Source organism: Heterocephalus glaber, unplaced genomic scaffold (genome assembly GCF_053883595.1).
Source record: "Heterocephalus glaber isolate CG9 unplaced genomic scaffold, H.glaber_assembly_v1.0 deba00001472, whole genome shotgun sequence".
Taxonomy (NCBI): Eukaryota; Metazoa; Chordata; class Mammalia; order Rodentia; family Bathyergidae; genus Heterocephalus; species Heterocephalus glaber.
This window is the reverse complement of record NW_028258315.1, coordinates 19,118,702-19,190,790: the sequence shown is the minus strand read 5'-3', so window position 1 is coordinate 19,190,790 and position 72,089 is coordinate 19,118,702. Positions and strand designations below refer to the sequence as shown.

The window sequence follows — 72,089 nt, the reverse complement described above, 5'->3', positions numbered from 1 at the left end:
AAGTTATCAAAATGCTGCATCACCTTGGTGTGTTGGTGCATACCTGTAATCCCAGTTTCTCAGAAGGCTGAGGCAGGCATATTTCGAGTTCAAGGCCAGCCTGGGCAACTTAGCCAAACCCTGTCTCAAAGTAAGAAATAAAAAGGACTGGGGATGTAGCTCAGCCCTGGGTTCAATCCTGGTACCTCAAAACCAACACAAAACAGCATCATTATTCACAAGTGGGAATGGGGTTATTGAAGGACAATGAACACTGGAACACAGGGCCTGAAGTCCAGAGGGACAGCTTCTAGAGTCATTGTTTAGCGGACCAAGTATCTTACTGGAAGCAACACCTGGGCTTATCCCTGGATTCATGGTTAACTGGTGGACTGTTATACTCTCCAGTGGATGAGTAATCAGAAATCCAGTCCCCACCTTCAGGAATTCATTACAATAAATGGCCTTCTCTATCTTCTGTTAATTTAATCTCTGATCTGCAGTACATCATGTTAGTGCTGCTTGGGCAGAAGATGGATGTCACTTGTGCTTATGTAACTGGGAGTTGAGTGCACTGTGCTCCAGTCATGCTTATTTGTGAGTCATAATTATGTCTGTGCTAAAGCCCTGCTGCAAGCTCTGTGTGCTTGTGTGGGTGTTTTATGTATGGGTGTATTCCACAACCTGAGAAGCTAAACCTGTTGGTGAAGGGATTTTCATTTACCTGAAAGAAAGATCTTAACACTTAAAAGAGATCAGATTAATTTCAATGGTTATTTACATATAAAATAAGGCTTGTTAGCAACAGAAAGTGTAACCACCTTCGCCTTGGTCCTTTCCAGCTACTCTCTGGGGATGGTGGTGGAAAGGAACAAACTCCTAGCTTCTCCAAGGCTGTATTCTGGTTAGCACTTCTGCCCACTGGGTAAAGGGGGATTGAACTCAGGACCTTGAGCTTGGGAGGCAGGCGGCAGAACCACTGAGCTAAATCCCTGGCCCTAAGCTTCTTTTTATTTTTTTCTTTGGTACCAGGGATCGAACTCGGGTCCTTGCACTTGCTCAGAAAGCAGCGAAACCACTGAGCTAAATCCCGGCCCCCTCTAAACCTCTTTTTGAGTAAAGGAGAGCCAGGGATTGGGATGGACTCTGGATTAAGAGCTGTATACACATGGACAAGTGGGCTTATCTGTAAAATGGCATGATAATAGTTTATATCTCCGGCATTGCTGTAGGATTGAATGAGTTAACACCTGAAAGGATCCAAGCACACTGTGATGCTCAAATAGCTGTCTCCTGGAGGGTTCATGGAGGGTCCTAACCCGGGAGCTAATTCACTCCCCAAATCACACAAAGGAATTAGAGGAAGCCCCCTGTGGATATTCTCTCATTCTCCATCCTCTGTCCAATATCTTCTCCCTAAGGTGGTCCTCTCTTGAAAGCCCTGGTCACCAGGTCCCTCTTCCTTGTCCTAAGAGTCTGGGAAGGGCAATTCCTGCTCTTCTCCGTGTGGAATACTCAAGCTGGCTGCAGTGTGTGCTTGTCTTTTGTTCAGCTCTGTTCCTTCCAACCCCATGCCACCCCCAGCCCCACAGGCGCTGCTGCCTCCTTGCTAGGGCTGATTCCTTTCATCTTGCTCAGGTTTGGGCAGCTCTATCAAAGCCCCTGTTTGCTCTGATGGAGTGTGGGTGACTTCGTGACTGCCTTCCCACCTCACCCAGGCCAGTTGGTTTTCCCCAGAGTGCTGTAATTCGCGTGCTCCTTGGTGTTTCCTGTTTGTCTGCACCCTGTGTGCATGGTAGGGGGCTCAGCTGGGACCTTGTACTCTTTGTTAAAGGACCTAACTCAGTGCTTATTTCCAACTCAGAGCCCCCCTGCCCCCATACACCCTGTGTCCACAGGCCTTGTGTCCCCTCTCCACCAAGAGTGTAGCCCTGGAGCCTTCTCCGCAGCATTCCAGATGACTTTCACCCAGGCTCTCCCCAGCAGGTATTTCCATTCACTGCAGCCAGAAAACAGAATCTAAACTAAGGATAACCACTCTGACTGGCTCCTTGCATGTTTAGAATAATGAAGAGCATCCTGAAATTTTTATGGCACATGAGAAAAGGAGTTGGGCTTGAAGGTCCTAGCAAGAGGCTGCTTTGCTTAGCTCCAGAATCGTGTTTTCTTCCTGTACCATGTTTCTGAGGTTTACAGTATTGGACTGGACCTCTTTTCTCTTTTAGGGGTGGTGGTGGTACTGGGGAATGAACCCAGGGCCTTTGCACTGGGCCATATTGCCAGGCTTCCCTGCTCCCTGCTCCCTACTTCTAAAAAAAATTTGAGGCAGAGTCTCACTAAATCACTAAGTTGCCAGGGTTGGTTTGAACTTGTGATCCTCCTGCCTCAGCCTCCCAGAGCTGAGATTTACAGGTGTGCACCATCGTGCCCAGCTCCCTTTCTTTGTTTGATTGTTGTTGGTGAATGTTTGGAGGATTTTACTTTTTTCTGTTAATTCCTTAGTAATTAGGTATGAGGCAACTTCACTGCTCTATATTAATCCACAAGTTGTACTTTAGAAATTGTAAACACCTAACAGTTTACCCCAAGCGTCCCTCAGGCAGCACATTTATTTATGTACTGACTATCCCGAGGATTGCTCAGGCAGGTGTCATTTCAACCAGGTGATCCTTGTATTGAATAAATCTAATAAAATTGTCATTTTTATATTTTCTGTTATATTATAAAAATTAATGAAAAATATGCAATTTATGGTCATCCTATATTTAAATAATTGGACTGCAAAGTGGTTAATTTGAGTGAGACTACTTATGAAACAGAAACTCTGACTGTATCAGGCTATCATTCTTTCCTGGGTTGGCTCTTTCTTTACAAGGCTGACAACAGTTTTCCTTGAGCCACCTGAACCACTGGTACCATATTTTATCTCCAGCTTTCAAGAATCTCCCCAGTAACTCAGATAATATTAGATTGGGGAACAGCCTCAACATACCACACAAACTGATTTGCTATAATCAGCCATAGGAACAGGTTTCCTCAAGAGTCGTGATGGAGTAGCGTGATTATCTGAATAAGTTTTAGAGCCAGACTTCTTGAGTTCAATTTCTGTCTCCATCATTTACTAGCTAGCAGTGCAAGCTTGAACAAATTACTTGGTTTTTTTATGCCTCTGTTAAAATGAGGTGACGAGAGTGAATTAGATCTACCTTTTAGGGTTCTTATGGTTTTTTTTTTTGGTACCAGGGATTGAACTCGGGTACTTGCACTTGTGAGGCAGGCGGCGGAACCACTGTGCTAAATCCCTGGCCCTAGGGTTCCTATGAAGCTGAATGGTGTACTTTGTGTGATGTGCTTAGACAGTGCCTTGTTCATTGCGCCTATTTAATATGTGTCTTCTTTTCTTCCCCTGTTGCTTATTTGTTTGGTGCCTAATCTAACCACTCTACTGATGGAAAGAAGGGATGAGACCAGAAAAGGAACAGATGAAATAAGCAGGAATTATTGAAGCCTGGTGATGGGTACATAGACATTCATTATACTGGCCTTTTGTGGATATTCATTTTGTAAAATACAAAATGAAAAATCAAACAAGGGAGGAACTACGAAATGTGCAATGATACAGGAGCACATGTGTAGTAGCCAAACTGCTACAAGGTGCTTAGACAACAATTTAACAGGCTACATCAAGAGGAAAATCACTCAGCAGCTTGGTTTAAAACATCCATTTTTGGGCTGGGGATTTAGCTCAGTGGTTCCGGCGCCTGCCTTGCAAGCGCAAGGTCCCAAGTTCGGTCCCCGGTACCAAAAAAAAAAAAAAAAAAAGATTTTGGAAAAATAGGAACAAAATCTTTGTAAATAGGGAGGAATGGAGGGGTTGAAGGGAGGGCTGGACAAGGGTGAAAAATAAGAACCAAGAGAGACTATGTAAAGGTGCAAATTTCCAATGATGAATGTCATCATATTGTATACCTAAAATGTACCATTGATTAGAATGAATAATGGACAATGTAAAATAGGAAGAAAAGGTCCAAAGGGGTAGGGGTAGTGGGAGGGGCAGGGGAAAGGAAAGAAAGGAAAGGAAAAATGATGAGAAATGGAAAAAATGGAAATAAAGTCTTTGTAAATAGGGAAGGGTGGAGGGGTGAAGGGAGGGCTAGGAATGAGGAAAAAATAAGAACCAAGATGCATCATGTAAAGGTACAAGTTCCCAATGAGAAATGTAATTGTGTTGTATACCTAAAATGTACCAATAAAAGAATTTAATATTAAAAAAAATAAAACAACCATTTTCTTAGACTCCTAGATTCTGTGGATTAGGAGTCTGGACGGGGCACAGTGGGAACGGCTTGTCTCTGCTGCATGATTTGCAGCACCTTAGCTGGTAGGACTTGGAGGCTGTCGGTCACTCAGCAGCTGGGGCTGGAGCCTTCTGAAGGGCAGTTTGTTCACTCCCAGTCTGGTGTCTGGACTGGCGTGATCTGAAGACTGGAGTTCAAACAGGAATGGTGGTGCACGAGCCTATAGTCTCAGCACTCTGGGCAGCTGAGGCAGAATGACAAGTTTGAGCCTAGCCTGGGCAATTTAGGTAGACCCCATTTCAAAATAAAAAATGAGGGTAGATGTAGTTCACTGGAAAGGCCCTGAGTTTAGTCCCTACTATTGAAGGAGAGGAGAGAGAGAGAAGAGAGAAGAGAGACAGAGAGAGGAAGGAGGAGGAGGAGGAGAAGAAGGAGAAAGAGAAGGAGAAGGAGAAGGAAAAGAAGGAGAGGAGAGGAAAGGAAGGGGAGGAAGAAAGAAGAAAGGGGCAGGAATAACACCCCCTCCTCAGTGCCTCTGTGGCCTCGCTGTGGTTTTGCTTCCGGCACCATGGCAGCCTTCCCCAGCCATGTTGTTTATATAGCAGCTCAGGGCCCAGGAGTGAGCGCTCCGTCCACCTAGGTTCAGAGGACACTCAGCATTTGTCTGCCTCCTCCATTAGCCGAAGTTGTCATGAGCCGGCCCAGGTTCAAGTGGAGGGAAAGTTCAACCCAGCTCTCAGGGGAAGATTGTCAAAGAACCTTAGGGTCTGTTTTATAACTGTCACAGTCTTTGTGTCGCTTGATCCAGAGACTTCACCTCTAGAAACTTATCTTCGCTTACTAAATACCCCACAATTTGGACAAAAACTGGGTTGTGGCTCAGTGATAGAGGACATTTCCAGCCCATGTGGGACCCTGGGTTCCAGGCCCAGCACCAAAAACCTGTCCACAAAATCTTATCCCCCAAATATATATTTCATTATAATTTATAGTAATAAAATACTAGGAATAAACTTAATGATTAACAACAGAAAAATAAATAAATAAATATCAGAAAACCATCAAGATGTTGTAGAGCCATTAAAACGGTTTAGAAAGAATGCTTTACTTTTCTTTTGTGTTTGTGTGTGTGTCTGTGGTTCTGGGGATGAATTTTTTAGTACTTAGGAAAGTTCAGATTTTAATTTAAAATGATAAATGTAGGATTCATGTTACATATAACATGACCTGAATGTTTCTAAAAATCTGAATTATTTAAAATTATATAGATGGCAATGAGAAGGAAATATATTAATCAAATTTTAACAGTAGCTATCTCTAGAAGTGAGATTATGGATAATACATTTTTTTCTTTATAGTTTTATATTTTCTCCCAAATTTCTACAGTTTTCATGTATTATTTTTGTAATTTTGAAAAGAGACTCACAACAATTTCAATATATTTGTTGCATTCAAAAAACAGTGATCCAGCCAGGGTGGAATACGCTTATAATCCCAGCTACTCAGGCTGCTGAGGCAGGAAGAGGCCAGCCTGGTTAACTTAGTGAGATCCTGCCTTAAAATAAAAAGGCCTGGAGATGTAGCTCAGCACTGGAGTACTTGTCTACCATGTGCAAGACCCTAGGTTTAAGCCCCAGTGGAGAAAAAAATCAAAGCAAAGGAGACTGGAAAACCCAGGAACAAGGTGCTGACTGACGCCATGTCTGGTGATACCCGCTTTCTGGCTCATAGATAGCACCATCCAGCTGTGTCCGCAGGCATGTAGGTTCTTTCTCTTGGGCATTTTTTTTTCCTATGGAGCAAGAGCCTTATTTACAGGGCTCCATCCTCATGGCCTAATCTCCCAAAGGTCCTACTTCCTAAAACCACCACCTTGGTGGTTAAGATCTCAGTATATGAATTTGAGGGAATACAAAGATACAGACCATGGCAGTATCACCAACGTGTTCTTTCTGGACTACAGGAGAGGGTATATACTAAAGTGAATGTGGCAGTATTGGCAGTGTTTTTCTGAATCTGGTTGTGCCTTATCTGTGCCTCTCCTTGCAGACCACCCTCTCTTTTTTTAGGCCTCAGGTAGTCAGAGTCTGTCAAGAGAGACTGTGTGTTTCACATCACCCAAATTTGCCCTCCCTACCTGTTCTCTAAATGAAAGACAGGTCTCAGAAGTTAAATCTAAGTCTCCCACCTATGAGTTTACCTCTGCAACGAACCTTTACCCTTCAGTAAGTCTTCATGGCTATTTTCCAAGAAGTGACTTCTGCTACACCTTGAGTAGAAGTCTTTCTCTGCCCAGATCCCAGTGTGCCTTCCTCTGGGCCTCAGGGAGTCCTCTGCTGCCTCTGCTCCCCTTTCCAAGGGATGCAAACTGTCATCCCTTCCACACCACTGCTCCTATTCCATTTGCACATTTACCAATGAGTTGATGAGATTAGTTCTAAGCAAGACTTTGTATCCATCCTCACCCCAGGTTATGCCTGGAGCCTGTCTGCCCCAAATCCATAGCTTTCAACAGGACCTGAGTGGCTACATTATTCTCTCTCTCAGCTCCCACCTAGCACAGATAGTTACTGCCCACCCCCTATTATCTGTGGGTTCCAGATCCCTGGGGTCAACTAACCTCAGGTCAAAATACTCTGCCGTAAAGAAGGATAAATTTGAGTCTTTTGTAGGAAAATGGATGCACCTTCAGGCCATAATGTTAAGTGAAATGAATCAGACATTCAAGCTTAACTATCACATGGTATCTCTTATATGAGAAACCCAAAATATAAATAAAGAGAATAAAAGACAGATAATAGGAAATAGGGAGATAGATCTTTTGGAAAAGGGAAGGGAACCAAGAAGTGGAGAGAGGGGAAAGGAAAGGGATGAAAAAAGAATTAAGATGTGTTATCTAAATGTACCAATTTCCTATGAGAAATGTAATCATTGTGTACTGTCAAGATGTACTAATAAAAAATAAAAAACTTGGAATAAAAAATGGAAAAAAGAAAAAAAATGAAATTAAAAAATGGGAAAAACTTGCATCTGTAGAGAATGCGTATAGTCCTTTTTCTTGTCATTATTCCCTAAACAATATATTTCAACAGTTAGTTACATAGCATTTACATTATATTATGCATTATAATTTGGAAATGACTTGAAGTATATGGGAAGGTGGTGTATATAAGGGACGTGAGCATCTTTGTATCTATGTATTCACAGGGGTCTTGGAACCAGTACCCCATGGGTACCTAGGGACTACTTATAAACTTTGGCTCCAATGGATACCCAGCTTTCCCTTGTTTCAGGGGTCTTGGATGGCCAATTCCATCATTATTTTCCCAAGGCAAGGTACCTTAGGACCCCTCAATAAATTTAACAGATCAAAATACCTTAAACATACCTTACAATAGTTATGGGTGTTTTATACCATAATTTATGTAATACTTTTTAAAAAAAAGATCTCAAACATTTTATCAGTCAATATACTCATTAGGTAAGGTCTGAAATAAACTAGTGTGAAAGCTCCATTTTATTACTATTTTTGTAACAGTTTCCTGGTCTAAATTACTCCAGATAGTGTTCTAATGCTAACACTGAATTCTCCAGGACAATTTTTAGGACTATTTAAAGAATCAAAGCTATTTATATTTTGCCTTAGGTCACCTACAGTAAATGACACTGAACTTCTGGCACATCACAGCTTTGTCCTCTGTGTCAGGTACTGGCACCAGCTGTCTGTTTCCTACTTTCTGGTTTGTCTTACATTGTATGAGCTGTGGATTGGGGGGAGGAGGAAAAATAGAGTTTGAGATAGAAATGGAAATGATTTATGAAGGAAAGTCAGACTAATATGGTTAAAATGGTTGATCCTCTTAGAGGCTTTTCAAATCTGGAAAGATTTATTTTCCAGTCCAACCCAATTTCTGTGACTAAATTGTTTATAAACTCAAAGCAACAAAGCATCTTCCAGGTCATTAGCAAATAGTCTAGTTCTTTTAAGGGCATGATTCAGTTGTCTGACAGGATTGCTGCTTTGGAGTTAGCTTACCCCTGAACTTTGCTTTAGCCAACACATTGTGGGTGGAAGTAAAAACATGTATCACTTCTGGGTGAAGCTTTAGGAATTAGAGTATAATTTGCTCTATTCTGTTCCTCTGCTGGGTTGAAATGGAGCCTACTTAAGGCTGGATCCTATTGTCTACATAAGTTGAGTTTTCCCTTCCTGCAGGGTGGAGAAGCACATTTATTAATCTTCTGACATTTCAGGGTTGTTTGATATGACAGCATTACCTAGCACATCATCACTGGTAAAGTAGGCAGCTAGCTAGATGATGGCTAAACATGTACAAGGAGTGATCTAAAACTATGGTGACTGTTTAAATTTTAAAAAATTATTACAGTAAAAGATACATTGCCATTAATCCCCTCCAAAATATACTCTCTCAATTCAAATATGCTAATCCCATGGTTCTTGCCACTTTCTGAAGCACTTCTGGAAGTTCTCTTTCATGAGTGTCTTTAGTTGTGCAGTCATGGCTGCTTTGATGTCCTGAATCAATTCAAATGTTTACCTTTCATAGTCATTTTGACTTTGGGAGAGAGTCAGAAGTCATATGGTTTCAGATCTGGTGAATGAGGTGTATGATGACATGCTGAAATGTTTTTTGAGGCTAGCCACCTTTCCATTGGATGGCACTTAATAGCATCACTCACTGTACTTTTTAAACACACCTCATAATGGCACTTACAAATAGGACTTCCAGAACTGTTCTAGGAAGTGGCAAAAATGATGGGATAAGTGTGTTCAAAGTGAAAGGGAGAATTTTGAGATGGATTAATGCTAATGTGCCTTTTGCTGTAGTAAAAATTTTAATTTAAACATTCACCATATATTTCAATCACATCTCACATGTAGCTAGATATATGGACAGGAATGTTGTTTCAGATCTACTAATAGTTGTTGTTTAATGGAGAGATATTAGTCTAGAAATCATGTCTCCAAAATTCTGAATAATGTTAATGAATTAGTCTACTAGTTTCTATCTTTGATTGCAATTTTTTGGGGGTCTCTCTATTCTGAATTACACAGTGCTACCTCAGTTGTCAAACTCAATTTGTGTTTGAACACTGAAAAGTTCAAGAACTGAGCATATTTTTTCCCTTAAGAAATAGTGGAAAACCAGAGCATCTGGCAGGGCTCCACCTGAGGCCAGTCATGGGCTCCAAGGCAGCAAGCTTGCACACTACCCACTGCTTTGCCCTGGTCCACTCATGTTGAGTCTCATGAGGAGATGGCAGATGATCTTGGAGATGAGTGGTGGGAGAATCAGCCAGCAGGAGCAGCCAGAAGACCAGCTAAAAAGAAAACAAGATAAAAGTAAAACTTGCCTTATTGCAGGACAGATATCAAGCGGGTAGTGGTTCTACCTACAAAACTACACTGACATCTGCTTGTCCTTCACCTATTTTTGGCACCCTGATTTTGGACATTCAAGGCTGTTCCCCACTGCCACTGAGGCCAGACATAAGTGCAAGCATTCAAATAACAGGTCAGGCTCCCATAGTAGTTCCTGAGGAGCCCTCCATGAATATATCTTAAATAAAGAAATAAATACAGCTGCCCCCAGTGCAAAAGAGCAGAGCCATGCCTGGCACCAAGGAAATGAGCTTTCCCGGCTCCCATACCACTGTCCCAAGTGTAGAAGAGGTGAGCCTCGTGGGTGCCAGTAGCATACACCTCTCGCTCACCCTAGAAATGAGAAGACACATAAACAAGTCTCAAAAACAGACTTCCAGATAACCTAAAGCAACCCCAAAGGGAAACTAGATGGAACAATCTCATACTCAACCACCTGGACTACTGAACTGGCAACAAAAGAGGATATGGAAAAAATGAAATGAGAAATAATTTCTCAGATAATGGCAGAGACTGTGCCTATAGCGCAAGACATGATTGATAAATCTAAAGAGGACACAGATAAAAAAATAGAAGAGGTGAGGAACAGGATGGAATCCCAAAATAGGAAACAAATGGAATCCATAAAACACATGCAAACAGGTTTCCAGGAGATTAAAAACTCCATTGAAAGTCTACACAGCAGAATGAGCCAATGTGAGGACAGAATTTCAGATATAGAAGATAAGACTGCAATTAGTGACCAGGAAAAGAAAAATTTCTTTAAAATTGTAAGGGACCATGAGAAATCAATCCAGCAGCTGCTAGATGATGCAAAGAAGAATAACATAAGACTGATTGGAGTCAATGGAGAAAGAGGAGAGAGTGCAGATGACATAAAAAAGCTGTTCACAGAAGTGATGGCAGAAAACTTCCCAAGCAGGGGAAAAGAACTTGACATACAGATAAGTGAGGCATATAGGACTCCAAATAGCCTTGATAAAAAAAATCTACACATAGACATATAATTGTTAAGATTCCAGAAACCCAACAGAAGAACAAAATTCTACAAGCAGTGAGAGAAAAGAAATAAATCACATACAAAGGAAAGCCCATCAGAATCACAGCAGACTTCTCAATGCAAACCCTCAAGGCAAGAAGAGGTTGGAGTGACATATTCGAAGCCCTAAAGCAAAACAGCCTCTAACCAAGATTGATGTACCCTGCAAAACTACCTTTCAAAATTGATGGAGAAATAAGATACATTCATTACAAAGAGCACCTTAGAAACTTCATGAATACCAAACTGGCACTCCAAAAAATTTTAGACAATATCCTAGGCAAAGACAATTAGGATCACAACCCCAGGAAGCAAAGCAGAATGAATCCATCAGACATGACAAGAAACTTTACGCAAAGGGGGAGAATCCAACAAAAAGAAAAAGTCACGACAATGATAAGTCAATACGAATCAGTTATAACCATCAATGTTAATGATCTCAATTCACCAATCAAAAGAAACAGACTGTAAGAATGGGTCAAGAAACAAAATCCAACAATATGCTGCATACAAGAAACACACTTAATTTAAAATGAAACTCATAGACTGAAAGTTAAAGGGTGGAAAATAATACTCCATGTGACAGGAACCCCCCAAAAAGCAGGAGTAGTTATCCTCTTTGCAGATCAAGTGGATTTCAAACCAACACTGATTAAAATAGACAAAGAAGGACACTACATCTGTGTAAAGAGAACAATCCAAGAGGAAGAGATGACAATCAAAAACATGTATGCACAAAACACTAGGGCGCCCAGCTATATAAAACAAATACTAATGAACATGAAAAATCAAATAAGCACTATTTGATAGTAGTGGGGGACCTCAATACCCCACTGTCACAAATGGATAGATCAGCTAGACAAAAAATAAGCAACAAAATACTAGAACTCCATGACACAGTTGAACAAATGAACTTAACATATGTTTACAGAGTCTTCCACCCCACAAAATCAGAATCACAATCTTTTCAGGTGCACACGGGTTGTTCTCCAAAATAGACCACATACTTGCTCATAGAACATATTTAAGTAAGTGCAAAGGACTTGAAGTTATCCCCTGTATATTATCAGATCATAGTGTGATGTTATTGGAGATCAATAGCAAAAGAAACTGCAAGAATTTCATAAACACATGGAAATTGAACAACACACTTCTGAATAACCAATGAGTCACAAAGGAAATTAAAGAAGAAATCAGACATTTCCTACAATTCAATGACAATGACAGTACAACATATTGGAATCTATGGGACATAATGAAAGCAGTCTTACAAGGGAAATTCATAGCAGTGAATACTCATATTAGGAAAACAGAGCGAGCCCAATTAAACACCCTGATGCTGAACTTCAAGCTTCTGGAAAAAGAAGAACAGGACAATCCCAAAGCTCATACAAGTGAGGAAATTATAAAGATCAGAGCAGAAATCAATGCAATGGAGACTAAGAGAACAATACAAAAGTCAATGAGGCCAAGAGTTGGTTCTTTGAAAGAATAAACAAAATTGACAAACCTTTAGCCAATCTTATCAGAAAACAGAAATAAAAGGCCCAAATCCATGCAATTAGGAATGGAAAGGATGAAATTACAATGGACCCAGCAGAAATCCAGAGGATCATCAATAACTACTTGGAGAAACTATACGTCATTAAGATGAAAAACACAGAAGAAATGGACAGATTCCTAGATATGTATGAATTACCAAAGTTGAATGAAGAAGACCTAAAAATTCTGAACAACCCAATATCAACCAATGAAATTGAAAACGTAATTAAAAACTTATCAACTAAGAAAAGCCTGGGCCCTGATGGTTCACTGCTGAATTCTACAAGACATTTAGAGAGGAACTACTGCAACTACTGTTTAAACTCTTCAATGAAATTGAAAGGGAAGCAATACTCCTGAATTCATTCCTGGAAGCAAGCATCACCTTGATCCCCAAAGCAGAGAAAGACTGAAAAAGAGAACTATAGGTCAATTTCACTAATGAACATAGACGCAAAAATCCTTAATACTATACTGGCAAACAGAATGCAGAAGATCATCAAGAAGATTATACACCCTGACCAAGTGGGATTCATCCCAGGGATGCAGAGGTGGTTCAACATATGCAAATCAATAAATGTAATACATTATATCAATAGAGCCAAGGACAAAAACCATATGATCATCTCAATAGATGCAGAAAAAGCATTTGACAATATCCAACACACATTTATGATAAAAACCCTACAAAAGATTGTAATAGATGGTCTCTACCTCAATCTGATAAAAGCCATCCATGAAAAACCACCAGCCAATATCATACTAAATGGTCAAAAACTGAAATCCTTCACACCAAAATCAGGAACAAGACAAGGATGTCCACTATCACCACTCTTGTTCAATATAGTTATGGAAACATTAGCCATGGCAATTAGACAAGAGAAAGAAATAAAAGGAATAAAGATAGGCAATGAAGAAGTCAAATTGTCATTATTTGCAGATGACATGATACTGTATATAGAAGATGCCAAGAACTCCATCAAAAGTCTTCTAGACTTAACCAAATTCAGTAAAGTAGCTGGTTACAAGGTCAACACACAAAAACCAATAGCTTTCCTCTACATGAACAACAGATTCACTGAGAGAGAAACAGGGCAAACAATTCCTTTCACAATAGCATCCAAAAAACTGAAATATTGAGCAATCAGCCTAACAAAAGAAGTCAAAGACCTCTTCTCTGAAAACTATAACACTCTGAAAAGAGAGGTTAAAGATGATATGAGAAAATGGAAAGACATCCCTTGCTCCTGGGTAAGAAGAATCAACTTAGTGAAAATGGCCATACTTCCAAAATGGCTATATAGATTCAATGCAATCCCAATTGAAATCCCAGTGGCACACTTCATGGACCTTGAGAAAACAATCCAGAAATTCATCTGGAAGAAGAAGAAACCTAGAATGCAAAAGCAATTCTAGGTAACAGAGGTATGGCAGGGGATATCACAACCCCCAACTTGAAACTATACTACAAAGCTACTGTGATAAAAACAGCATGGTGCTGGCAAAGAAACAGACCAGAGGACCAGTGGAACAGATTAGAAGATGCAGAAACAACTCCAGACACACTCAGCCACCTCATCTTCGACAAAGGTCCCAAACACCCTCACTGGAGGAAAGATAGTCTCTTTAATAAGTGGTGGTGGAAAAATTGGGTTTCAACTTGCCAAAGATTAAAACTAGACCTATATCTCTCACCATGCATAAAACTAAAGTCAAAATGGATTAAAGATCTCAGTATTAAAACATAAATGCTGAACTGGCTAGAACAGAGGTTAGGTAGAACTCTTGAAGACATTGGTGTAGGAAAAGATTTTATGAACAAAACCTCAGTTGCCCATGAAGTAGCACAAACAATCAACAAGTGGGATCTCTTCTTATTAAAAAGCTTCTGCGTAGCAAGAGAAACCACCAACAGTGTGAAGAGACAACCCACAATATGAGAAAAAATTTTTACCTGCTGTTCCTCAGACAAAGGTCTCCTATCTTGAATCTACAAAGAACTGAAAAAGATCAGATCTCCCAAATTTAAAGACCCAATCCGAAAATGGGCATCTGAAATGAACAGACAGTTCTCAAAGAAGTAGAAATAGCAAATAAATACATGAAAAAATGTTCAACATCACTGGTCATTCGAGAGATGCAAATGAAAACAAGCTGAGATTCCACTTCACTCCAGAAAGAATGGCTGCTATCATGAAATCAACCAATAACAAATGCTGGCGGGGCTGTGGGGAAAGAGGAACCCTGCTCCACTGCTGGTGAGAGTGTAGACTGGTGCAACCACTGTGGAAATCAGTATGGAGATACCTCAAAGAACTAGGACTGGAAGTCCCATTTGACCCAGGTATTCCCCTGCTGGGTACCTTCCCCAAAGAATTAAAAGAATCAGACCACAGTGATACATGTGCATCCATGTTCATATCAGCACAATTTGTAACAGCTAAAACTTGGAAGCAGCCCAATTGCCCATCAACTGGAGACTGGTTGGTTTTTTTTTCTATAAAATGGAGTACTACTCCGCCATAAAAAATGAGAAATTAGAGACATTTATAGCTAAATGGATTTCCATTGAGGCGATACTCTTAAGTGAAATAAATAGGACACACATGTGTAAATATGAATAGTTTCTCTAATGTGAGAAACTGAAAAGTTAAATAAGGACTAAAAGGTATAGTGGATAATGTGAAATAGGAAGAAAAGGGGCAAAGGGTAAGGGTAAGTGGGAGGCGTAGGGGAAAGGAAAGAAGGGAATGGAATCAATATGAGAAAATGAAAAAATGGAAACAAAATCTTTGTAAATAGGGAGGGATGGAGGGGTTGAAGGGAGGGCAGAGGAATGGGTAAAATATGAGAACCAGGAGAGATGATGTAAAGGTGCACATTTCCAATGATGAATGTCATTCTATTGTACACCTAAAATGTACCAATAAAATTAATTTTTAAAAAAAGATATAATGCAAAACCAAAATATTGCTTCTGGGGCCCAAAAATGACACTTATAACTTCATTTCTCCAGAACTTGAACAAATTTCACAAGGGTTTCTTTCTTTAACTCTATCATAGTTCTCACAGTTTTCCTCTTAGCTTTAATGTGGGTGTCACTTTCTTTGAAGCCATGGTTATGATATTTTATGCAAATAAATGTCACACACACAAAACCCAGATGAAGGTTTTAACCCACTAACACAGCCACTACATGTTGTCTGGGTGACAGAGATGCTTACCTTGAAGTATCACCTCTTTGTGTCCATGCAAGGCAAGGTGCATGACTCACTCTCAACCTGTACAGGTTTTTTCAAGTCAGATTTTTGGTTGAGCAAAGGTTTGACCACTGAGAAGACCTTTTTATTTGAACCTTACTGTTTGAGTAGTGAAAAGTTCGAGTTGGAGCTGTTTGACAACCGAGGTATTGCATTTTGATACTGTCACTCTTTTTAGGGTTTTCATCAAATATTTTAAGTATAAAAAAGGCAAATTTTGATGCAGAATATACAATATAGCTCAGTTCATGCAAGGGAGAAATTATATGAATAAAGAACTATTTGTAATTACATATACAAAATATGAACTGTGGTTGGAATATAGGTAATTTTTATTTTCTTCCTGTATACTTACTTTCTACTTTTTAAGAATAGCATATGTCATAAACATCTATTACTTTTGTTCTGATCAGTGTTCATTCCTTTGGACAACTGCCCTGTCTTCAGTCCGTGTGGTTTTAGATGTCCTGTGAACTAAGAGAACTTCTCCTTTCTCCGCGCCCACTTCCCCTCCTCATTTAATAGAAAAGTGGCTATACAGGTATATCCATGTGACCTAATGCAGCAGATACTGTCCTGTAATCAGAGCCTTGCTACAGATACATAGGAAGGAGCAGTGTCTGGAGTCAAATTTTCTGTTGGCGCTGTTGAAAGAGATCCTTGGAATTTCTCTGGTTTCTTGAAGCATTCAGAATTTCTTTGCCAGAGGTATATTCAGTTTCTTCTATTTGTTATATCATCGGTTTAAGTTACCTTAGGTAGATTTTGAGGTTTGTAATGAAAGCATCTTTACAGACATACTTTCACTTATTTGGTTTAAAAGATTACCAAGATTAAACATCGGAAATGAATCCATATTCTCCTCTTGCCTATGAAGTGTTAAATCATGGATGCTTTTTAGGCCTCTTATTCTTGCTTTTTGAAAAGGTTGTGGTGATTATTACCAAGCTCCTTTTAAGAATGAATAAAAGATTTGTACTCGGCTAGTGCCAGGTGCATATGTGTGTGTGCTCGTGCGTACACATAGCGTTATGTGGCATTCGGAACATAAACTGACATACATGTGAACTCGGCTACACTGAGAGAGTGTGTGTGAGTGAAGGTTGTGTGGATGCAAGTGTACTGACAGTGAGGGTAGCGTCAGTATCCTGCCATCCTGCCTGGCCTCCCCCACTCCACCCACACCTCCTAGCTACTTGTGGCTTCTTCAGTGTAATCCCTTGGACTGTCCCAAGCACGGGGCCGTCTGCCCTAACACTTGGGTCCTGTGTGTTTCAGTCTCTACTTTTTATGAAATAGCTGTTCCAGGGATAGTATTTCTTGTCTCATTCTCCATTCAATAAATAATTGCCAACCAATTACCATATGGCAAGTGGTGTGCCAGGAGTTAGAAATTCAAAGTGAGCAAACTAGGTTTGGAAGGCTGCAGGTTCCAAGGACCATTGAGAGCAGATGCAGACCCTGAAGACAACCAATTAAGATGCTTTTAGAGACTCCTTCCTCTTAAATCTGAAATCCACTTTTTCACCCCCACTTCCATAAATGCGGTGTGGGAGTTAACTGCTACTCCCAGTATTTCTGACTCTTCTTTCAAGGCACATAGAGAACTATATTTTCTCCCTTTGAAATTGGGGGGCAGGCTACAACTTGGTTTGGCCAATAAATAAGAAGTTAGTGGAAGTATCATGCCACATTTGCAGAAAAGCTTTCATTACTGACTATGTGACTTGCCATGTTGGTGACTGGCCATGTTCCAGATGGTGCAGGTCTACAATCCAGGTCCTTAAACAAGAGGGGTATGGAGTAGACCCCCTCTCCCACAATGGCTCAAGATAGACAATAACATAAGCAAAAATCTTTGTTGGTTTAAGCCACTAAATTTGAGTGCTTGTAACCTCATAATAACTTTGTTTTCCTAACAGATATAAGGGACGTGTCTGAGTACCAGTAGATATAGATCAGGCTATGTAGTCTAATTTTGGATGGGTGGTCCTGGGTGACCTGCAGCACTAAATGAATAACACTGAAGTTGGTCTAGATGGAATGGGAAGTAATAGTCCTTTCAAGTTCTGAGTAATTTTTCCCTAGTTTCAAGGGAAGTGACTCACTGTGCCATGAACTTTGAAATAATAAATTCCAACAACAAACCTACTTGGCCACAGTAGGTTCATATACAGTGAAAGGGAAGGAACCACCCCCCAAGAACCATGACTAGAATCATCTATAACAACCAAGCCTTGGGAGATGGAGGCACAATGGGATGCCCTACGAGAGCTTCTAATCTTGAAATCTGGTCATCCCACATAAGCCAGGATTCAGAATCAACAGTCGAGATGCATTTCAATGGGAAAAAGAATGGTGTGAACATTATGGGAAATTGAGAAAATGTAAGATAAAATAGCATGATGATCATCTTCATTGTTATTAATTTGATGAGTTATTTTAAAATGTCCTGTGTTGACAAGGGTGATAGAATTGTAAGTTATTACAGTCTTTTTGCAGACCAATAAAGAACTATGGGTCAGAAATCTTAAACATATGTATGGTTATTAATCTTTTCTTCTGTTGTAATAGTTGGTTTTTTTTCGGTACCAGGAATTGAACTCAGGACCTTGCGCTCACCAGGCAGGTGGGGTATCACTGAGCTACATCCCCAGCCCCTGTTCTGATAGATTTTAACCAGACTCTTCAGACTACAGATTCCATTCCCAGCTTTCCTTGCAGCTAGGAATGGCATATGAATAAATTCTAGCCAGTGGGATGAGAGCAGAAGTGATGTGTATGTATCATGGTGAGTCTTAAAAGGGAAAATGTGTGGTCTCCTGTTCCCTCTTTTCCCTGTCCTGCCATGTGAACACAAATGTGGTGATCAGACAAGAGCAATATCTAGGGTTGGCAGAATGGGGCCATAGGAAGAATCTGGGATCTTGACAACATGAGAAGAATCAACATTCTCGCTCTGATTTTATCTCACATATAAATGCATTCTCCCATTACCATCCATGGCCAATGTATGTCACACATATAGCCAAAAATATCCAATCTAATGTACTGAATCCCTACTTTTGGAGATTTATCAAATCAATAATTGAAGATATGTGCAAATATTCAAGTAAGAGTGGAATTTATCATGGTATTTGTATGTGTGGAAGTTGCAAGTAAACTAAATAATGGTTTGGGTAAAGACTTATACGTTGGAACACCATGAAGCCTTTCAAAATTATTACATAAATTATTTATGTTTGCTTCTCATGGTCATTTTGACTTCAGAGGAGAGCCAGAAGTCTCACAGTGTCAGATGGTGAATAAGGTGAACAAGGACATACCATGTTTTTAGTTGACAGAAGTTACTGTAAATGTTTTGAATCTATTCAGGACATTGAGGCAGCTACCATAGTGCAACTAAAGACACTCACAAAAGAGTATTTCCAGAAATGCTTTCGAAAGTGGCAAGAATGATGGGATAAGAGTGTTTGAAATAAGGGGAAGTATTCTGAGGGGGACTAATGGCAATATGTCTTTTACTGTAATACATTTTAAAAAATTTTAACATTCACTATATTATTTGATCACCTTTCATAAAGAGACATTCTTTCTTTAAAAAATGCACAGGAACCCGTCTCCATTGTTGGTGGGAGTGCAGACTGGTACAACCATTGTGGAAATCAGTATGGAGATACCTCAAAGAACTAGGGCTGGAAGTCCCATTTGACCCAGCTATCCCCCTGCTGGGTATTTTCCCAAGAGAATTAAAAGAATCATACCACAGAGATACATGTGCACCAATGTTTATAGCGGCACAGTTTGTAATAGCTAAAGCTTGGAAACAGCCCAAATGCCCATCAACTGGAAACTGGATAAAGAAGATGTGGGGTTTTAAAAAATATAAAATGGAGTACTACTCAGCCATAAAGAAGGAAAAACCAGAGTCATTTATAGCTAAATGGATGCATATTGAGGACATACTCTTAAGTGAAATAAAAAGGACATACGTGTAAATACCAAATAGTTTCTTTAGTGTGAGAAACAAAGTGTAAATAAGGATTAAAAGGATTAATAACTAATAATTGATACTTTGAAATAGGAAAAGGTTCAAAGGGGTAGGGGTGATGGGAGGAGATGAGGAAGGGAAAGAATGGAAAGGAAAAATTATGAGAAAAGAAAAAAATGGAAAAGAAGTCTATGTAAATAGGGAAGGGTGGAGGGGTGAAGGGCGCACAGGCAATGGGGAAAAAAATAAGAACCAAGATACATCATGTGCAGGTACAAGCACCCAATGATAAATGTAAATGTATTGTATACCTAAAATGTACCAATAAAAGAATTTAAGCAAAAAAAATGCACAGGAAAGACAGAAAATGATTGCTAGTGTATATGATCTCAGCTTTCCAGGTCCACCTAAAAAAGAGAATTCCAATTCTGCCCATGAGGTTTCCTTTCTACCCTCATTCTCTGGGGAAGAACCTATCCTGATGGATAAAATTCTTTGGGTTTTTGTGATGAGGACTGTGAGGACAGAAGAAATGGGAGAAAAACAAGAGGCTCCTTAATCAGGATTGGAGAAGGACATTTTCCGAGGGGTTTTGAGGTGTGAGACCTGAGCTGTTTTGTGGGAGACACTGGGTAGGAGAGGAAAAGGAGAATTTCTAAAAGTATACCTGTGGATCTTATGCCTCGTCAAGGTATTTCACTGAAATGACTTTAGGCTGCATTCTCTGCAGAACTGGATCACGGGATCTCTTCATCATGGACACAGAAAGGATACATACCCTGAAAATAGGTATCAAATACTTAGCACTTTTTACTGGCTTTTCTTTTGGGTGGGTAGAATTCTGCTTTTTGCCTTTCTGGTAGTGTTTTATCATTTGTAATTTAAAAAAATACTAAAATTCATTTTAAAAATGATCTCTAAATTTGACTTATAACTGCCAAAACTTGGAGGTACCGAAGGTGGCCTTCCATAAGTGAATGGATAAACTGTAGTAATCAGATGGTGGAATATTATTCAGTACTAAAAAGAAACGACTATCAAGCCATGGACAAATATAAAGAAAAGTTAAATTAGAAAGTGAAAGAAGCTAACATGAAAGGTGACATACTGTATGATTCCAACCCTATGACATTCTGGAATAAGGCAAAACTAGGGTGACCATAAATAAAAGGATCAACTGGTTCCCAGAGGTTAGGGGAGAGAAGGATGCATAGGTAGAGCACAGATAACTTTTAGGCCTGTGAGACTACTCTGGTTTCCACTGTAATGGTGGGTACATGTCATGCATATGTCTACATTCATAAAATATACAACACCAGGGATGAATCCTAATGTGAACAATTATCCGTGTATGTCTATTGATTGTAACTACTGGACTACTCTGGTGGGGGATGTTAAAAATGGGGAAGATTGGCCTAGGATTTAGCTCAGTGGTTCTGGCGCCTGCCTTGCAAGTGCAAAGTCCTGAGTTCAATCCCCAGTAACAAAAAAAAAAAAAAAAAAAAAATGGGAAAGATTACACATGTATGGGGATAAGGGAAACTGCACTTTCCACTCAGTTTTGTTATGAACATAAAATCATTCTGAAAAAACCAAAAGACTTTAAAAAAGTCTCACTTTAGTGACTAGAGGAATGAATGAATGAATAAGTAAATAAATGTTGCTGAGCTCTGCTATGATGGTTAAGCATGATTGGGTCAACATATTTTGTCACACAAATGTGTCCTCAGAGGTCCACTAAGGCAATAGCCTTTTCCATTCAAGAAATCGTCCAGCCCTGCGGAGTCCTGGCATTAGACTCCTCCAGCTCCTCACTTACGCCCTGCCCATCAGGCCCATGTGTCCTCCGTTGGCACCTGCATCACAATGGTCAACTGCACTGGCAGACTTGAGAACTTTCCCCCAAGAATTAAACTATGCCACTCAGCGCCTGGATGACTGAGCTCAGAAGCCACATGTGGCCGAGGCTGCCATATTGGACAAAATTTGTTACTGAAAATCGGAAGAATCTGGGCTTCTAACAATAATTCAAATAATGGTTTGAATAATTATATAGAATAAATTAAAAGGGCCCAGAGGCCATGTGAATTAAAAAAATAGGAAAAGCATAGTGTTCTTCAGACAAAGATCCATTGATAATCACAGTCTCAGTTGTTTCTAAGCATAGAACATGAGGGCAGAAAAATGTTAGGTTGGATGGACTGTCTTATTTGTGGAGCTCTGAAATATGAAAACATGTTGTTCAAAAATTGTTCATTTAGCTGGGGATTTAGCTCAGTGGTTTCGCCGCCTGCTGCGCAAGCATAAGGACCCGAGTTCGATCCCCTGTACCAAAAAAAAAAAATTGTTCATTTGAAGATATCAACAGCAGAGCTGTTCCAAATGTGGGGTTCCTCTCAGCATGGGGCCCTGTGCAACCATACAAGTTGCAGGCCTGTGAAAAGAAAAATTACATAAATAATTAAATAAATAAATATTTAACAATGAAAAAAAGCTTTGGTTTTAAAATTTCTGAAAGAGTTGTTAAGCCTTATTGAAGTCAGAAAGGGCCAGTGCAGGGCTAAATTGTAACAGTGATGGGTCAGGTTATTCTCTCTCCAGTTTTTACTAGCTATTTCTTCATACTCTATAAAATTTGTCCTTAGGATCTCTCTCACTACCAATTCACTCCCTTCATTTTCTTCACAGCCACACTTCTTAGAAGACTAGGTTACAGTTGCTCTCTCTACTTTTATTCTGATTAGACAGTCATCAACATTTTAAAATGGAATTTCATCCTCCTATAAATCTGTCAAATCTTTCCAATAGGGTCACTTGTATAGGTTAGAGGGTGCTTCTAACCACAAGTAGCAAATACATTATCTGGAATAACAGTGGCTTAAACGAACAAGAATTCACTTATTTTTGTCATAGTCTGAGAGGTCTGAAGATGCACAGTTGTCAGTATTGGTCCAGCAAATCAAAGTCAATAGCATGCTTTAAGCACCTGGCTATAAGATGTTCCCCACTTTCCCAGCTCCTAGGATCAAGGGTTTAAAAAGGACAAAGCAGTGCCAATGCCAGTCAGATCTATATTCTAGTAATTATAGGGAAAAGCTATTCCTGAGCTGAGGGCATAGAACAACCATTTTATTATGCTCAGCTATTATTCTGTAGCACAGGGATTCATTCAGAGTGTGGTGGTGGGAGGTTACCTCTGCTCCCTTGTGTCTGGATTCTCAGCTGGGAAGACTTGAAGATTGGGGGTGAGTGCCATTGGGGAGTGCAGCCACTGAGAGAGAGTCTCACCCACGTGTCTGGTAGTTGATGCTGACTGTTGGCTGGGACCTTGGGGCTGTCACTCAGAGCCTCTCTATACATCGCCTTCTCTGGGATCTTCTGGCAAAGGCTGGTTCATAAAGTATCCCAGGCCAGGGATTTAGCTCAGTGGTTTTGCTGCCTGCTGTGCAAGTGCAAGGACCCGAGTTCGATCCCTGATACCAAAAAAAAAAAGTATCCCAAAAGAACAAGGGAGAAGTGCATAGAATTTGTGTGATGCTGCCTCAGATGTCACATACTATCCCTTCCAACTTCTCTACTGCCTGAGATAATAATGCAGCTCACTCCAGGATCAAGGGGAAAAGAAAGAGGACATGGCTTCCATCTCTTAGTGGGAAACGTTTTAATACCACATTGGGAGATACTGCTTTGCTTATCTTTGATAAGCCATAACCTGCCATAATCCTTTTATTAAAGGAGCAACACTTTCCCAGAGACTACCCGATAAACTTATACTTCTATGTCTCCAAATGCATCTGTGTCACATGCATGTTCAGTAGAAGGAAAAGGTGAGAAAAAGTACTTGACTCTCAATTCCATTAGTGGGAGGTGCAGCCCTCAGCAACTTTTGTTGCCCCCACCCCCTGCTAGATTCAGCCACTTTCTCCTCTGGGCTGTTTGGTCTCCATATGTGCCTCTATATGTACTTACACAGTTTTACTGATTTTACTTTTTATTTTTTTCTGCTAGGTTCTGAGCCTTTGATAGGTGGCAATTGAATTATTTGTCTTATGTTCTCTAAGGCCTATTACTATGCCTGGTATACAGTAATGTTTAATAAAACACTTACTGGATAAATAAGTGGCAGGGAAGGTTCTCGAATTTTCTGAGTGAAATTGCTTCATGTCTTAGTATTTTAGGATCCAAGGTTATAGGTCATTTTAATGGAAAGACAAAAAGAAGTCCACCCTCAACACCTTTAGTAGCCAACTTGCCTGGTGGTCTAGACATCAAAGGACTTGAAAGTGTGGAACACATTTTTGAACAATAACAATCACATCTCCCCTTTTTTAGGTAAGGAGGTTGGCCACCATCACCCTATTTGTTCCTTGTAACCACCCTGAAAGATCAGATGGGCAGACATTATCAGTCTTATTTTATTAAAGTAGCAGACTTCTGTTGAATGAATTGCTCCAAGTTTATATGCCAAGGAAAAACATAATGATCAATTTCTAAATTAGCCACACGTACTTTAAGTCTGGAAGTCTGTGTAATGCAATCAAAGCACTTACTGCCTGGTTGTAGACTGCTATAATTGCCGGTGCAGTTTCTCAAAATAACCGTGAAGTTTGAAATTACAAGTTTACACACACACACATCATATATATAGGGATTAGAATATACCCAGCCACCTACACACACACACACACACACACACACATCTGCCCTTCCTATTTGTGGGTTCTGCCTCTGTGGATTCAACCAACTATGAATAAAAAATATTCATAAAATTTTCATCTGTACTGAATAGGTACAGGCTTTTTTCTTGTTGTTATATAATACAGTATAATAACTGTTTACATGGTATTTAGATTGTATTAGGTATTATAAATAATCTAGAGATGGTTTAAAGTGTATGGTAGGATGTGTATTGGTTCTATGCAAATACTAAGGCATTTTGTAGAGAGGACTTGACCATCTACAGATCTTGGTGTACTTGTGGGATTCTGGAAAAAATCCCCTGTGGATAAAAGGGCCAGCTGTACACACACACACACACACACACACACACACACACACCCCTAGTCTCATTTAGCTTGAAGCTATGAGATAGGATTATGTAAAATAATATTATAGAGACACAGCTATTGTTTTCCTCAACCATTTTTTTCTTAAAAGTTAGGGTAAGGAGATGTCTGTTTGAACGTTTAGTCTCATCCAATTCTTATGTTTGGCTCAGGGCATTGGCAGTGGTAGAGACATGTAAAAAGTAGTCTCTCATAAAGAAGGAGCAAGGAAAGAATGTGGGGGATATTACATCAGCACCACATAGTTTTTGCTAAGGTGCCATGCAGAGTCCTGTGGGCAGGAGAGACACACACCGCGATGTTGCTCCTCATTGGTCAAAAGCTTCAGGCCAATGTGGGGCTGACCAGTTGGAACTGGAAATCTAGCACTATAGTGCAAAACAGATTCTGTAGCTAAAGAAATAACAGTTACCCAAGATTATGTAAAAAGCACCCCCATATTTCCCCAGGAGATCATCCCTAGTCTTGTGTACGGTGAAACAAGGGTTCTAGAAGTAGAGGTACAAGAACAGTGGTTAACGGAAGTACATCTCTGTGTTAATTATGAAGGAAATGACTGCCAAGCATACTTTGAGTGAGCATTCCTTACACCTTGTTAAAAAGCAAATGTTTAGAGATCTGTAGATTGAGTCATTACTATTTTAAACAAGTAATTTAAGTATTATCTATTTCAACCCAATAATTAGTGATAAACTTTTCACCAAAGTTGCTAGCTTTTTACATTACTTCTACAGTATTTTTGTATGTATATACACACACGTGTGTATATGTGTGCATATATATGTGTGTGCATATACATACACACGTGTGTATATGTGTGCATATATATGTGTGTGTGTGTGTATATACATATACCTCTTAGGGTATATGTGTATAAACCGAACTGTTCCAAGATTATGGATTACTGGAGAACAAGACAGTACGTCTTATTTATCTTTGTGTTTAGCGGGGATGCAGCACAAGGCTTTGTACTGATTAGTAGTTCAGTAGATGTTGAATTGAATAGCTTTGTTGTATAGACAGTTAAGACAGATAATAGAGAGCACATTCTTGACTTAATTAGGTTCAAACTATACATCATAAAATTTCCAAGAAAATTCAATTATAGGTCAAGCCTATGAAATTAAGAGCAGCGAGGATTATTATCTATCTCTTTAGGTATTCTGAAGAATTTGACGCTGTATTTGATGCCTACACACAGGGCCTGACAGGGAATATTGGAAGGAATTCTATAGTAATGCTTGAAATTCATTTTTAAGAATCCTCAATACCATTTGCAGCTTTTTAGGAATAATAATATCAAAGAAAAAAGTACATTTCTTCCGGAGTTTCCTGCCTGATCAGAGTTTTGATATGCCACAAAATATAATTACAAGTACCTGGAAGTCAGACATATCACATGTGGAATGTCTTTATGTGTCTGACTGATGCTTATTATAATATTGCATGACAACATTAATAAGGGTGAGTGAACCTTGAACTGGCTGGCAAGTGAAAAATTACTTTTAGTTTCATGACAGCCCTAGATAGATGATCATCTCAGACCCTGTCATCTTCCTTATTCAATTACTAGGACTTCTGACACTTGAATATTAGGTCAAAGTTTTGAAATCGACTTAGTAGAACTACCCCCATGGTTGTGGAACTCAGTTTACAATAGATCAAACTGTCATCCCTTCCAGTGGAGCTATTTATCATGGATTCAACTCTCACCTGGGAAAGTGAACTTCAAACTCTTCATCTCCAGACTAAAATTCTTGACTGAGCTTCATCCTATTCATTAATTCATTTCAAGCTTATTTACTAAGCGTCTTCTTTGGACTTGGTAGCATGTGTTGATGCTGGAGCTGTAATAAGACCTGAGATCATCCCTGAGGAGCTCACAGACTGTGTAAGAGAACACAGGAAAGTAGACCTGTACCCACGATACAGGATTATTACTCTGTCACGTCCACGGCAAAGGCATAACCAGAGGATCCTGAAAATATCAGGCTTGAGGTGGGTTAGCAGGATCTTCTTGTAGGAGATTATCTCCAAGTGGTCATTTCCAACTAAAACTCAACATGTCAAATAAAGAATTCAAATGAAGAACATGTCAAATAAAGAATTTTCTTTAGAAAATCCTCAGTGCTCCCTAATTTTCTGTTTCTGTAAATGGTACTATTTTCCCAGTGGTTCAGGCTTAAATCTGGTGTTCCCATTTTTTCACACTTAATGCCAGTCAGCCATTAAGTCCTGTCAGTTCCTTCCTTACATTTCAGGCCTGGAGGCTTTGTTTTCTGCCTTCATTCATCACACTGGTAGGCTCTTAGGATTGTCAAAGTTCGAAAAACGAGGCAACCAAACTCACTAAAACTCTACTCATCCACACTCCATCACCTTGTCTGTGGACCCCTCAATGAGTTTCCTAGCTGGTCTCTCTGGCTCCTCACTCTTCCAGTCATGATCTGTCCTTGATGTTATTGAGTTTCTTTGGCACGAGTCTGTCTAGCTCAGTCATGTGACTTTAAGATGAAGAGAGCAGGAGGAATAAAGCAGCTACCTAGACCCCGAAGTTAGAATGCAGTACACATAGGTGGGTATGAATGAATAAGGGACGGAGAACAGGAAATGCCAACATATGACCAGGAAAGCCAGCAGAGGAGCCATCAGGATGACAGGAGAGACAAGATGCCAAGGTATCGAGCAAGGTGATTGTATCAGTGTCCTGTGGCTGTTGGCATCAAATTACCACAAACTTGGTGGCTTACCGCAATAGAAATCTGTTCTCTCACAGTTCTGTAAGCCAGAAGCCCAAAATCATTCCCACTGGGCTGAAATCAAGGTGTTGACAGGCCACACTCACTCTCACTCTCTCTAGGAGGACAGGAACACAATCTGTTCCTAGCCTTTTCTGACTCCAGACGGTAGCTGGTGCTCCTTGGCTGGCAGCTGCATCGCTCGTCCTTGCCTCCGCGGTCACATGACCATCTCCTTTTCTGTTCCTGTGCTCCCCTCTGCCTCCCTTCTAAGCATTGTGTGATTGCATTTTGGATGCACTCACATAATCCTGGATAATCTCTCCATGTCGAGATAGTCAGAGCTTAATTTAGTCACAGTTGGAAAGCCCCTTTCTGCCATAAAAAGTCACATTTACAGGGTCTGAAGATTCAGAGGTGGAACTGTTTGGTGGGAGTGGGGGGAAATTCTTTATTACCTCAGTAATAAAGTAAATTTTAGGTCATCATCCAGACCTACAAAGCTGATGTCATGGTTGTCTTAGAACCTATCACTGGGTTTTGGAGACATGGATGAAGAACAGGACATTTCTTTGCAAAGAACCAACATGAACAAAGGCCCAGGCGCAGCTGTAAGGACGCAGAGAGGAGAATAGGGAGGAGGCCAATGGACTGGAAATGCCTATGGGCTATTTTGTTGTAGTGGGAGGGAGGCTGGCTGCATTACTGAAGAAGGCCTACATTAACAGGAAAGCTTGAGCAGTTGAGGACTGATTCTGATGGAGGGAGAAAGCTGTAGTCTCTTGTACAGAAAATGGCAACTTGGAAGCCGTGTTGGAGGAGCACCAGTCCACACTCGCCTTGTGACAGTCATTCTATTTCTATCTAAGAAACTGTGCCAAAGCTTAAACTCCAAATTCCGTCTCTGGACACCATCTCAGATTTCCTCTCAACATGTCTAGCCTTAGACAAAGCCCACCACATTCTTTATGATTTGTCTTCTAGTATATGTGCTGCCAAAGCAAGCACTGTGACTTGTCTTCTAAATACATCTTCAACATCACAACTTGTCTCCTTTCTGATTTCCCATTATCCTCCTTTCATTTCCTTAGAGAAGTCAAATGCCCTCCTTCCTCAGGATTTTTGAGCATGTTCTTCTCTGCCCCTCGAGGGGCCTCCCCTCTAAATTCCAAGGCTGGCCCCATCTCATGCCTCTAACCTCAAACTCAATGTCATTTCTTTCAGAAGGCCTCCTTTGACTACCTGGAAAGTCTGTTTAAAGTAGGTTCTCCAGGACTGCACCTGTTGGCTTTCTCATGCCATTTGCCACAATTTGTAATGTGTACATGCTTTTTCCTTGTTTACTATCTGTCTCTTATCATCTGCACCAAGGAAAAAAGTTCTTTTTGGCCTTTGTACATTTAAGAAGTATTTATTGAGCACTTACAGTGTGCCAGGCACCATACCCAGTGCTGTGAAACAGCAATGAACTGAAAGATGCCCTCCCTGTTGTTACATGCAAGTGAATACACAACACACCCAGGGGAGATGAGCCCTAGCCAAGCAGGAGAAGGTGACAGAAAGGTATAGGGTAGGGGGCTACTTTTAAGAGGGATTAGCGAAAGTCTCCTCAAGCAGGTAACATCTGAGCAGAGATGTGAAGGAATTCAACAAGTAAGCCATGCAGCTGTCACCAAGAGCGCTCTAGGTAGAGGCAACAGCAAGTTGAAAGGTTCTGAGTTGGGAGGAGCTTGGCTGGCATAAATGAGGAGACCAAAGAGACCAGAGGGGTTAGATTGCAGTCGCGAAGGGCACTCATTTGCATTTCTAGGATCCTTTTGGCTGTGGATTTAAGAATAGATGACCTACAAAGGCAAACAATTGCAGTGGGGAAACAACTAAGGAGCTGTTGTAGTGACCCCCCATTTGAGATGAATAGAGACGAACATGGAGAAAAGTGGTCAGAATCGGTATATTTTGAAGTGGAGCTGATGGGGTTTGCTGGCAGATGAGAAGTGGGATGTGAGAGAAAGAGGAATCAGGGATGATTCCAAGATTTTTTTAAAAACCTAAATGACTAGAAGCATGGAGCGTCATAATATCAAGTTGGAGCAGATTGTGAAAGAGAAGCCAGAGTTTAGTTTTGGGTATATTGTGTGATGCCCACCAGACATCCAAGTGGAAATGCTGAAGGGGGAGCTGGATATGAGTTTGGGGCCCAAGAAAGAGGTTGGGACTAGGCCTTGGGTCATGTGGAAGATGAGGCGGTGTCTGTGCACAGAGAGAGCATTTATAGACATTGGAATAAAATAACTTCTAGAGTTCATGGCAATGAAAAAATAGTGAGGTCTGAAGCCTGGGTGCACCATGATATTAAAAGGTGGACGCAACTGGGAAGCAGACGGGAAGCAGTGGATGGTGGGAGGAGGATGGAGGTGGAGGGAGGCCTGAGGGCCAGTGGAGCAGGTGTTTCCAGAAGGAAGGAGTGAGCCCTTCCAGCTGCCAGTGGGCAGAGCCTGGTCCCCGAGCTGTCAGTTCTTCCTTTCCATGTTCGGCATGCAGTGGATGCTACCTGAATGTTACACAAATAAAGAAATAAGGTGAAGTTTATGCATTTAATAATCTAGGAAATGGGTAACTTTGTTGTGTTTTAGGTGGAGCTAGAGCAGGTTTATTTTATTCTTTTCCTAGTTAAAAAAAAAATTTTTTTTTTTTTGGTACTGGGGATCGAACTCGGGTCCTTGGGCTTGTGCAGCAGGCGGCAAAACCATTGAGCTAAATCCTCGGCCCCCAAATTTTTTTATTAGTATATGTTGCAGCACATAATGATTACATTCATTGTGGAGAGTTGGTACATGTGCACATCACATCTTAATTGTGTTTACTTCCCCTCCCGCCATCTCTGGATTAGAGCAGGTTTATTGATCTAGGTGAGAAGCCTTGAACTCACTTAAACAGAAAAAAAGAAAAAGAAAAAGAAAAACAAACACCACAAGGTGCTTTCATGGTAACCCTGTCCCTCTCAAGTACCAGCTGGTGAAAACAAGGAGAGTTACAGAATTGTGTTGCTCAACACCCAGGAAGGGCCGTAATGAGGTGACTATGGGAGGGAAGGCCCAGGAGACAGTCCCAACTGACTACATGTCCTGTAGTCTGATGACCGACAGACAGCACTTCTCCCAGGAGGTCCCAGCAGTGAGGAGAAAGGCATTGTCCAATTTTCTTTGTCTACTTGAGCCAGCACCCTCCCCATGAGATGAGCTGACTCTTTTGTGATTGGCCAAAAGTCAGTCACCTACCAGGAAAGACACAATGGCAGTGGCCAGACCTTCAACAGCTAGGGCTTCTTGGGCAAAACTAACTCCTCAATTTGCCTAAAACACTGTGCTCTAATAGAAATAAATAGTGAGCCACATGCAGAATTTAAAAATTTTTAGTACTCACATTTTTAAAAAGTAAAAAAAAAAAACAACAGCCCAATGGAATTCATTTTATCATTGTATTTTATTTAGTCATCCGTATCTTTTTCTTTTTTTTTTTGGTACCGGGGATCGAACTCGGGTCCTTGAACTTCCGCAGCAGGCAGCGAAACCACTGAGCTAAATCCCCGGCCCTAAAAATTCTTTCCTTTCTTTCTTTTTTTTTTTTTTTTTGGGTACCAGGGATCATACTCAGGACCTTGCGCTTTCAAGGCAGGTGACGGAACCACTGGGCTAAATCCCCGGCCCTAGTCACCTATATCTTAACTCTGGTCACATCAACGTGTAATTAACACACACAATTATTAAAGAGAGGTCTTATATTCTTTTCCTTTTTGTAATAAGTCTTTGAAAATGAGTATGCGTTTTACACTTCAGTGCATCTCACCCTGGAGCAGCTCAGTTTCAAGGGCTCCTGTTGCATGCACAGGACACTGTGCCACAAACAGAACCCAATGTATAAACTGAATCTATGAACCCCAATGTCTCAGGAAGGGGAGAACCAAAGGAATGTGAGCTTCCACCTCTTCCCAATTCCTTCCCAAGTCTTCATGATCCTCCAGCTACTTCCTCTGCTCTTCTTGTGCTGGTTGCTTCGTGCATGTCTGAGGAAGGCAACTGCTCTCTGGAGATTGCAAACATCTCTGTAGCTCAAAGCCTGGAGGAACTACGAGTGACCTATGTGTCCCACATCCTACAGCACTTAATTTTGAACAATTATGCTTGAAAGCAAAAATACAGAGGTCCCTCAGTGTCCATGGCAGGTTGGTTCCAGGACCTCTTACAGAAATCAAAATCTGAGAATGCTCCAGTTTGCATATAACCTAGGCATATCTTCCCCTATACTTTAAATCATGTCTAGATTGCTTACAATAACTAATACAATGTAAATGCTATATAAATAGTATACTGTATTATTTACAGAATAATGACAAAGAAAAAGTTTGTAGACGTTCTATATAGATGCAATTTTTTAAAAATATATTTTTGATTGGCTGTTGCTTGAATCCATGCATTCAGAATCCACAGATATTTCATAGTGGAACTTGAGGTAGCATCACCCCTGAATTACAGACAGGAGCATTTTTTGGGTGACAGGGTCCACTGGGTCTCAATGGGTTGTTAGTTTCCCCAATCCTATGTCTCTCTTTTCTTTCTGCAAAGCTTGTTTGGACTTTGCCTGTAGTCTCAGTTCTCGAGCTAGAAATGGAGACCAGTAAGTCACCACTTCATAGCTGGTCCTTCTCTGAACTTGGCCTTCTGCTTCAGAAATACGACCCTTTCTTTCCCACAGGACCAAGCCTGCTCTTAGACCTTGGCTATTTCAGCAACGTCTGGCTTCACACTCAAGGCTCAGCATCATCCAGTTCTTAGGATGATCCCAGCCAGCCTGGCCATGTAGGACAAGCTCCTGCCTCCTCCTGCCTATGTGGTTTGGATTTAGTTTTAATGACAGTCATGACTCTGTTTATGGAACTCTTTGAGGGGCCAGGCACCAAGCTTGGTGCTTCACACCCATTACGTCATTTACCCTTCACATCAACCTTGCCAAACACATGTTGTTATTCCACCTTGGAGATGAGGCAACCCCATCTCAGAGATGTTCATTAACTTGTTCATGGGCACTCAAATGAAAACCCCAATTAGTCTGAGTCCAGAGTGTAGATCAAATTCTTGCTTCTCCTGGTGAATCTCAGGAGCATCTAAGGTGGACCAACAAGCTCCCCTTTTCCTTCTTGCTTTTGTGTACCCTGTCCACATCACTATACTTCTGCTCTGGATCCTGACTTTTGCCCTGGGCACTCAGGCTCTGCCTTGACCCCCTTTTACTTTGCTGAGACCCTCACATCCTTTCTGGGGCCTCACTTATTTCCTATCCCCAAGGGTTCAACCTTATTCCTCCAGCTGCTGCTGGAGTCTTGTGTTCAGCTGGTTAGGCTTTCCCAGAACCATGAACCCCAATCCTGTGTGACTATCGGCATGGCCTCACCCTGGAGAGGGGTGTGTGCTATGGCCATGCACCTTGTCACCACACCTCCTCTTTAAATGGCTCAAGTGTTTGTACATCGACATATATTGGTACTACAATACTACATGTAAGGCCGACATATATGTATAGGTTTTCACAGAAGCCCACGCTTGGCTGTGAAATTGCTCTGGGAGGTCTCCTGTGTGCCCTGATTATCCACTCAGCACTTTCCCCCTAGTTTTATGATCTCCCATTGTGTTTTTAAACTCAAAACTATTCTCAAACTCTTGTTTGAGAATATGACCATATGAGTATGGACCAGTTTTGCATTTGCTATCAAAGACTGACATGGCTCCGGGTCTCAGCCTCCCAGGAACTGTCACCTAGGTAAGACACACTATGCCCAGTGACCTCCCACAGCCCCTAGTGTTTGCCTCAGCTTCTGCCTGGTACAAGAGACAGGGATTGGGCTCCTGCTGGTAGCTTTGAGCACTGGCACCAGCCCATGTCCGACCCCAGTTTGTGGTTTGGACAGCTGGCTCCTTTCCTTGGGGCCATGCCAGAGACCAAATTAATCCCTCTTGCTTCCCTGCTGCCAATTTTTAGCTCATTCTTTCAGCGCTCAGCCACCATGGCGATCCCTGCCTGCCCTGTAGCCACATCAGCCCAACTTAGAGCAGCCACATTCACCCACTGCCTAGACTGCTGTGCCCTCTTCATGCCTTGGCAGATCCTTCCTCCAGGCCTGGAAGCCTCATGCAGTTCCCAGGACTCAAAGCCTACTCTCACCTGTCACGCTGCCCATGCTGTTGTGGGTCCACCTATGTGTGAACGTCACAGACACCAACTGTCTGCCGAGGCTGGTTCCAACCACCTTTCTTTATGGAGACTGCCAGTGGGCCAGGCACCCACCCAGGCCTGGCTCTGCCCCGACACTGCACTTTGGAACTCCACTGCCCCAACCACATGCCCCATGGAATGGTCTGCTTGGGTGTGGCTGTTCTTTATCATCCTTCTCTCTCTGCCTCTGATGGTCAAAGTCTAATCTCCTCTGATAGGAATGAATGACCTCCTTCCTGTCAGAAGTTCAGAAATCATGGGATCTACCTGCAGCCCTTCTTGGAAGTCATACAGTTGACATCCCTCTTCTCACTGGTTTGTATTGATTTCGAGGAACAATTTGTTTTGTAAGCTATCTCCTCAGCTAGCTTTGGGCTCCTTCACCATAACCACTCTGCCTTATCTTAAGCTAATTTAATATAGACTGAGTCCTTCTGTTCTACACTATATCCCAGGTGGGGCAAGAGGGAAGAATGGAGAACTATGCAGTACCATGAATCAAAGAGGCTTTAGGTAGAGAGGAGGAGACCATATGTTTGATCATCCAAACTGAGAGTGAAAGGGGTCCTAGCAATAATTATGTTGTTTGATCTTCAGCAAGTATAGACTGGGACTCTCATGGGAAGCTGGAAACTATGGTCATGTGTCTTATATAAGATCCTCACAGGCCCAGCACCCTCCATGGGCTTGCATGCAAGCTCTGGCTGGTAGTGGTACCAACCCGGGGACCTCCATGTCTTAACTCCCAGCTTTTGCTCTTTCTGTTGTCTTTCATTTGGATCTGTGCCTGTTAGGATTTTGTTTGTTTGTTTGTTTTCTTGATCTGAAAGCTTTAATGTTTTGATTTGCAAGTACATAAAAAATAGGATAGATTCTTCCCATGGAATGTGTCATGATAACCTGTGTTTCATCACTGAGGATCTTTGAAGTGAATCTTTTGCACTGCGTTGACTTGAAGGTGATAGGGAGGGCTGGTCTACCTTTGAGGAAAGTCATTCTCAGCTTCTTATTTGTCAGTGTCCTCTTCTTAAATCAGCAAATAAGTTGTAGAGGTTTCAGCCCATAATCAGCTGGCTCCAAGGGAGGGCAGCATGGTAGAGGTCATGGCAGAGGAGAAAGTATGGCATGACCTCTGTTAGGATTTTGTAATGAAGTTAGCAAGTCTATGTGAATGAGGGGGAAAGAAAGGACAATGTCTGACTGACTGTCAAGTAAATGATACAGATGAACAGTCTTCAAACTGTGTTCTGTGGTACCCTGGGTACCTCAGCCCATCAATAGAGGGTTGTCATGCCTTGCTGCCACGTCTTGCATCTACCAGAACTTTCTTCATACATCTGGTCTCCCTATTGGTTTCTGCAGAATTTTTGTTCTCAGTGAAGAGTTCCATAGCTTTAAAAATAGGAAACCTGCATAGAATGCAGGGTCAGAGGAGGGAGAGACTCTTCTTCTAGGCTTTCAGAAGCCTTGGTACTTAACCTGGATCTTAAAGATGTGTGGAATGTAGATGCTTTTAATGTACCTCCAACCACACTGAGCACGATGAAAACTATTGCCCAGTAGATGCTAGTTGACTTTTTTTGGCCTTCAAACACACACAAGCACATTTTGTGTGTGTGTGTGTGTTTTTAAGGGCTGTTATAACAGCTAGCCATGTTTATTTCTCTGATTCCCACTTCCTGGTTCATTCCATGTCCTTCCTCTTCATACTGTACTGGCATTGCCATTCCCAATGGGGACAGTACAAGGGTACCATTAGCAAGACTGCCCCTTGCCCCAGCACAGACTTCTGTTGATTTGGCTCCTAGTGATGGTGATGGCACTGCAACAGTACTGCTTGTCTGCAGGTGGGCCATATGATGGGGCAGTGGGTTACAGGTGCTGAGTGGTTTAACCACAGCTGATTCTCCCTGATAGAACACCATGACCTTGGACCCATTCACACAGGAAATGGAGGTGCTAATGACCAGCAGCCATCAGTGAATCCTTAGAGCTCTCTACACCTGTAGAAGAGTGAGCCCCAAGGAACAACTTAGAGACTCACAAATAGAGTCCCGAAGGTGCTAATTCCAGCTGCCTTGTTGATTGTAAAGAAGTACAGATGGGCACAGGGTTTTCCTATTCCTTTATAGACTACACCAGACAGAAACAGAGATGGAAGAGAAACTGTGTTTGGGTTACATCGAACCCCATGACTCAGACATCTTACAGCTATAGTGGTGTCAAAGGTCGTGCAATGGCTCCAGTTCTAGTTCAAGTTTTAGTGAGAATTTTTTTTTGGTCTTAATTTGCCTGGAGTCTCAAATTTGACAGTTTTCAAAAATAGCTGAATTCAATTCCATCACATCCACAAAAAATTTCTGTTTTAAGAAAGGTAACAAGCTAAGCTTTATACTCTTCCAGGATGCACCACTACCTTTCTGTGACCCTAAAGGAAATGGAAAGAACTCTCCTTACCTCCTCTCTGTGAGATGGAAAATCAATTCTCTCATTTCTTATGTTAGCATAAAACTCTACCACGGCGGCCAGAGGACTGAACTGTCTACTCATTTAGATTGTAAACAAATAACCTAGTGGCTGGCTACATTATTCTTGATGTGTACCAATTATGGAAAATGAACAGGATAGAATGCAGAGTTCATCAGGGATAAATTGTCACGAATGCTTTCATACACACTAGAGAAATTAATAGCCTTATTTATTTATCTAAATTTATTTTTTCACCTTTTCATTGACAAATGAAAATTGTATATGATTATAGGGTACAACATCACTCACACATATACATGTACCATCAAGTACTTGTTATTCATTGAGTATAATAAGCACTTTAATACATTATCTCATTTTAGGGTGCTAGAGAATGAGTGTCATCAGCACTGTTTTATAAGTGAGGCGACAGGCCTAGGAAACTGAGGAACTTTTCCAGGGTGTCAGCGCTGAGCTCTGAATCCAATCTCAGAAGCCCATGCTGTCAATCAACATGCTCTACCCTTCTATCAAAGGCCTAATCAAATATTGAAACTTCATGGTCTGTAGTTTCCAACAATACATTTTTGATCAAGGAGATAGTGCCTAGAAGAACTTGCATTCTAGAAGGCAATGGATGTGAGTAAACACCTTTTGGTAAGCTAAACTATATTAAAGAACAAATGATGTAATCAAGAAAGATCTTGGTATTGAGCCCACAGGAAGCATTCTGAACATGTTACTTAATGTTTGTCAAAATCATGTTTTAAAACCAAAGATTCAACTTTTCCTTCTTCTAACCATCATGAGGCACTGCAAAGGTATCTTCTTGTAACATCTAAGGGAAGCTATTGTCCTGGGAAATTAATAGTCATTTAACACTGACTGGGGGAAAAAGATAAATATGCCAAGTTTACACTACGTCAAAGATGGGCAGATGCCTCCTTCCTGGAAGTCAGTAGTGGAGAACAAAAAGTCTCCACACTGAGTACCCAGACACATTTGCATTTTGATTTTTGCAATATTTCATGCTCCATTTAACAACTGGACTGCATTAAAATCTATGTTCCAAGGATTTAGGCTCACATCTTTTAGCTGGTAAAATAAATGCATGCGTAAACTTCAGGAACACAAACAGGAAATTGATTTATACTGAGAGGCAACTAAGGATTAAAAAAAAATTCAGGTGTCAGGAAGAGAATTGACATGTGGGAAGAGAACAAGAACAGGATTATAAGGAAAACAGAAAGAATAACAACACGTAGAATAAAGGTTAATAAGTAAGCTGGGTACGTGTTAGCTTCTAAAAATATGAGTCGGTGAAGTTCTGGACTGACTGATAATTAAGGGAATGGATTTGACTCATAGCTTTATCTTTGATGTTTGTGGCTTTGAGAAATGCAATTATTCTGGGCCTCAATTTCTTTATCTGTAAAATGGAGTCATTAAACCACCTACTCAACTGTTTGTCGTTATCAAGATCACCACCATAAAGATTACAAAATGTTATGGAGAAATGCACTTCATAAATATAAGATATACCTTCTTTTTTTTAAGATACACCTCTTATTGAAAGCTACGCTATTTTCACTTTCAGTTTCTTCTAACTAGAGAACGCTAAAGCAATATTGTAGGGCAAATCTGAAGGTACTCATCAAAATTCCCTGTTTTGGATGAATCTTTCCTTCTCTTTTATAACTTCTTATCTGGAATCCATAAGAAATCACAAGTTTATTAGTTACTTGAGGTTTATATATGAAGCTTGAACTGTAACACTTATCTAAATTTAGTGTCTTAAATTTAGGATTTATTTCAAAGCATATGGGTTATGGCAATAGGAAATTGGATATTTTATCTGTGGGCACAATTTTTATGATTAAATTTAGTCATTGTTATTTACAATGTAAATTTAATAAGGGCACTGATGAAGAAGAGGGATGAGAAAATTAATTCATTAGTGTAGGAAAACAGAGGATTGCTAGCCGATTGTTATGCTAACTTAGCATAAGAGTTTTACAATATAGGAAGATTCAGACAACTCCAAGTTCTTCTGGGACTCACAGAAGACTGTTCGAAAACAATAGCAGTCTGCAAATGAGTGTATTTTTCTCACAGATGCTATATGGTGTTTTGCTATTGACTTACTATTTCAAGGGCACAATATTCCCTGAATGGACTGGTGAATACTGTGAGATGGAAATTTCCCAGTGCAGCAGTTACTGTTTAGACCATATCTGCTGCCGTCTTGAAAGGCTCTAGGCTGGGGCATGTGACTCAGGGCTGGCCCTTCACTGCACTGAAGTCACTTTGCCAGTGATTTCTTTACAGGGGACTGAGTCACTTGGGTTCCTCCAATCAGAATGAACCCAGGACTTAAGTAGGAAGTTCCAGGAAGATATTTTTCTCTGGAGATTGCTATCAGAAAGCATGAAATGATCCCAGAATTGCCAGGCACCACCATGTACCACCTAAAATAAAACTCACATTGCAGGAGGCAGAACTAAGATGGAGAAAAATGGAATTTTGAAGATGGTGTTAGAGCCACTAGATCCAGGCTAGATCAATCTGGCACTAGCCCTGAGCTTTTCTGTGCCAAAGGATTTCCTTTTCCTCCTCCTGGGCTTAGAACAATTTGAATTAGTTTTCACATCTTTGCTACCAACACTGAGTTTTGATGTAGAGATACAGATAGAACCCTCAATACCGAGGCAGCAGACATGTAAACTACAGGCAGTCCAGCAGTGCAGTTGAGCGTGAAGGTAGAGATGGGCTCCGGGTGTGATGAGTGTAGAACAGAGACAGACTGGTTCAGTCTGGGCGAGTAAGCCTCCTCAGCTTGGGGAGGGTGACAGTTGGCGACCCGCCTACACTCCTACTGACCATGAGACGTATAATCTCTCTTCCTCATATACTTCAAGCTAATTAATTTTAGGTGGATTTAGTGGTTTGGAAAACATTTCTGGCAACTCCTTTTCTTCTCCAATTTCCCCTAGTCTGTGCATTTCCACTAACTGGTGGATATTGCTGAAGATTGCATAGTCTCAGTCATAGACTAAGCAAGTAAAAATGGCAAGAGGAAAGGTTTTTTTCCCTCTTTAGGAAAGTGGCAGTTGGCATAAAGCCCCCTCCACTGCAAGACTGGGTGGTGAAAATGAAAGAAATAGCTAAAGCAAATACAGTATATTCATTGCACTGTTAAGTATCTCTTATGGATAGAGATACTCTTCAGAGCGATCTATTGAAAAGCATGAGATTCCTAGATTCCTATGGGCCCTGTGCCCTCCTCTGCCCTGGACAGCCCATTCCAACTCTCAGCAACTGCGCGAGTGGAGAACTAGTGCAGGTGTGTTTTGCATTTATAGGGTTTGCTGGATACAGACTGGTAGTAGTGTGTAGTTCATGGTATCGTCAACTGCAGACTGGCAATGAGAGGCAGAATAGTGATGTAGAAAGACTGCATCCTCAGAATCAGACAGGTCTCTTTTGATTTCTTAGTGCACCCAATCAAGATAATTAACTTCTCTGAATGTCGATCTTTGGATTTGTAAAATGAAGATAATAGTATCTCACTCCCAGGTTTTATGTGAAAATTGAGTAAGATCAAGTGCCTAGCTTATTGCCGGCCATATCTGCATCTATTTAAAAATAAATGAATGAACAATACATGATTATAATCAGTGCTCACATTCTGTTTCACTTCTGTGCTCTCTCCAACCCAAATCCAGATTTTATAAATATAAACCAGACCACCACTTCTCCTTCCCCAAGATCAGTGTCCTCCAATTTACTGTTTTCTGTCTGCAAAGCATGAGGGCTAGCATTCCTGCTGGTTCTTACAAAGAAACAGAGACCAAGTTGGGCATATATCCAATGGGGATCATTGGGTGGGGGACAGATTAGAGTGACAGGTGCCCAGGAAAGAAATCCTCTCTAAAAGGTGGGGGGCTGTACTCCAGGCTGCAGTACCTTCACTAGTTGGGTCAGGTGGCAGATTTCATCTCCATTTTCTCCACCACAATGACTGCCACTTCACAGATGCTGCAACACAGCTCAGTGTCCTTGCAGAGTGTCCTGCACTGAGCTCCCTGCCCCAAGGCCTGTGCAAACCCCTTGAAGGCAGGGATCTGATCTTTCATTCATTGCTGCACACTGGGCCTCGACAATGCCTGGCATGCAGGAGACACAATACAGACTTGGGAAGCCCCGTGTAAACAAGTGAATCCAGAGCTCTGACTGCCTTTCCTCCCCCGCCACCCCACACTCCCAAGTACTCTGTCTGGATATCTGAAAACATGGAGGGATGTATTACAAATCTCCTTGGCAGATAATAGAGCTATTCCTCACCCTTCTGTGCTTGGCTACCCAGATTAAGCACACAGAGACCTTAAACAGGCTCTAAAGATGCAGGGAGACACTTTACACAACTCAGAGATTAGACTGGATGGGGGGAGGGTCAAATTGACTTTCTGGTATCCCTTTTGTCAAAGCTAAAAAACACACCAAAAATTTAATTTCCAGATGGAAGTTCTGCTACATTTGTATGTATATTATTAACAAGCTTCTTTAAATTCTTAAGGAAAGAAACTCCTCCCCTTACAAAAAAAAGTGATAACAGCTTCAACAAGATCATTTTGTTTTTCTCTCCAAAGATGTCTGGGGTAGGCAAGGGCTGGTAAGGTGGCACCCAATGGCATCCACACCCAGCCTCTTGGTTGCTTTCTTCTCTGCCATCCTAAACATGTGGCTTCCCTCTTCACCAGGTATCTTCTGAAGCTAAGAGCATCACATGCAGGCTGGTAAAGGAGGACAGCTAAGAGCTTGTTATCTGAGCAGATCCCTATAAAGAGCTTTCCTAGAAGTCCTGTCTGAATCTTCCATTTCCTCTGGTTGGCCATCCACATGGGAATATGGAAATAGGGCCTATACTGAAAGTTTTTAGCTGGGTATGGCGCTTCATGTCTATAGTCCCAGGTATGTGGGAGGCTGAAGCAGGAGGATGGCCCGAGTCACCATAGTGCAACCAAATCTCAAAAAAAACAAAAGGACAACATACTTATGCCTCCCAGTCTCCCAATTACAGAAGTGAGTGAAGAAAAGAATGAATATCCAGCAGCCAATTAGCTGCTTCTGCTGTATTCTTGTATTAGTCAAGATGAGTAACTGAATTTATGAGAATTCCTCTTTTAAGCTTGAGGAATTTGTGGGAAGATTGAAAGAGCAGACATGATGAGGCCTTGCTTCAAGAACCATCTTCCCAGATCCATACCACGGGACTGACCAGCTCGGTTTCCTGCAGCTGCTTCCAGGAACCAGAACCTCTCACTTCCCTGTGCCTGGCTGCCTCCTGATGTGGCTTCGCACCTCTCTCCAAGTTTGGTGGGAGTCTGCAGAACTCCCTTTCTGTGACAAAACCTTAGATGGAGAGGACTGGGGAGTGAAATTTATAGATTTAGAAACTTTAATTTTACGGAAAGTGGCTTAGAATGAATGCTGAGTAAATCAATCTGCAATTTTTTCTCCAATATTTTAACTTGATCATATAATCCACAAATTTGCCATTTTCAGCAATACATATTCATTTCTTTGCAAACCCATTCAATTGTTACTTTCTGAACGTTTATTAGGCATATCCTTTGTGTTGGCCACAACGCTAGATGCTATTCATGCAAAGTTAGGAAGTGAAGGCTTACACTGGAGGTGAAGTTTCAGAGGCCAGGAAGGTGAGGGTCAAAGGTGAAGTGGGTTGTGGAGAACTTGACCTTGTTGGAAGGTGCCTTGTTTTTCTGTTTGCTTTGTTTTGCAGTGCTAGGGGTAGAGCACCCCACACCCTCAGCATGTCCTGCACCACTGAGCTAACCCCCAGCCTGCTGGAAAGCACTTCTCATCATCAGTTAGTTATTTCAATGAAAGACTGAAGTCTCAATGTTGTCAGATCTTCCCAAATGTCAAAAGAAGCCCGAGGTTAAACTTTCATATACATTCTTCACATTCCTAAAACAAAGTTTTAAGCACTAACTGGGTATTAGAATAATGGAGGGAATCTTTTTAAAAACAAATGGGAACTCCACTGTAACCATGAGTGGACATCCAGGGACTCCTAACAGGGACATTCTACAAACACCTGACCAGTCCTCCTCAGGACCGAAAACAAGGTAAGTCAAAGAAACTGTAACAACTAAGAAGAGCCTAAGGGCCCATGACAATTACAAGGTCTGATTGATATCTGCAGTGAATGATTAAATTAAAAAAGATTTATTACAGTAAAAGACACACTATTGTTAATTCCTCTCAAAATACTTCCCCTCTCTTCAAACATACTTATCCCACTGTTCCTTGCCACTCTGAAGCAGTTCTTGAAATCTTCTTTCATCAGTGTCTTTAGTTGCACTGTTGGGGCTGCCTCAATGTCCTGAACCATTCAAAAAATTTACTTTTCATGGTCATTTTTTACTTTGAGGAGGAGCCAGAAGTTGTACAGTACCAGATCTGGTGAATAAGGTGGATGAGGAATGCACTGTAATGTTTTTACAAGCTTGCCTTTCAGTTGAATAGCAGTCAGCAGCAGCAATCACTGTATTTTTTATCACACTTTGTAAACACATTCATGAAAGTGGACTTCCAGGACTGTCTCAGAAAGTGGCAAGAATGTTGGGATAAATGTGTTTGAAGTGAGAGTGAGTATTTTGAGGGGGTTTAGAGCAATGAATCTTTAACTATAATTTTTAAAAAATAATTTAAACATTCACTGTATATTTCAATCTTCCCTTTGTAAATGTGGTATCCTGGATGGGATTCTGGAGCAGAAAAAATCATAAGGAGAAAACTGAGAAAGTCTGAGTTAAATGTGGCATCAGCTAATAATAATGTATAACATTGGTTCAATAATTGTGACAATTGTCACAATTAGTAATATAAGAGAGGAAACGGAATGTGAGATGTATGGAACCATGCTGTTGTATCTTTACAATAATTCTGTAAAACTACAACTGTCCTAAAATTTAGAATGTTTATTAAAATCAAATGTTGATGTCTAGGACCTTCTAGACAAATTAAAGCAACATTGTGAAGAAGGTGGGAGTCAGACACTAACATATTTGGGAAGGCTTTCCAGGTGGTTTTAATGTGTTATTGGGGCTGGGAATCAGTGCTTTACATTCAGCAACCAACTTATATATTTTAAAACACTGGGATGGTAAAACAAAACATCTGTGGGGCCATATGCAGCCTGTCGCCACCAGTTTAGGAATTCTGCTCTATGCTTTCAAGAAAATTATAGTATAGCTAGGGAGAAACATGTGTAATCAAACATGGGGGGAATGACTGAAATCTGAACAGGATATATAAGGAATCCCAAAGAGCCAGCGGGGTGCTGGAGAGAGACAAAAATGTGGTGGTGGTCCATGCAACTGAGGTTATATTCAGGAAACTCCTGATTTTTTCCTGTTGTTCACCTAATTTTTTTTTCCTACACTTCATCAGCTATTGCTGTCACATGGCAGTAGGGTCGGGGAAAGCAAATACAATCTAGTGAAAGAGGAGGATGGATTAGCTTTCTCAAAAAGTGGTCACTGAAGCCTGGCATGATGCACACGCCTATAATTCCAGCATTCTGGGAGGCTGAGGCAGGAGGATCATCAGTTAGAGCTCAGCCTGGACAACTTGTTGATCTAGTGAGTCAAAGTAAATAAAAGTATCAAAGTAAAAAAAAAAATTAAAAATACAAAGGGCTATAGATATAGCTCAGTGCAAAGGCCTTGGATTTAATCCCCAGTACCAAAGGAGGAAAAGTGGTCTTTGACCAGCTAAATTGTGTCACCTGGGGACTTGTTAGAAATGCAGACTCTTAGGCCACATTCCAGAGCTGTTGAATTGGAATTTGGTTTTAGGTGGATGCTGGAGTGATTTATACTCACGTCTACATTTGAGAAGGTCTCGTGTAGAGGAACCCATGTAAATCCGGAAGGGAGATCAGAATACATCCAGCAATAAGAGAAAAGCAAGAGCTCAGCGTGAGTGCAGGGCTGCACTACCAGCTTTGGGGAAGGTGTGGGAAAACCCAGGTAGTTTGGTAGCCGCCAAGAATATTGGGGCACATCCCACACTTCAGGCTTTATTGAGGGGCAATTCATGCCATTATCTCATGCAATAGGGTAAGAGGATGGGTCTGAATCTGTGGGTCCCGGAGGGTGCACAGGTGCCTGCCGCTACTACGAGCACTGAGAACATCCAAGGGCTCCACCAGCCTCAGTGCAGCCTCAGTGCAGGGATGCACAGGGCTGAAGAACTGGGGGACCCAGAAAGGTCCCCGGGCTCACAATGAGGGAATTTCAGAATACGGGGCTTCTCCGCTAGAGATGCCTGAGGCCATGGACTTCTGAGGCTGGTGACATCACATCGGCTAAGTATGTCTAATTCCCAAGCTGGATGAGCCGAATCTCAACAGTTACCAGGTAAGGATGTTCAGAATCCTGGTTAGGCAGGGTACATCTTAGCAAAATTAGGGAGGAAGTGGAGACTCATCTCCCTGCACTGAAGACACATATCTTTCTCCATCTAAGCGTCCTCCTGGGAAGTGCTGGGGTGGGTGAAGTCCCTTGAAAGAGAAGAGATTGTCTCATGAAGAGTTAGAATTTCTGTTTTCCTGAGGAGTTGGCACCTTCCCTATTTTCCTGAAAGTAACGATTTTAAAGCTAAGGAATTTTATTCGTAAATGGGGGAGCTCTTTTTCCAAGGCTCCCATCATCGGCAGGAATTATAATAGAAAACAAACTAGCATCATTTCTGTTGGCATTTCTGAGCAGAAGTGCATGCCTTTCCATCCTATTGCATTGGGAAGTATTGACTGAGACAGGGCCCGCCCAAGAAAGAGAAACTTCATGTGGCGTTTACCGTTTACCATCCGCTGAAACATCCACTTCCTTTGAGCATTTGAGCTGTTACTAAAATCTTCCTGGTAAGTTACCGCCATAAACATTCTTACATAAATCATTTTAAAAATGTGCAGTTCTGGGAGAATGAGATTATATATCCAAATTATGATTATTTAGTCCATACGCAATACAATTTCGTAACATTTTCAAATAGTGCCAGACTGTTTTCTGAGAAGGCATACTACCTTATAGCTTACCAATTATTGTCGTTGTACTTATCCCTGCAGTCCCAACATATTGCATTTTTATAATGTGAATCAATTTTAGCTTGTTAAAGGATGAACTCAAGCACAATAAAATTTTAAAGATTTTATTTGAAAAAATTAGCAATTCATGAATTGGGAGGCACTAGACTCAAAGAGCCTTTGGGCTCTAAGAGTGACTTTGGTAGGAATACGAAGAAAATGTTTGCTTGATTTACAGTTATAAAGTTGCCTTATTTGGTCATCTGAAAAGTCCCTAGATACAGAATAATAACGTTTTTGGCTGCTTCTGATTTGTTGAGTTTAAGTTCTGTCTTTCTTTGATGTGGATATTTACAAAAAAATAGCTCAAGTTACATTTAGCTTATGTTAGCAAATTAGGCAAGACTAAGGTCACCTATATGGCCTAAGTGGCTTTGTCTACTCAGAGCTTCTTCAGGCCTGGTCTCCATTTTAATTTACATTAACTAATTTAAAAGATCATTCCTAGGGCCCAGGATTTAGCTCAGTGGTTCCGCTGTCTGCCTCACAAGTGCAAGGTCCTGAGTTCGATCCCTAGTACCAAAAGAAAAAAAAAAAAGATCATTCCTAGAGGTATTTAAATTTAATTTCCTTAATTAAGGATAAGACTGAATTATGTATATAATGTTTTGCTATATTTTTTCATATTACTTGTTCTTTTCTTTTAATATCTTGACACTAGTGACTGCTTATAGTTTGTGAGGTATGATGTAACAATATAGTGAATATTTAAATTTTAAAATGTTATCATAGTAAAAGACACATCACCATTAATTCCCCTCAAAATACTTCCCCTCACTTCAGATACATTACTTCATTGTTTTGAACTTTTTTTTTTTTTTTTACAAGATCTCATTATGTAATTCATCCTGGTCTTGAACTCACTATGTAGCCCAAGCTGGCCCTGAACACACAGTGATTCTCCTGCCTCAGCTTCCTGAGTGGTTCTTGCCACTTTCTGAAGCAGCTTACATTTATGGCAATTTCTGTCAAACGAAGACATTACTGTGTGTCCTTATCAACCTTTTTCACTGGATCTGGCACTGTGCAACTTCTGGCTCTTCCACAAAGTCAAAATAACCATGAAAGGTAAATATTTTGAATCAGTTCAGAACATCAAGGCAGCCATGACTGTGCAACTAAAGACACTTTGGTAGGAAGAGTTCCAGAACTGCTTTGGAAAGTGGTGAGAATGATGGGATAAATGTGTTCAAATTGAAAGAGTATTTTTAAGGGGAATTAATAGCACTGTGTCTTTTACAGTAGTAATTTTCTTAACTTTAGACATTTACTATATTCAAAGTGAATATAACTTCAAGGCTTCATTGTCTCCATGATAAAATAGAAGATGAAATTTGGCACTGGGTCATGTGGCTTTTTCTCTTCTTACCTCTTCCCGATTCAAGATGCTGGTCTTGTAGTAGCTGGATCCCCTTAGATCTGCGGGTGGGCTCAGTACACAGTGGCATCAACACAATGTTCTGTGTGTTCTTAGCCTTTCTGGAAAATCTGCTTAGTCTGCCCGTCATAGCCACTTCCTGTCCCAACGCTGCTTTCCTAGACACCTAGGACCCTTGCCTTTCTTGTCATTTTGTGGGTTTGGTGTTTACTACACTTCCTAACAAAAGTCTGGCAAATTTTAGGGACATTCAGCATGTTTGTAGGGACTCCAGCAGCTCAGAAAATGCAAGCATGATATTAAATAGGATTAACAACAAAGGAAAACTTGACATACTCCTATTTTAAGGTGAACATTTTAAAGTTATGTGCTAAGTGTGATCGTTACTATGTTTTAAATATACACTATTATATTAAGAAAGAAGAATTTGGGCCGGGGATTTAGCTCAGTGGTTCTGTCGCCTGCCTTGCAAGCTAGAGGAACCGAGTTCAATCCCTGGTACAAAAAAAAAAAAAAAAAAGAAAGAAAATTCAGAGTTTGAATCCAGAAAATATTTGTATTTAATCAAATACTTTCTTTGTACTTTTTCTTATAATTACATGGTTTCTACTCTGTCTCGTTAAGATAATGAATTGTCTTGATAATGTTTTATGCATTATATCAACCTTGCATTCCTGAAATAAATCTTCCTTGATCATCGGTGATAGTTAATTTTTTAAGTGTTTGGGGGTGATTTCATTTTTTTTCCTTTCTTCTTTCTTTTATTTTCTTATTCCATTCCTCCTTCCCAACTTCCCCCTCTTTTCTTCCTTTGTCTCTAGACTGATAATTACAATTTTCTTTTTTTGTCATTGGCCTTAATCTTGGGGAACAAATTCATACTTGACTTGTAAAATCTGTTCAGAAGCATGTTGTCCTTTTTAGTTTTTGGAAATAATTAGTATGTGGTACAATTATTTGTCATTTGAAAGACCTTAAAGTTCAGTAGGGCCTGGTGCCTTTCTCTTCCCCCTTCTGTTTTTCAATCTAATTAGCTTTTTATAATAAGTTTATTATAACATATCACCCCCTGTTTGCTTTTCACTCAGGGTAGACTAACCAGTACAACTGGTGACTATAGATCACTTTCTAGAACATTCTTAGAAAACCTCCAGGAACCTCTGGGGGAGGCTGCCTTGTGGGAGTGAGACCTAAATTTATGCCAGTTTTGTTAGTGCTTATATTTTATATTTCCAAAAGCTTATCTATTTAATTTTGGTTATCAGCTCTTTTATTTATATAATTGAAAATATTTCTCCATTTCAGTGAAATTTTAAAAAGTTGGTATGAATTATAATAGCTTTTTCTTTGCGCCAACTGTCACCAACTTGAATTTTCCTTTTATTTTGATGATTAAGCCTTTAGAAGACTGTCAAAGAAACTATTCCACAGTTTTCTTCCCTATTTTGTTTATTTATGCTGAGTGTATTAGTTCTCCTTTTCCTACTTTTTCTTGGTGCTTTTCTTCCTTTTAAAAAAAGTAGGCAACTTAGAGAATTCATAAAATAAGAAAAATTTTGGCTTAGTCCCACAACCCAGAGACAACTATAGTTATTTTGATGCATTTACTGATGTATTGTTTACATAATTATATGCAAGCCATATGTACAATTTACTTGTATTCATCATCTATGTGTGTTATATGATATGAATATATATACACATTAATATATTTGTATTAGTATGTGTTTGTAGCAATAATGTTTACATTCTGGTGGGGAATTGGCACATGCACATAATGCATCTTAATTTCTTTTTTTCATTCCCTTTCCCTCCCTCCCTCCTTTATCCAGCTCTTGGTTACCTTCCTTTTTCCTTTTTCCTTTTTTTTGTATATGTTTGCAATCTGTAATGTTTACATTCCTCGTGTGGAGTTGGTACATGTACATAACACATTCTTAATTTTAAGAATATATTGGAATTATGCTGTACATCTTATCGGATGCAGGTTATTAAGAGATTCATTTTTCCGGCAAAACACCAGGGAAAGTGACTCCGAAGGCAACAACGCAAAATGGTTTTACCAATGGAGAAAGTGATGAAACCGTATCCAACACGGTGACGTTGGGGAATGGCTTGGAAAGGAGAAGCAAAACCTACATCTAGGAGAACTTCGAGGAGCTCCAGTACTTCCCAAATTTCTGTGCACTGCTGAAAAGCATTGATTCAGAAAAAGAGGCAAAAGAGAAGGAAACACTGATTACCATCATGAAAACTCTGATTGACTTTGTAAAGATAATGGTCAAGTACGGCACAGTCTCTCCCCAGGAAGGTGTTGCCTACCTTGAAAACTTGGATGAAGCAATTGCTCTTCAGACAAAGAACAAACTAGAAAAAAAATGCTACTGACAATAAAAGCAAGCTTTCCCCAGCACCCTCCGAGAAGAGTCATGAGGAGACAGACAGCACCAAGGAGGAGACGGTCAAGATGGAGAAGGGACACGACGCCCGGAAGGACTCCACGAAAGATAGCAGCTCCGGGCCCGGAGGGAAGACAGAGGCCCCGAAAGATGATGACCTTTCAAAGATGAGAGACTTCATCAACCAGCAGGCCGACGCGTACGTGGCCAAGGGCATCCTGGACAAGGAGGAAGCCAGCGCCATCAAGTGCATCTACAGCAGCCTGTGATGCTGGCGGGGACCCGGGAGACCTTCAGGGAGCTCCAGACACCTCTGATCCTGCAGTCAACGTCCTCTCACCCACGGAATTAGAAAGTGCTGAATTTACAGTAGTTAACCTTTTAGAAGTGGGTAAAACATAGCTTTCTTCCCATTAAAAACTACCTGAAAAGAAAAAAAAAAAAAAGAGATTCATTTTTTTTCTCCTGGTGCGAGGATTGAACCCAGAGCCTTCCATATATGTAGGGCATGCTAAACTGGACTCCTTGCCCCTAGTTTTAAATTTTCAAGAACTTTGATATGGTTCTTTGTGAAATTGCATTCCTTTTTGCTTTGAGAATGTAGAATTTAGAATCTCTGTCTCTTTTTTCTTCATAAGAAGACTTTTTTGTGACTTGATTGATACTTTTGATGACTCATTCACTAAGAAAATATATTAACTTCTAGAATTCTGCATGTTTGTTAATTCTACCAATTTACTGTACTAATCAAATCTACACTGTCTTCATTAAGTGTGGATCCCCTTGATTTGTTTTGAGGAACATGACATTTCAAGTTATAATTCTGTTTCTGCCTATTTTTTTTCTTGCATGGTCTCAGGCTCTTGTTTACCATCACATAATGACTTTATTTCACTTTGAGATCAAATGGTGACATAGGAACTCGTACATAGATCAAAGGAGCAGGCCACACCACCACTTCCATAAGCCATGCCAGGATCTGGTCCCAAGTCAGAGATTCCACGTCACCATTTATGCTGTACTTCTTTTACATGTGCAGTGATGCTTAAACATCACAGCAATACTCTCATATTATGCGTATAGGAATCTGAGATACCCTGCCAAGGTCATATACAGGGAAAATATCAGAGCTAGGACTTTAATCTAGGTCAATCTAAACCCAACATCTCAGCTCTTTTTCATGCAATATTGTCTCTGAGTATTGTTATGGCTTGTCTTCTCTCTTGTTTGCTTTGTTATCTTCTCACCATCATGAACTGTTTCTCCTCTGCAATGCTGTTTCTTCTCTGCAATGCCACCCTGCCTTGGAGCCAGCCAATTATGGACTGAAGCCTCTATAAACTGTGAGCTAAATAAAGCTTTCCTCCTTCAACTTTGGGTGTTGGGTATTTTGTCTCAGCAATGAGACAGTAACTAAGGCAAGTATTGTAGTAAGTGCATTTCTTCTCAAAGAGTTTGTGAGGAGAAATGACTTGTTCCTTGCTTTTAAAATTGGCCATGAAATTAATACTGATCCCAGTGCCTTTCAGGGGTAAGGGAGGGAAAACTTCTGGCAGGGTTACCATCAAACAGATCTATTTTTGTCCTTCCAGTACTAGTTTTTCTCTAATCCTTAAAAACACATGATATTTTCATTTACCTAAAAAAGCAGTCATTGCAGGAACTTGTTAAGCCTGAGATAATTCACTGCATTATAGCACTATCATTCTCCCTAATTTTTTTTGTTTCTAGATTAGCAGCCAGTAGATGCAAAATTACTTCTTTAACAAGTTCAGTATATAGCCCCACTGGATTGATTGGATCCATACAGCTGAAATTAAAAACTGGATAAGACTCTTCTGTCTACATTTTTTCCTGATCTTTAAACATGTAACACTAAAAAAGCAATTATTATTTTATGCTATCCAAAGATTCTCATTTTATTGAAGTGCAGGTAGGATGTATAGGACAAGTAGGTAACCCACATTCAAACTGGGCAGCCTTGGGTTGTAGTTCCATCTGGTTTTGTGTGATGGAATTGGCAGCCAAAAGGAAGTTGGTAGAATGAGATGGACAGCATCTACAGTGGGAATAGGAAAATAGACTGTAGTAAAGACAGAGAAAGAGACAGAAATTCCCATTGTAAATTTCCACGTGGGTCTTGCAGGCACCTACAAATAAGATGACAGAGAGAGCCAGTGACACGGCTGGGAGGCCGATCCTGGTTGGTATGCCTGAGGTGTGAGATTATCATTATGCCTGCTTCACACCTGCAAGAGCAGGGGCCTCCTCTTGGGGACATCAGGGGCACAGCCAGAGAAGGGCATGCAGTGGGGCTGGAGAATAGGCCTGATAATGTATTTAAGAACTTGGTCTCATGTGACAGGACAGCTTGGCAAGTGAAATCTTCCACCCATGGCTTCTTACACCTGACAGTGATTTTAGGTACATGTTGGTTTGTTTTTCTCCCAGCAAGTATGAGTGCCATGTGCCTGCTTTGCATCCTGAACAGGAATACATTACCCGTTGCTTGTTTGAGCTGGGTGCCCGTTCTACAGCAAGGAGAAAATTTTAAAAAACCCTCCTGGGATGAGGGGTCCCTTTCTAATTATATTTCTGCAGCCTCCTGTTTTCTTTCCAGGCTACCCTGAATCAGGTCCTTGGTTATTAACATGTGGCAGGTGAAATTCACACCAGGCAGTCTGTCAGGGTTTGGAATTGACACCAATAATCCCCAGGAGGCTATTTTTGCAAAGGTATAAAGTTTGTTTTCTTAAATTACTTTGAACATACTTCTCAGGGTTTTAGAGACACTTTTAGCAGGACTCCAAAAGAGTGGCAATGGTATGAGGGGAGACTGTGCTTATTATAAGAACTTTTGAAATTAGTTTTTACATAGTCTTAAGCACCCAACACATAGTTATAGTCATTTCTATGCTTTTTTTCCTAAAAGTTGCTGCAACAGGACAAATACATCAACATGTCACTTATTAATTATCTTTATTATTATTCTGCCAGCTTCAACATACCACTGAAAAGAATAATTTACAGTATTAGTAAGAGGGTCTAATGATGCATTTAATAAGAGAATAATCAGGCGATGTTTCATTTGTATTAAACAGAGTAAACAAAGAAATTCATTCAGGAGAGAAAAACAGAGCAGGTCAGAACAGAGCACATTCATGCTATGAGACAAGGCAATAATGCTGGTGACTTCAAGAGAGAGACACTGATCTGAAGGAAAGGGACCCTGGAGACTCTGTGACTCATTTTGACAATTTTGCCTGTGTGCGCTTACAGGTGCAGTACAGATGAACTGGTTTGGGAAGCTTCTAGGATTTCTACTACAATGAACACAGATGCTGTCAATCTGTTTCCTACTACTATAACAGAATACCACAGATTGGTTAAGTTACAAACAACAGAAATTTAACTGGCTCACATTTTCAGGCCTGGAAGTCTAAAATAGAGAAGGCATAGCTGGTGAAGGCCTTCTTGTTGCACCCTAACATAGCAAAAGGCATCAAATGAAATTAGAGGAAAAAGAGAGAGAGGGAGGAAAAGGGGGCCATACTCCCCCAATAACCAACTCCCATGACAGTGACATTAATCCATGCATGAAGGCAAAGTCCTTATGTCCTAATCACCTCTAAAAGGTTATACTAGCAGTTACATTTCAACCTTGGGAAGGGACATTCAAATCGTAGTAGACACCATTTTCAAACTCACATGGTTAACAAAACTGATGCTTTGATTTAAGAAATAGCTGATAGTAGGAAGAGGACAAACATGTACAGATTGTATTTATTTTTATTTTGTTATTTTTAAATGCTAGAGTAATCAAATCATCCCACAGAAGTGAAAGGCAGAGGCTTTCCATTGCTGGCAGGCTGGGGTTGGGCATTTGCGGGGTGAGTATTGGCATAAGGCATCCCGGCAGCCTGCCCCTGTGGCCTGGGATAGTCCCACCAGGACGTTGCTTTGGATTTGGAGTGGTTGTTAAAGAGCCAGCCCCCAGATGGTGTAAGCCCTTATGCCCAGACTCTCTTGCTCAGAAGGGGCCATTGTCCTTAGCGTGGTGGGGGACTGGCTGGGGAGACATGCACAGATTTTCCAGGGAGTCATTCTGGGCAATCAGGGAGTCACGGGGTGGCAGGTGGGAGAGGAGGGTGCTAAGGGTTGTTCTCAAACAGTAGGAAGGGCAGACCTCACCCATCTCCCAGTGGGCTGGCTAGTGGTCAGTTCAAGAAGAGTAAGGAAATACTGCTCGGATATCTGCCCACCTGTTTCCTGCAATGAGAGAACTAAGGAAATGCCTCTGGATTTCAAAGTCCTTGTTTGTAAAAGGGCTGTGGAGACACAAAGGATCTAAGGAACAATCATTGTTGGCAAGATCTCGACTTTTGCATTGACTCACATTGTCAGTCAGGGAGCTTTGGCTTCAGCGTGGTGGAACAGATTGAACTGTGATCTTAGCAGAATGATGGATGCAGGGGAAGCCAGCAGATGGTGCGCAGTGATCTGGCCAAGGCTCTAATAGCAACAGAGCCCAGTGCTTGCAGTCTCTTAGTCAGCTGAAGCCCCACGCTGCACAGACGTGAGAGTGGGTGGGTCCAAGGCGGTGTGAGGACACAGGGCAAGGCCCCCTCCTGGGAAGAGCAGATTTCCCTTAATCCCCTCAACACTGGCCATGTGGCTACAGCCCTATAGGGTTTCTCAAGTTCTGTACGAATGGCTCCATTGGTTTGTACAATTTCTGGGACATTATTATCTCAAATATTTGTGTGATACTCAGAGCTTACCAAACCAGAAAAGTTATTTGTATGTGGAAGTTGTCATCTGATAGCAACTGTCTCCTCCTCCTTCTCTTCTTCTCATTATTATTATTGATTGTGGCTGTATAAATGAAACAAAACTGGATCTGTTAAGAACTGCCCGGCATGGTGGGACACACATAGTCCTAGTTACTTAGAAGACTGAAGTAGGATGATCATGAGTTTGAGGCCAGCCTGGGCAGCTTAGCAAGACCTTGTCTTAAAATAAAAAATAAAGGGGTCCCCGCCCGCGCCTGCCGCCAGGTGACGGGAAGCAGCTGATGGCCTCTCTGGGTGGCGGAGGGGCGGGCCGGGGCGGGGCCGGGGCGGGCCGGGGCGGGCCGGGGCGGGGCCGGGGCGGGCCGGGGCGGGGCCGGGGCCGGCGACGCGGGGGCGGCATGAGGGACAGCGGCCGGGGCTGAGGCGCCCACTGCCTGCCGCGCGGCGTCCTCCGTGGAGGCCGGAGAGGAGCAGCTGCCGTTGGCTGAACTCAAGCCCGGGCGCCCCCATCAGTTTGATTGGAAGTCGAGCTGTGAACCTGGAGTCCTGGAGTGTCGCCTTCTCACCCGATGGCTCCTGGTTCGCCTGGTCTCAAGGACACTGCATCGTCAAGATGATCCCCTGGCCTCTGGAGGAGCAGTTCATCCCTAAAGGGTTTGAAGCCAAAAGTCGAAGCAGCAAAAGTGACACAAAAGGTCGAGGGAGCCCAGAGGAGAAGACACTGGGCTGTGGTCAGATTGTTTGGGGTTTGGCCTTCAGCCCTTGGCTGTCTCCACCCAGCAGGAAGCTCTGGGCAGCCACCATCCCCAAATGCCAGATGTCTCTTGCCTGATCCTTGCCACAGGACTCAATGATGGGCAGATCAAGATTTGGGAGGTGCAGACAGGGCTCCTGCTTTTGAATCTTTCCAGCCACCAAGATGTTGTGAGAGATTTGAGCTTCACACCCAGTGGCAGTTTGATTTTGGTCTCTGCGTTAGGGATAAGACTCTTCGCATCTGGGATCTGAATAAACATGGTAAACAGATTCAGGTGTTACCAGGCCATCTGCAGTGGGTTTACTGCTGCTCCATATCCTGGGACTGCAGCATGCTGTGCTCTGCAGCTGGAGAGAAGTCAGTCTTTCTATGGAGCATGTGGTCCTACATGGCCTATTTAGAGGGCCATCAAAGGAGTGTTGTCTCTTGTGACTTCTCCCCGGACTCTGCCTTGCATGTTACAGCTTCTTATGACACCAGTGTGATTATGTGGATGGGACCCCTACACTGGTGAAAGGCTGAGGTCACTCCACCACACCCAGCTCGACCCACCATGGACAACAGCGATGTCCACATGAGCTCACTGAGATCTATGTGCTTCTCTCCTGAAGGTTTGTACCTCGCTACAGTGGCAGATGACAGGCTCCTCAGAATCTGGGCCCTGGAACTGAAGGATCCAATTGCATTTGCTCCTATGACCAATGGTCTTTGCTGCACATTTTTTCCACATGGTGGAGTTATTGCCACAGGGTCAAGAGATGGCCACGACCAATTCTGGACTGCCCCTAGAGTCTTGTCCTCATTGGAGCACTTATGCCAGAAAGCCCTTCAAAGTTTCCTGACAACCTACCAAGTCCTAGCACTGTCAATCCTCAAGAAAATGAAAGAGTTCCTCACATATAGGACTTTTTAAGCAATGCTACACATCTTCTTTTCTCTGTGGCAGAATAAATCCTCCTGGCAAAGGAATAGTTGGAAGAATGAGCCAAACTTTGGGTCTGAACTGAAACAGAATTTCTTTGGGACTGTGAATGGAATGTAGCAAGCCCCATCCCAGTGGATTCCCCATGTACCTTTTCCTCCATGGCATGTGCAAGGCAGTTTCAGAGGAGATTGATTCTTCTTCAGCCATGACAGAGCCTTACCTTAAATCTTTGGTCTACTTGTAAACAGCAGATGTTGAACTTGTAGTTGTTTGGATTCAGAGTGCTGTTATTGATGTTGTTTTGATAATAAGTAAGCAGGCCTCTTCAAAGGCTCTCCTTAGTGGTGGCAAAGCTCACATTCCTTCAGCTGAGAAAAGTGCCTGCCATGTAGCATAATACCTGTCACCCCTGTTTCAGGTGCAATGGTAGCATGATCTACAGTTCCCTCCTTCTGGCCATGGTTAGGGTAGCTTTGATGTTGGCAGATGCCTCCCTTAGGCTCCTCTCTGACTAGCAGGGCCAAGTTTTCAAGGAGCCTTTTGGTATAAGGTGTTCACTAAATCATAGATGAAATAGAGGCTGTGTGCTTCTGACCAATACAGACACTATTATTGGCTGTTTTTGTTGTTAAACAATGGTGTGCATGCATAGATGACAAACTTGTATTTCAGATTATATGAGGATATAATCCTAAACTGCACGACTATTGAAATAGCTACCGAGTTGTCAGTTGTTGGCCATTTATTAGCATCATATTTATTTGTGTTTTTTCACAGATACTGTAATAAGGCACAACTGTGTTTTTCTCAATCGTATCTAAAGACGAGCATACTTCAATGAACCAGTGGTAAGATGTGTCTTAGCTGTGTGAAGAACTGCTGTTGTCATCAAAAAACAAACAAACAAAAAAGAACAGGGGGCGGAAGACGCCGAATCACCCCGCTGTAGACAGGCAGCCACCTGGTTCCACACTACAAAGACGCAGAGGACACCAGACCACCAGACCAAGGTACAGAGTCCCACTGCTCCCGACCCAGAGGTAGGGGCTTCTGAGCCACTGTCCCACTGCTCCTGGTCCAGAGGAAGGGGCTTCCCAGGCAACATCCCTCTTGCTGCTCCCAGCCCAGAGGAAAGGGCTTCTGGGCCACCTTCTGTCCCGACACTCCTAGCCCACAGGAAGGGGCTTCCGGGCCACCAACCCTCCCACTGCTCCCGGCTCAGAGGTAGGGGCTTCTGAGCCGCCATCCCACTGCTCCTGGTCCAGAGGAAGGGGCTTCCTGGCCACCATCCTTCCCGCTGCTCCCAGCCCACAGGAAAGGGCTTTTGGGTTGCCATCCCTATTGCTGCTCCCGGCCGCTGTCCCACCTCTCCCAGCTCAGAGGAGGTAATCTGTGCAGCCGCTAATAGTGCCCCCGCCCCAGGCGAAATGAGAAAACACCTAAATAAGTCTCAAAACCAGACTTCCAGATCACCTACAGCAACCCCAAAGGGAAATGAGATGGAACACTCTGATACTCAGCCACCTGGACCCACTGAACTGGCAACAAAAGGGGATCTGGAAAAAATGAAATCAGAAATAATTTCTCAGATAACAGGAGAAATTGTGCCCTTAGTGCAAGACATGATTAATAAATCTAGAGAGGAGCTGAGGAACATGATGGTATCCCAACATAAGAAACAAACGGAATCCATAAAACAGATGCAGATAGATTTCCAGGACATGAAAAACTTCACTGAAAGTCTACACAGCAGAACGAGCCAATGTGAGGACAGAATTTCAGATATAGAAGATAAGATTGCAATTAGTGACCAGGAAAAGAAAAATTGCTTCAAAATTATAAGGGAACATGAGAAATCAATCCAGCAGCTGCTAGATGAGGCAAAGAAGAATAACATAAGACTAATTGGGCTCAATGAAGAAACAGGAGAGAGTGGAGATGACATAAAAAAATATCTTCACAGAAATAATGGCAGAAAACTTCCCAAGCAGGGGAAAAGAGCTTGACATACAGATAAGTGAGGCATATAGGACTCCAACTAGCCTTGATCAAAAAAAATCTACACATAGGCATATAATTGTTAAGATTCCAGAAACACAACAGAAGAACAAACTTCTCCAAGCAGTCAGGGAAAAGAAACAAATCATAAACGAAGGAAAGGCCATAAGAATCACAGCAGACTTCTCAACACAAGCCATCAAGGCAAGAAGAGCTTGGAGTGACATATTCCAAGCCCTAAAAGAAAACAGCCTCCAACCCAAATTGATGTACCCTGCAAAACTATCTTTCAAAATGGATGGAGAAATAAGATACTTTCATGACAAAGAGCACCTTAGGAACTTCGTGAATACCAAACCAGCACTCCAAGGAATTTTACACAATATCCTAGGAACAGACATTGAGGATCACAACCCCAGGAAACAAAGCAGAATGAACCCATCTGGCATGACTAGAAATTAAATGGAAAGGGGGAGAACCCAACCAAAAGAAAACGTCATGGCAATGACAAGTCAATAGGTTTCAGTTATAACCATCAATGTTAATGGTCTCAATTCACCAATCAAAAGAAATAGACTGGCAGAATGGGTCAAGAAGCAAAATCCAACAATATGCTGCATACAAGAAACACACTTAATTCAAAAGGAAACTCATAGACTGAAAGTTAAAGGGTGGAAAACAATACTCCATGTGACAGGAACCTGAAAAAAAGCAGGAGTAGCTATACTCTTGGCAGATCAAGTAGATTTCAAACCAACACTGATTAAGAGAGACGAAGAAGGACACTACATCCTTGCAAAGGGAAGAATCCAAGAGGAAGAGATGACAATCATAAATATCTATGCAGCAAACACTAGTGTGCCCAACTATATAAAACAAATACTAACGGACATGAAAAGTCATATATGCACTAATACAATTGTAGTGGGGTACCTCAACACCCCACTGTCACAAATAGATAGATCAACTAGACTAAAAATAAGTAATGAAATACAAGAACTCAATCAAACTCTTGAACAAATGAACTTAACAGATGTTTACAGAGTGTTCCATCCTACAAAATCAGAATACACATTCTTCTCAGCTGCACATGGGTCATTCTCAAAAATAGACCACATACTCACACATAGAACATGTTTAAGTAAGTGCAAAGGAATTGAAGTTATCCCTTTTATGTTATCAGACCATAGTGTGATGAAATTGGAGACCCATAGAAAAAGAAACTGGAAAAATTTAATAAACAGGTGGAAATTGAACAACACACTTATGAATAACCAATGGGTCACAGAGGAAATTAAAGAAGAAATCAGACAGTTCCTTCAATTAAATGACAATGACAATACAACATATCGGAATCTGTGGGACACAATGAAAGCAGTCTTACGAGGGAAATTCATAGCAGTGAATATGCATATTAGGAAAATGGAATGAGCCCAACTAAACAACCTGATGCTGAACCTCAAGCTTCTAGAAAAAGAAGAGCAGGACAACCCCAAAACTCATACAAGGGAGGAAATTATAAAAATCAGAGGAGAAATCAATGCAATGGAGACTAAGAGAACGATACAAAAAATCAATGAAGCCAAGAGTTGGTTCTTTGAAAGAATCAACAAAATTGACAAACCTTTAGCACCTTATCAGAGAAAGGAAAGAAAAGGCCCAAATCCATGCAATTAGGAATGAAAAGGGTGAAATTACAAAAGACCCAGCAGAAATCCAGAGGATCATCAATACCTACTTCCAGAACCTATACACCAATAAGATGGACAACACAGAAGAAATGGACAGATTTCTAGATACATATGAATTACCAAAGTTGAACGAAGAAGATCTAAAAATTCTGAACAACCCAATATCAACCAATGAAATTGAAAATGTAATTAAAAACTTATCAACTAAGAAAAGCCTGGGCCCTGATGGTTCACTGCTGAATTCTACTAGACATTTAGAGAGGAACTGCTGTCACTACTGTTTAAACTCTTCAATGAAATTGAAAGGGAAACAATACTCCCAAATTCATTCCTGGAAGCAAGCATCACCTTGATCCCCAAAGGAGAGAAAGACCCAACTGAAAAAGAGAACTATATGTCAATCTCACTAATGAACATAGATGCAAAAATCCTTCATAAGATACTGGCAAACAGAATGCAGAAGATCATCAAGAAGATCAGACACCCTGATCAAGTGGGATTCGTCCCAGGGATGCAGGGCTGGTTCAATATACGAAAATCAATCAATGTAATACACTATATCCACAGAGCCAAGGACAAAAACCATATGATTATCTCCATAGATGCAGAAAAAGCATTTGACAAAATCCAACATGCATTTATGATAAAAACCCTACAAAAAATTGGAATAGATGGTCTATACCTCAAACTGATAGAAGCCATCTATGAAAAACCAACAGCCAATATCAAACTAAATGGTCAAAAACTGAAATCCTTCACACTAAAATCAAGAACAAGACAAGGATGTCCACTATCACCACTCTTGTTCAATATAGTTCTGGAAACATTAGCCACAGCAATTAGACAAGAGAAAGAAATAAAAGGAATAAAGATAGGTAAAGAAGAAGTCAAATTGTCATTATTTGCAGATGCCATGATACTCTATATAGAAGACCCCAAGAACTCCACCAAAAGTCTTCTAGACTTAATAACCAAATTCAGTCAAATAGCTGTTACAAGATCAACACACAAAAATCAATAGCTTTCCTCTACACCAATGACAGACTCACTGAGAGAGAAATAGGGCAAATAATTCCTTTCACAATAGCATCCAAAAAACTGAAATACCTAGGAATCATCCTAATAAAAGAAATCAAAGACCTCTTCTCTGAAAACTATGGCATTCTGAAAGGAGAGATTGAAGATGATATCAGAAAATGGACAGACATCCCCTGCTCCTGGGTAGGAAGGATTAATATAGTGAAAATGGCCATCCTTCCCAAACTGCTTTATAGATTTAATGCAATTCCAATTGAGAACCCAGCAGCATACTTCATAGACCTCGAGAAAACAATCCAAAAATTCATTTGGAACAAGAAGAGACCCAGAATAGCAAAAGCAATTCTAGGTAACAGAGACATGGCAGGGGGTATCACAATCCCCAACCTGCAACTCTACTACAAAGCTACTGTGATAAAAACAGCATGGTGCTGGCAAAGAAACAGACCAGAGGACCAGTGGAACAGATTAGAAGATGCAGAAACAACGCCAGACACACTCAGCCATCTCATCTTCGACAAAGGAGCCAAACACCCTCACTGGAGGAAAGATAGCCTCTTTAATAAATGGTGCTGGAGAAATTGGGCTTCAACTTGCCAAAGATTAAAACTAGACCTATATCTCTTGCCATGCATTAAACTAAAATCAAAATGGATTAAAGATCTAAATTTTAAAATAGAAACTCTGAACCAGTTGGAACAGAGGTTAGGTAGAAGAACTGTTGAAGACATTGGTGTAGGAAATGATTTTATGAACAAAACCTCAGTTGCCCGTGAACTAGCACAAACAATCAACAAGTGGGGTCTCTTCTTATTAAAAGGCTTCTGCACACCAAGAGAAACCACCAGCAGTGTGAAGAGACAACCCTCAATGTGGGAAAAAATCTTCACCTGCTTTTCCTCAGACAAAGGTCTACTATCTCAAATCTATAAAGAACTTAAAAAGATCAGACCTCCCAAATTTAAAGACCCAATCCAAAAACGAGCATCTGAAATGAACAGACATTTCTCAGACAAAGAAGTAGAAATAGCAAATAAATACATGAAAACATGTTCAACGTCACTGGTCATTTGAGAGAGATGCAAATGAAAACAACACTGAGATTCCTCTTCACTCCGGAAAGAATGGCTGCTATCATGAAATCAACCAATAACAAATACTGGCGAGGCTGGGGGAAAGAGGAGCCCTGCTCCACTGCTGGTGGGAGTGTAGACTGGTGCAACCACTGTGGAAATCGGTACGGAGATACCTCAAAGCTCTAGGACTGGAAGCCCCATTTGACCCCACTATTCCCCTGCTGGGGATCTTCCCCAAAGAATTAAAAGAATCAGACCATAGTGATATATGTGCACCCATGTTCATAGCAGCACAGTTTGTAATAGCTAAAGCTTGGAAACAGCCCAAATGCTCATCAACTGGAGACTGGATAAAGAAAATGTGATTTTTTTAATAAAATGGAGCATGACTCAGCCATAAAAAATGAGAAATTAGAGACATTTATAGCTAAATGGATGCACATTGAGGCGATACTCTTAAGTGAAATAAATAGGACACACATGAATAAATACTGAATAGTTTCTCTGGTGTGAGAAACTGAAAGTGTAAATAAGGACTAAATGTATAATAGGTAATGTGAAATAGGAAGAAAAGGGGCAAAGGGGAAGGAAGTAGGAGGGATAGGGGAAAGGATAGAAGGGAATGGGATTAATATGAGAAAATGGAAAAATAGGAACAAAATTCTTGTAAATAGGGAGGAATGGAGGGGTTGAAGGGAGGGCTGGACAAGGGTGAAAAATAAGAACCAAGAGAGACTATGTAAAGGTGCAAATTTCCAATGATGAATGTCATTATATTGTATACCTAAAATGTACCAATGATTAGAATGAATAATCGACAATGCAAAATAGGAAGAAAAGGTCCAAAGGGGTAGGGGTTGTGGGAGGGGCAGGGGAAAGGAAAGAAGGGAAAGGAAAAATGATGAGAAATGGAAAAAATGGAAATAAAGTCTTTGTAAATAGGGAAGGGTGGAGGGCGTGAAAGGAGGGCTAGGAATGGGGAAAAAATAAGAACCAAGATGCATTATGTAAAGTACAATTCCCAATGAGAAATGTAATTGTGTTGTATACCTAAAATGTACCAATAAAAGAATTTAATAAAAAAAAAAAAGAACAGGGGACCTAGCTCTGTGTAGAGCACTTGGCTAGCATGTGTGAGGCTTTGTGTTCAACCCCTAATACTGCAAAAAATGAAACAAAACAACAATAAAATCTTACACAAATAGTATCCGATTAGGGGAGGGGAGGTGTTGAGGATCTTCAAACACACGAACACACACACACACACACACACACATACACACACACACAGAGTATCTCTGATTGAAAATACTTGAGAGCAGAAGTGTTTTGGATTTTGGATTTGAAATATTTGTCACCCATACGAGCTTTGGAGATGGGACTGAAGCCTAAACACAGGTTCACTTACGTTTCATATATATCTGTAGCACATAGTGTGAGGGTAATTTTGTACAGTATTTTTAGTGTGGTGGCAATTTGGCTGAGACCTGTCACATGAAGTGAGGTGTGAGAATTTTCCACAGGTCAGAGCTCAAAAAGTTTTGGGTTTTGCAGCATTTTGTATTTCACCTTTGCAGCCTAAGGATGTTCAAGTTGTAAATATATACCTCGGCCCCAACCACAAATATCAGGATAGGACCCATCTCATCCTATCTTCATTAGTGTTTCAGTCTTTCATTAATGTTTTAGATAGGGTGGTATTTAACTATGGGGAACAGAAAACAAATCTATAGTGGCTTAAGTAAAAAGAGAATAATTTTTTCTCATTCAACAAGAAATGTGGCATTGGTGAATCTCTTAGTTACTTTGTCGTTCCTGAGACAAAATACCTGTCACCAATAAGTTAAAGGAGGAAAAGTTTATTTAGCTCATGGTTTGTAGAGGTTTCAGTTCACAGTTGGCTGGCTCCAAGGCAGGGTGGCACGGCAGACAGGCATCACAGAAGAGAAACAGTTCGTGGCATGGCAGGCAGGAAGCAGCAAGTCCCACTTTCCCTTTTATTCCATTTAGGCAGACTACAAGCCTATTGATTAGTGCCATCCACACCCAGGGTGGGCCTTCCCATTATTTCCACTTAGAACTATGCTAAACCAATCAGTGGACTAAATTAGCAATCACACACCCTTAATCCCTATTCACACACTCTAAATCCAACCACCTCCACAAAGCCCTAACTATGAGCACATGAAGCTTTGGAGGGACGTACATCTCAGATACAAGCCATAATGGTGAGTTTCAATTTAGCAGTGAGATACTATCAGGGCCATTGGTATTTGAATCCCATGGCTTTCTCCCTCATAAATATAGGAGGCTGCTGTGGCACAAGCCATCTTGTCTAGAAGGGGACAGGGAAATGGGGAGGAGGGCCATGGCCATACTTAAGCACATGTCTGCTTAGGTCTCATAGTCCTGAACTGGGGCTCTTGACCACCTGCAGCTGCAAGGGAGAATCTCTAGCAGGAAGGGCAAGGGGAAGAGGCTGTGAAGGTTATGGAGAATCCATTCAAAAGATCTTCCCCAGTGAGTTTCCAGAATGCAGAGAAAAATTATTAGCTTTGGCTGGTTGACCGTTATAACTGAGGTTAGACTTTTTCCTGTTTTGAATATAAAATTTCGTTGCTGGAAGCAGTCACTAATTTGTTCCTTAAGGCCACTCTCTAATAATACTTTCCCATAGAGCAAGAAACTCGTGCAAGAACACCAGCCTTTGAGTGGTATCAAAGTCTATGCTTGAGCTCTGTACAGTAGCAATGGCCATACGAAAAAATCTGAACATGCCTTGGAGGTCATTATCTTTATTCTCCAGCAGTTCTGTGACATATTTGACAGTGAGTTCAATTTTGCTGAATGGCAAGAGGAGTGAGAACCCAGCGTCTGACAGCAGCCTCGCTGGGTGAAACAGATGGCTAACTGCAGGAGATCCAGGCAGCCTGGTAAACTGCAGCACAGGAACAAGGAGCAATTCTGAAGGAGTCCTTCCAAGGATACACAGAACATTGTAAGACAGTCTCCTAATTAGGAGCAACTTAGAAATAGAGTGTGAGTGAGGCTCTGCCTCCGCCATCAGACCGCGTGACCCAAGGCAGTTTATCAAGGTCTCTGAGATTTTATTTCTTCATGTGTGAAATGATGAATTTGGGATAGGAGGCTTTATCTATTATTTATTTATTTGGGGATGCTGGGGATTGAACCCCGGGCCTTACATATGCTAAGCATGTGTGCTTTACTACTGAGCTTTACCCCCGGACTGACACTTCTTTTCAGTATAAAAGATAATGATGTTTCAATAAAGGTCTTACTTTACATATTGAATTAGATAAATTAAAGAATATATGGCCTGAGGGTTGCATATCATCCATTAAAGATGATGTTACATTTTAAAATATATAAAAAATTAAAGAATAGTATTACTTTTTCTTTTTTCCATAGAAGCCTCACTTTCTGCATTCTATATAGTTTTTAAAATATGACCATATTGACAAACTACAAAAGCCCATGAGTCTGAAATTAATTGGCAACATCTAACATGTACATTTAAGTACTAGTCAAATGTGTAATCGCCAACTACTGCTCAACAGTTACCAACATTTCCACTAAGATTATATTGATGAGCTGCTAAATCTGCATTTCTTGCCCAGATCTTTCTCCTGAACATAGCCAGCTACCCACTCAACAGCTCTACTGGCATAGTCTACTGAATAAACTTAAAACTGAAGTCATCTTCTGCAAACTTGCTCTTCCTCTTCCTCTTGAGTTTTCTAGCTCAGTGAATGAAGCCTCCATTTGGCCTCTTGATTATTTCTCCTAAATATCTTCCCTCTTATCTCCTTGTGCACATATTACTGCTCCCCCAACATTTCAAGTGTCTACTAGTCCAGTCCATTCTCAGAATCTTTCTGAGATGCAACATTAATTATTCTTCCATTTAGCAAATGTTTTTGAGGGTTTCTTACATGTCAGGAACTGTTGCATTCCCTGGGGATTCAGGAGCATACAAAGCACAGCCCTTACCTTTGTAGATCTTACATTGCAGGATAGACAGTAAACAAATTAATAGGTGGATATATAATAAAAAGTAGGCAGGGATAAGCACTATGAGAAAAAACAAGAAGTGGAGGTTTTTAGGTAGGTGGTCAAGGAAGATGCTAGAAGGCTGACATTTGAGCAAGACAAAGGAAAGAAAGAAGTAGGCCAAGTGAATATCAGAGGAAAGAATGTTCCAGAGGGGAAAGATCCTACCCTGGGAAGTTGCTTTCTGTGTCCAAAGAAAGAGGAGGCAGAGAAAGAAAGAGGGGCCAGAGTGGAGAGCCAGAGGGAGAATGGAGGAGTTGTGGCCAGGGTGGTAAGCAGAGACAGGACCACCATGTGAGGCCGTGGCAGCCATGGAAAGTTTTCCTGCAGGATAGCGATGAACCCTGACTCATGTTTCAAAATGATCGCTCTCTCTGTGCTGTGGGGAATAAACTGTAAGGGATCAAAAACAGTTGCAGGGAGATCAGTTAAGGGGCTTTTGCATAGTTCTAGTAAGAGATAATGATAGGTTTATTTGACAGTTTCTTCTTATCATGGTAAAATACAGATAACACAAAATCTACTTTCCTAACCTAGTGTACCATACACTCCCACTGGGCAAAGCCATCACCACCATCCATTTTTAGAACTTTTTCATCTTTCCAAACTGAAGTTCTATGCTCATTAAACAGCAATTCCCCATTTGTCCCTCTTCTTAGGCCCTGGCCACCACCATTCTACTTTCTTTAAATTTGGTGACTTGTGGTACCTCATATAAGTAGAATCATACAATATTTGTCCTTTTGTGACTTATTTCACTTAGCATAATGTCCACAAGGTTTGTCCATGTTTTAGCATGTATCAGAATTCCTTCCTCCTTAAGGCTGAATAATATTCCATTAGATATATATTCTTCATTTTGTTTGCCCATTCATCTGTCGATATTTGTGTTGTTTCTATCTTTTGACCATTTTTAATGATGCTGCTGTGAATATGAATATACATATATCTTTCTGAGAATTAAAATTTTTTGGATATATATCCCAAAGTCAAATTGTTAAGTTATATGATACCTGGTGGTGAAAGAAGAGATCACTGGAGTCTATTCCTTTCCTTAAAAAATTGTAGTGGCTTCCTATTGCCCATAGGAGAAAGTCCAAAGTCAATTTAATATGGCTCAAAATCATGCATTACAAACAACAAAAGCAAAAATAGGAAAATGAGATTAAATCAAACTAAAAAGCTTCTGCCTAGAAAACAATCAGCAAAGTGAAGAGACAACCTATAGAATGGGAAAGGCTATCGACAAACTATATCTGACAAAGGGCTACTATCTAGAATATACAAAAAACTTTAAAAAAACCCAATAGAAACACACAAATGATCCAATTAAAAATGGTTCAAAAAAGCCACATGTGATGGCACCTACTTGGGAGGTGGCAGCTACTTGGAAGGCTGCAGCAGGAGGATGGCTTGAACCAGAAGCTGGAGGCCAGGCTGGGAAACACAGGGCAAAGGACCTGAACAGATACTTTGCAAAAGAAGACATGCAGCCAGGGATTTAGCTCAGTGGTTCTGCCACCTGCCTAGCAAACTCAAGGTCCCAAGTTTGGTCCCCGGTACCAAAAAACCAAAAAAACCAAAAAATAACAAAGAAGACATGCAAATGGCCAACATGTATTTAGAAAAAAATCCTCAACATCACTAATTATCAGAAATGCACAAATCAAACCCATGATGAGGTACCACCTCCTTCCAGTTAGGATGGCTATTAGCACAGGGACAAAAGATAAATGCTGGCAAGGATGTGAACAAATGGGAACTCTTATATGGTAGGAATGAAAATTAGTACAGCTGCTATGCAAAATGCTTCTCCAAAATATTAAGACTAGAACTACCATGTGATCCAGCAATCCCAAGGCTGGGTGTATTTCCAAGTAAGATGAAATCAGAATGTTGGAGAGATACCTGCACTCCCATGTTTACTGCATCACCATGCACAACAGCCAAAATCTAGATTCAGCATAAATGCCAATCAAGGGTGCATAGATAAAAAATGTGGTATGTATACACAATGGAATATTATTCTTCAATAAAAAAGAATGAAGTCCTGTCACTTGCAGCAACACAGATGGACCCAGAGGATATTAAATTAAGTGAAACAAGCAGGCACAGAAAGACAAGGGGCACATGATTTCATTCGTATGTGGAATCTAAAGAAGATGATCTCATACAGCAAGAGAGTAGAATGATGGTTACCAGGAGCTGGGGAGAGTAGTGAACAGCTAGGAACAAAGAGAGATTGGTTAATAATGAATAAGTCACATCTTGATAGGAGGAAAACGTTCTAGTGTGCTGTTACATAGAATGGTGATTATAGTTGACTACATTGCATCATATATTTCAAAACCACTAGAAGAGAGGATTTCAAATAATCTCACCATAAAGAAATGATAAATGTTTGAGATAGATAAATATCTTGATTTTACTATTTCACACTGTATACAAGGATCAAAGCACTGTATTGTTCTCCATAAATATATACAATATGTCAATTAAAGAAAACCCTTCACTGATCTCACACTCACCAATCCTTTACAATCTCCCCATTCCTACACTCTATGGTCTAGAGATTTTTCCAAATCCCTAGAATCCCTAGGCCATGCTGTTTCATCTGAGAACTGTCCCCCAGCCCAGCTGATTTGTTCTTAACTTTGCTTTTCCTGGAGGGCACTCTCCGTCCCACTGAGTTAAAAATCTCTTATCCAGAGTGCTACCGTGTACGGGTCCATGTTTCCCTTTAGATCCTGGGTGCTATGACGGACACAGACCTGTACCTTTCAGGTAGAAAGAGTATCTACTGAATAGATGAATAAAGAATAAGTAATATATCCATTCCTTGAGACATAGTACTTAAACTGAGTCTTGAACAAAAACATCACTAGGGGCCAGACAGATAATCTTAATGTGTGCTGCTGAAGGCCCGGCATTGATCAAACAGAGAAGGGTGGAACTCATGGCCTGCAAAAATTGTGTAACTGGGTTGCCACCTGCCACAAGCAACTATTTAAATTAAAATTAGTTAAATGCAATTTGAATTCAGCCCCACCGTCTCATGAGCTACATTTTAAGAGCTCTGTAGGTAGCAGCCATATATGACCACTGGCCACAACCTGGGCAGTGCAGATGCAAAGGTGTTTCATCCCCACAGAAATTCCTGTCCTACAGCACTGCTCTGAGGAGTACACCTGATGCCGCTCACCTGAGGCATCCAGATTTAAAAATTTGAAACATTGGCCAAATAAAAGAGAATGGATACCTCCATTTACCTCTAACTGCCACTTTCAAAAATGAGCCTTTAGATAAAATTAGATACTCAGAAATCACAGCACATGGATAGAACTTTCCAGAAACAAGAATCAATATTACAGAGGAGAGAATGGTGTTGAGGATATTGCTTACTACCTACTTTCCATGGTGAGGTCTTCAGAAAAGCTTCCTAATCTTAGTCCTGGAACTAGCAATGTGTTGAAAATTATAATTTAATTTGTGAATTCATCACAAAATTGTTGCACTGGCTGCTAAAAGTTGAGAGTTAATTTGTGACCAAGCTTTAGCAGACAAGACAAGCCCCACTCTGTACATAATGCAAACCTTTCACTTAACCTTATTTTTCTTATTCTACTGCCCTTTAAAAAAAACCTGTGACATGTGCTTAATAAAATTTTAAGTGAATCTATTTTATTCATTTTGGCACTGTATACATGGATACATGCACTAGAGTTTAATACATGCACTAGAGTTTAATTCTCCATCCCTCTATAACCAGGCACTGGCTCGTTTCTGTTTTTCTCTGTGATGAATAAGATAGCTGATGCTCCCGTGCCTGCCTCTGTGCCAGCCTGGGTGAGACTACCCTAAGAAAGAGGACTTGGGTTTGTAGGGCTTGCTTATTTTCAACTTGACAAATTGCACTCCAAAACTTGTGTCAGTTTACATTCCCACCATCTATGTGAGATTCGAACATCCTGCTATCATTTGGAATTATTGCAATTTTTCCCAATATAATGGGTTTGAAATACCTCATTTTGTTTTGCATTTTCCCTGCCACTTCTGATATATGTCTATTTTCACTGTGGCTTCTCTTTTGTGAATTTCCAATACATATCTTTGCTCATTTTCTATTGTGTTGTTTGTCATTTTCCTATTGACTGATGGGAATTATATAAATCCATTTTTAAAATAACAGCTCCTTTTGGATATAATGAATATATTAAAATTTCATTGTTTTTAAATGTACAGCTCACTGTATTTTAGTAAACTCAGAGTTGCCCAACCATTGCCAATATCTAATTTAGACCATTTTCATAGCTCCCCAAAGAAATCCCATACCCCATTAACAACCCCTCACTTCTTTCATCTGTACCTCCTAGCCCTAGGCAATCACCAGTCTACTTTCTATCTCTAAATATTTGTTTAGTTCTAATATTTCTTATAAATGGAATCATACAATAAAATCCATTTTGAAGTAAGATGGGATACAAATAGTTATTTTAATGAATTGTAGGGTATTATTTCAGTTCTGAATTATGTAAGTGGTCCACTGTGTTTAGATATATTTTACTTGCATCTAAATGTCATTTTTTATTTCAGGATAAGTTATGATGAGCAAATATATATTTTTAAATCCTGGTTTCCTATTCCTGGCATCTTTCACCTTCAAGGATTCCCCAGAGATCAAAATCTCCTTTTTGAAAAGCACTGGCCCGGAGCAAATCATAGTCTAAACACAGCTCTTGTAAGAACAGAGCTAGAATTCAGTTTTGTTTACATCTGGCTGAACTAAAAGGGGTCATTTCAAAAAAGAGTCAAGGACTAGAAAAGGAAATGGTTTGGAATGAGTCTAAAATATTTAATGTTTAAAATTGGGGAACTACAAGAGAACTTCCAGTGATTGTCAACTGCATTATTGAAAAGAAATCCAGTGTTAAGGTATCCAGGAAAACCAAAGTTCTTTGGGAAAAAACCCCATAAAGTACATATAAGTATGTGTACATAGTACAGTATATAGTGAAAAAATGAGAACATGGACCATAAAATCCCCCTTGAGAATTCATTCCTTGAAAATAGAAGGTGGGAGTAGGGAGAAGAAAGGGTGGTCCTTATTGGACCAGTAATTTATACTCAGAGTACTTTAGGATTAAATAGAGATGCAAGCTAATTCTAATTAGGAAGTCAAATATAATGTCCACTTTTGCAAAAACAAACAGTGGAAGTGTTTATTGATTTTCCTTGCACATTCTGATAGTCAAAAAGACAATTTTAATTTTATGGGTTTAAAGTTCAGTATTGTGTTATTTTTATGGATGTCTTCCTATTTTTCTGTTGGGTTTGGGAAATGTAAGTTATTCCAGTGTGTCTTTCAGTGTTAATGTGGTGTTATTTTCCCCTCTTATACATGCTTTGTAACACACATAGCATTTCGTGAATCACCTCAGGGGCTTAATGAATGCTCTTTGCTGGCAGAAAAGATACTGCCTGTGGATATGGTTAACCAGGCTGATGTCTCCCAGCAAGTATATGTATGTCAAGATCTTTGGGTATGTGATAGACCTAAGAACAGGTGGGATTATAATATAAACGCAACATGTTTTCTTTACTTGAATCTTCTACTTATTTCTCAGCAGTCAGGCTCATCTATTTATCCGGCTTTTAAGGAGAAAATTGCCAAATCCTCCTGTGATCTCGTGCAGTTAGAATAAGGAGACTCATTCAATATCTACAGTAACACTTCAGTGACCTTGATGAACACAAGGAGAAGAATCTAAACCAGAGGATATTTTTAAAGAACTGTAGTTTATTACTTTCAGGCACAACATAAACGCAAGCTGCAGGCAAGGTGTCTTCCTGTCAAGGGACTCCTGGTCTGTATTTATGTCTCGTTTGTGACTGACAGCGTAGACATGAACAAGCAGCATGCTAGCATGCATAAAGCAGGCTGTATAAATAAACACAAAAGTATTATGAATCCTCTTTTCTCTTTTAATTTGCTTATCAAGTGTTTTAAAGAGATGAGAAACAGTACAGCTTCTTTTGCAGACATATACACTTCAAAGTATTAAAGCGATTAAAGCTCAGTCAATAAATGGTTTGCACCCCAGGCACCTACCAAAGAACTTGGCAGTTAATGAATGCACTGCCAAAAACACAGTGGGGACAATTACTATCTAGAAAGGGGCTTTAAGGACATGTGAATTATTCCTTTTTCTAAATCTTTCCATTTCTGTTTCTGTACTGCTATATGGCCTAAAAGCAGCCCTACTTTTCCATAGACATGGTTCTCAAAGTAGATTTCTGGTTTTTATAACATACTATTCTGGTGGTTCCTCAATGCACCAGATTCCTGGGCTCTAATGACCCCAATTTTTATTTAGTTGGTCTGTGATGAGACATAGGAATTCATGTTTATCAAGTAGCTCCAAGTGATACTACTGGCCATACCTGAGAAGCTGAATGGAAACTCATGACATTCGTGCTTGCTATATACTACTAGAGTCTATTGAAGGTGGATATAGTAACTTCTTATATGGAGGTATTTTTTTTTTTTGCATTTCTTGTAAAATTGTTACTTTTCAGGTTGCTATTTGGTATTTATTATGGGGCATTCCTATACAAAATTGTGTGACAAATTTATCTGGGGATTTAGTGATAGGAAAAACTTTTCTTTTCCTGAAAGATTGATCTTTCAATTGGTGAAAGAATAAAAATGACCTCTTTTTGCTCTGGACCATAGAA

The 72,089-nt window shown here is 40.7% G+C and overlaps 2 pseudogenes; both read left to right on the top strand.

The window, feature by feature from the left end:
- Positions 1-41,008: 41,008 nt before the first annotated feature.
- On the top strand, positions 41,009-50,413 carry LOC101708416 (secretogranin-3 pseudogene; annotated as a pseudogene).
- Positions 50,414-50,502: 89 nt separating this feature from the next.
- On the top strand, positions 50,503-63,696 carry LOC147826222 (WD repeat and SOCS box-containing protein 2 pseudogene; annotated as a pseudogene).
- Positions 63,697-72,089: the final 8,393 nt, after the last annotated feature.